This window comes from Polypterus senegalus, chromosome 2 (genome assembly GCF_016835505.1).
Source record: "Polypterus senegalus isolate Bchr_013 chromosome 2, ASM1683550v1, whole genome shotgun sequence".
In the NCBI taxonomy this organism is placed as follows: Eukaryota; Metazoa; Chordata; class Cladistia; order Polypteriformes; family Polypteridae; genus Polypterus; species Polypterus senegalus.
The window spans coordinates 156,215,411-156,287,499 of record NC_053155.1 but is presented as its reverse complement, the minus strand read 5'-3'; positions in this window follow the sequence as shown (position 1 = coordinate 156,287,499).

The following is a 72,089-nucleotide window of genomic DNA, read 5'->3' as shown; positions in this document are numbered from 1 at the left end:
AGAAATTGCCTTAGTCAATGGGTGGGCCTCTCTGGCAGTGTGTTAAATTGGTTTGATTCCTACCTGGCAGGTAGAAAATTCTTTGTTAGTTGTGGTAATTATACTTCAAAGACACATGATATTCTATAAGGTGTTACACAAGGCTCTATCCTGGGTCCGCTGCTCTTTTTGATTTACATGCTTTCGTTAGGTCAGATTATCTCAAGGCATAATGTGAGCTAACACAGCTTTGCTGATGACACACAACTGTATTTATCAATAGACCATGATGACCCTGATCCTTTTGATTCATTGAAACAATATCTTGTGTTTCTGAATGGATGAATAGTAATTTTCTCACACTAAATAAGGAGAAAACAGAAATTTTTGTCATTGGCAAAAATGGATATAATGAGGGTATTAGAAATAAACTTGATGCATTAGGATTAAAAATCAAGGTGGATGTAAATAATTTGGGGGTAACTATTGACACTGACCTGAATTTTAGATCACATATTAACACTAGAATTACCAGAGCCAACGAAAAAACTCGTAAAACCGTCCCACCTTAAATCGCTTCTTAAAACCGTTCTCACCTCTCCAGCGTCTTTTGTTAATCTAAATGTGCTGATAAAAGAAAAGCTGCAAGTAGCCGGCTATTCCATCCCCCCACCGACTTAGAACGTGCACAAACTTCTACCAGATCATGCCTTGATTGATTTTCTGGGAGTGAAGTGGAGTTTTAGAGTGGAAATAATAGATCTTGTTTGGAACACACGCATTTCATGTCTGTTCCGTTTCTACAGTAATCTGTGTAAACACATTGTTAAAACAGAAACGTTTTTTATATTCTAGTAGTAGATGACAAAATGTAGGCATAAACTATATAATGTATGAAGCCTGAAGTCCAAATATCAAAGAAATATTTTCACAGAAGGTACAAATCTAACACAACAGTTGCGCTTTTATTCAAAAATATAACTGCAGAAACAAAAAGCCGCCTTAACATGCGACATTGACACTTACCTATTATGACTGCCTTCATGGTGCAATTGATTCAGCCCCCGACTGGGAATCAAAAGGTTGCGAGTTCGATCCTGCGCCCCTCCGTTTTGAGAAGTAAACTACTCTTAGTCTTACTATTTTAGAATAAAAACATACATTTGATTTCAATCTGTAACAGCCGGTGTAATTTATGATACTTGTAAAGGTTAGCTTTTTTATTTTTATTTTTTATTAGTCAGTTTTATTATCTCGGCCGTTTTCACGAGCCCAAACACACCCCACCCCGCATCTGATACTGCTATTTTCACATAGACGCGCTGTAACAGAGGTAAACTCAGCTCCCTTCTACATCGGAGCAAGAATGCACATACCATTGCTTGCATACTAAATTGTCAGCAGGCACTTTTCGTGGCATTACACACATTTTTGAGCATGCCCTCTGCACACTACTTGTGACTTTAGGCTTTAGGAAGTAAGTAAATAAATAAAGGTAAATCGTGTCATAAAATGATTTCTTCAAAACGTTGCATATATTTGTCTCTTTCTTTTATAAAATGTGCATTGATCACCGCCAGCATGTTGTAGCATACAGCATCTGGCCCACCTGCATGTTCTTACGTGCACTGAATAAGAGACAAATATACAGTCTGACTGAGAGAATCAGACTGAAAAAAGCAAACATTTAGAAATGCCATACTTTTACAGCTGACCGGACGCTGTTCGTTTTCAAATAATATTGCATTTCTCTCAATGCTGTGGTTTCTTTTACACACCTGAAAGAAAGAGACAATATATGTGAAAACATCACACATCACACAAATGCAATATTATTTGAAAACGAACAGCGTCCGATCAGCTGTTTTATGACACGATTTACCTTTATTTATTTACTTACTTCCTAAAGCCTAAAGTCACAAGTAGTGTGCAGAGGGCATGCTCAAAAATGTGCGTAATGCCACGAAAAGTGCTTGCTGACACTTTAGTATGCAAGCAATGGTATGTGCATTCTTGCTCCGATGTAGAAGGGAGCTGAGTTTACCTGTGTTATAGCGCGTCTATGTGAAAACAGCAGTATCAGATGCGGGGGTGGGGTGTGTTTGGGCTCGTGAACATGGCCGAGATAATAAAACTGACTAATTAAAAATAAAAAAGCTAACCTTTACAAGTATCATAAATTACACCGGCTGTTACAGATTAAAATCAAATGTATGTTTTTATTCTAAAATAGTTAGACTAAGAGTAGTTTACTTCTCAAAATGGAGGGGCGCAGGATCAAACTCGCGATCTTTTGGTTCTCAGTCGGGAGCAGAATCAATTGCGCCACGGAGGCAGTTGTAATAAGCAAGTGTCAATGCCGCATGTTAAGGCGGCTTTTTGTTTCTGCAGTTATATTTTTGAATAAAGGCGCAATTGTTGTGTTAGATTTGTACCTTCTGTGAAAATATTTCTTTGATATTTGGACTTCAGGCTCTGGTAATTCTAGTGTTAATCAGATTACTAGGACAGCATTTTTTCACTTAAGAAATATAGCAAAAGTTAGACCTCTTATAACATTGCAAGATGCTGAGAAATTAGTTCACACTTTTGTTTTCAGTCAGTTAGATTACTGTAACACACTCCTCTCAGGACTACCCAAAAAGACATCAATCGATTGCAACTAGTGCAGAATGCAGCTGCTAGAATCTTAACTAGGAAATGAAAATCCAAGCACATCTCTCTAGTTTTGATGTCATTTAGAATTGATTTTAAAATACTGCTTATGGTTTACAAAGCCTTAAATAATCTCGTTCCATCCTATATTTCAAAATGTCTTTCACTTTACACTCCAAATCGTAACCTTAGATCTTCAAATGAGTGTCTGCTTATTATTCCAAGAGCTAAACTTAAAAGAAGTGGTGAGGCAGCCTTCTGCTGTTATACACCTAAAATCTGGAATAGGTTACCAATAGGAATTCGCCAGGCTAATACTTTGGAGCACTTTAAAAAACGGCTAAAAACACATTACTTTGACATGGCTTTCTCATAGCTTCATTTTAGTTTAATCCTGATACTCTGTATATTCAATTAATTATCATTATCTTTCATGGTGGCTCCGAAATCCGTACTAACCCCAACTTTCTCTGCTGTTCTTTTTCCAGTTTTCTGTGGTGGAAATCTGCGCCACCACCACCCAATCAAAGCACCGTGACGTCCCTACATTGATGGATTAAAGGCCAGAATTCCACATGACCGTCATCATCCTGTTCTTCCATGTGAACCCTGAATACCATGAGGACTGACTGATGTCATTTATGTTAGGTAGAATGCCAAGAGGGGGCTGGGTGGTCTTGTGGCCTCGGAACAGCTGCAGATTTAAATTTGTTTCTCTAACCGTCTAGAGTTTTTTTTGTTTTGTTTTTTCTCTCCTCCCTGCCTAATTTTATTTCATATACATTTTGTCTTTTTTTTATTTCTTATACATTTTGTCTTTTTTTTCATTCTTCATCCTATAAAGCACTTTGAGCTACATCATTTGTATGAAAATGTGCTACATAAATAAATGTTGTTCTTCAGTTAGGATGGAAAATACAGTATCATCATACTCTGTACATATGACAATAATGAGCTCTAACTGTTGTCAAACATGCTGGCTTGGAACATTGTCAACAACATAATCTTTAAATCCCTACAGTGGAGCAGAAACTGCCTTTAGATGACTTCCAGTTCTGCTCCTTCTAGGACTACCATATTTAAGAACAACTGCAACCAGAGCAAGGTATTCATTATTGCAATTGGTGTCAGAAGGACCACACCTCCACCCAAAGCCCTGAAAACTAAAAGAGCCTATTACAGTTTTGCTACAAAACACCTTGTGAAAAGACATATTAAATGACCCCTGCTCATTTTTCATGTTTTTTTTATAAACTGTTCTTTTTAAAAAAGAAATCCCACAAATCAGCATGATTATTCAAAAAGGCTATCCTTTTACAATCATGATATGTTTTCAACCAACAGCTCAAAGAGTTTTTCTTATTATTGGCTGTATCTTCTTTGTTTTGGAAAGCAGTGTGAATGTCCAATATACCGCAGAATCTGAATGCCTGCATTTCCAAATGATGGAATCATCATACATTATTTTTTCAGCTGTAAGAAAAGCGCTGCTGATAACCTACTTTTAGACTGCACTGATAATCTGTGTGCCAATAGTGTACCTTTGGAGTATTTAGACTCACTTTTACAGTAGCTAAAAATAATTAAGAGCTTTAAACTCTGACAACATACAAATTTTAATATTTAAAAGACATGTTGGAATACAGATTATTTCAGTGTACTGCATTTACTGTCCTTGGCATTCATTTCAGACAAGATTAGTGGCGTTTGTACACACGGTTTCATTTCGAGCGTTTGTTGGTTGACAGTTGACTCATCATTTTTTTTTTGTTCTTGGAAACTGAAATTCAGCTGTTTTCTGCAAATGTTTTCTGGATTATATGTTGAATTTAAATCACTTATGCTTATATGGTATTTAAAGGGCACAGTATCATAGTGATTAATGCTACTGCCTTACTGCTTCTCATTCTTAAATTGTAATCCTTTACCTGAGCACTAAATATGTCACTTGCAGGGCCTCTCTGTGTCTGTGTGGGTCTTTCTTCTTCATTAGAAAGTCATACATTAATATATATAAATACAATTATTATTATTGCTATTATTATATTTGGTAGTATTAGTATGTGCTTTCCCTGTAACATACTGGCATCTAGATTTGATTTCTTTCTTCTGATTAACACTGCCAGGACAGCTACTACTTCTATGCAACCCTAAATTGGATGAGCGCTTTGGAGAGATGGGTGAATAGATAGATAGTTCATGTTGTTGTAATTGTTGTAACTCATGTAACCTATTCAGGTGAATTTGACATAAGCAAAATATTCTGGGAAAGAAAGGTGCACCACTGCATTAAAAGTTCAATACATATAAATGCTGAGAAGTTTAATCATGCTGATTTTCCACATGAAGGAGCTCAGGCACTCACCAATAAAAGAATCATAAATCAGGATGTACTTCTGCAGAATTTTAAATCAACCTCATGGTTGTCAATTTCAAATTATTATGCTATCGCAGTACATTGAGATTCTTGCCTGCATGTCTCCCACACACTGATGACAGTAGGACAATAGAATAACAGACAATGAATACATTACAGATAGTGAATGCAACATGATAGATCAAATACCACTGATGATGCATGCAGTGTATATATAGCCACACACACCAGCTACCAGCTCATGAAATTGTCAGCATGAGATTCTGTTGAGTAGCCATATTACTTTAGGATAAATAATGTCCTTGAATCTACTGGTCCAGGTGCCAATAGTCCTGTATTATTTGCCACTGTGGAGCAGGAAGAAATTCAGCTATGCAGAATTATTGAGGTCTTTAATAATACTGTTGCCTTTTCTATAGAAGTGAATGTTACATAATTTCAGACCAGTATCAAGCTGTACAGTAGTAATATTCTGTGTCGCCTTCATCACTCTCTGCTGTACTTTGCTCTCCTGAGCTAAGCAAGTGGCAGGAAGGATTCCACTAGCACCTTGAGGAAGTAAAGGTGATAGTGACCCATCCTGACAATAATTTGTTAAATCTACTTTACTACTTTCTTGAATCACTCCACAAACTTTTAAGTTGTTGAGCCTTTCATCACTCTCCTCCTGAGTAGTTAGTAGTGTAGTCTCCCTTCTGTTTCTTGAGGTCCAAGACCTGCTCCTTGGTTTTGCTAACATTAAGAGAAACCAACAGCCCGATTGTGCTTCAACAGTCAGAATATGGAACCAATGTAGGAAGTATTTTAAGACAGAAAAGCTTTTATCTGTTGCACCTCTGCACGAGAACCACCTTTTCCCACCCTCTCAAACATACAGTTTTTAATGCTTGGAAAACATTTGGGATTAAATCACTTAGAGATCGGTACATAGACAACATTTTTACATCCTAAGAATTACACAGATTTAACTTACCAGCAACACATTTCTTTCACTACCTTCAAATTTCAAACTTTGTTAAACAGAACCTGCCCAGTTTTCCTCACCTCCCACCTACTTCTATGCTGGAAAAAATATTGTTCAGTCTCGAGGACTCAGACAGCATTTCTGTAATATATAAAACTATTTTACAGTTCCTCCATTTCAAATATCGGAGAGAACAGTGGGAAAAGGATCTCTTACTCAATATTTCAGAAAAGGAGTGGAAAGTAGCAAGGCACAGAATTCACTCAAGTTCCTTATGCGCAAAGCATAGAATTATTCAATTTAAAATTATATATCGAGTGCATCTCTCTTGTTTAAAATTGTCCAAAATATTTCCAGGGCAAGATCCAACTTGCGAACGCTGCAATCAAGCACCAGCCTCACTGGGTCACATGTTTTTGGCCTGCACCAAATTAACATCATTTTGGACCAAAATCTTTAAATGCCTTTCAGACAGCCTTGGTGTCACACTCCCTCCTAACCCATTAACAGCTGTGTTTGGGGTACATCCAGATGGGTTTAAAGTGGAGAATGACATGCAAACTGTAATTGCCTTTACTACATTATATGCATGTAGACTTATCGTTCTTAATTGGAAGAATCCTAACTCACCTATTCTAAGTCAGTGGGTAACTGAGGTTATATACTATTTGAAACTGGAAAAACTCTAATTCACACTTAAAGGATCTATATAAAACTTTTTCAAAACCTGGCAGGATCTAATCAATCACATTTTAGAATAAGCATTTAAATTTAGGAAGCAGGTTCTTGTCCCTCTTTTACTCCATTTATCTCTATTCATTTATTATTTTATCTATTCATTTGTCTTTACTTGCATAAAGTTTTATGCTGCTGGTCCAGCACTCTTTCTCGGGGGTGAGGGTTGATTTGTCTCAAACCTTTTTTTTTCTTTTTGTAAAACTTGAGTTATGTGTATGGAATATGAATTTGATTTTAACAAAAAAAGAGAGGATTTTATCCTAGGACCATTGTTTCAAATGGCAAATTGTTTCTCCTTTACATCTTAAAGATATACATTTTTTCTGCGCTGTGGAAATTTAGAAAATCACTTTGTATTTGGTTGATGTTTCATCTTCATCTACAGTATGTCAAGCTGTAACCAAGTAGAAAAATAAAAATGGTTAAGATGCTACATTAATAATTTTAGCTCTTGAATTAAAGCTAAATAAAATAAGGCACAAAAGTCAGTTAGTTAAATAGAAATATCCTGCATGACTTAATTTCTAAACCAGGCAATAGGTTTTCCTTTCTTTAACCTCTTGATTTATGTTTTTTTTTTTTTTTGTTCTGAACTTTTTTTGCTTCTAAACACTTTAAGTTCTTTGCTACAAACTGACATTTTTCTCACTTTATTTTTCTTGTTTATTTTAAACATCTAGATTTTTCTACAACCAATTAGACCATCATTTTCCAAACTAAAAATAATTACTTTTATTACCTCATTGTCTCCTTGGTGAATGTGCTGGAAATAAATTGCACAAAAAGTATAGGAAATTCATATACAAATTTTACTCTTACAATATTCCACCAAAATGATGAATACCAAAGAATACTAAGAGAAGGCTTAGGTGACGGTTCTGTGGACATCAGAACATAAGAATTTTTACAATTGGGAGAAGACTCATTTGCTATGGTATTAGCTAAGCTTTCCAAATACGTCAATCACATACTTCTTAAAGATTGTCAGGGCTTCTGCTTCAAATATATGTCTAATATATAGTTTATTCCTGGTTTCCCATCCCTTTGGTTAATGAATTGCCTCCTGGCATCTGTTATGAATTGGAGTTCCAGGCATAACAAAATAAGTCTGAGGCCTCCTAAGAGGGCCACAAATGCAGGCCAATAAACTAACTAGCCTGCCTTAAGGGACTCATCTCAAATACAGCTAATTCTATAACTGCTAGCTACAGGCTTCCAGCCTGGTAGGCCTCAAACTTGGAGAGTTAGAAAAAGAAATGGTAATGTTTCAAAATAGCAAAAACTCCAAACGAGGAAGAATGACTATTAATCCCTGGTTTGTAGACAGAAGTGCAAACAAAGCATCTTTAGAAGTTGAGGATTTATTAACAAAAATAAGAAAATATTGCAAAATGCTTAAAAGAGGTATGATGCTCTGAGGGAATAAGGCTTTGCAGTTGTGAAGAAATTTTAGGATCCCATGTAGGTCGTCCCTGTTTACTTCTCATAACAGAACAAAAAAAAATGACAAGATAGAAAACAAAATAGAAAACAAAAGAGGCAGCCTTAATTCACACTGGCTAATAAAAATTAATTCTATTTGATCTTCGTCTTATGATTGTTTCTTCTGTCAATTTCTCTGGTCAATATCTAACGCCTGCTTTTGCACGGTTCTGTCTTTATTCTCTGTGGACCACAAGGGACAGGTTTAATTTCTCTCATCGGGCAGATTCTCACAACTGTGGGAGAAAGGGAAGACAAGAATTTTGCCTACGCAGGCACTCCTGAGCAAATAAGTCCAAAATACAATCAAGAAATCAGAATCCTTAAACAGATATAAGAAAGTCAGTAAAACCATAAAAAAAAAAACTAAAAAAACTGTAATATTCAAAAACCCCTTAGACACAATGTTCTCCTGATTTGAGCTTACTTGACTCTGGCCTAAATAGCGAGAGGAAGGGCTCAGGAGTGGTGCTGTCAGGATGGCTCTACATTCTAGGGCTCAAACCCCAAAAAACACAGAAAGGTGGAACATTCAAAAAAGAAAATACATAATTACAAACACCATGGAGAATACATGAAAATATGAAAAATAATAATTCAAAGGTAAAAAAAACAACAATAATGTACTTAAAGTTAAACTGATTTATAACAACCTCAGTCCTACTTCCCCTTAATTTCTACTGATATCATCAAGTGTGTTGTTCAGTCTGAAAATATTCTGCTGGATCTACTTTACCAATGCCTTTGAGGAGTTTGAAGACCTGGACCGAGTCCCGATGCAGTCTCCTCTACTTGAGACTAAAGAAATTTAATTTTATGAGTCTGTCAGAGTACATGACCTGAACACCTGGGATGAACTCTCCTCTGCTAAGCTCCAAGTGCTGTTTTGTCTTTCTCATAGCATGGTGACCAGAATTGCACAAAATGCTCCAAATTCAGTTTCACTAGTGCATTATATAGTCTGTGACTTTACCGTGACTTCATTTGGAGTACAAAGACAGGAAAATGCCCTTTTGGTCTAAAAATACATAAAACAAAAATGTTCAATTAGGTCTTAGCAGAAAACACTTTCCTGAGTGGAATAAAATAGACCATTTCAGAAGAAATGTTCAACTATGACAAAACTACCAAGAACCATTTCAGGTTTGAGAAATCAGTAATGAAATTCATTGATAAACCATTCTCCAGAAAAGCATACTTTATATAAGGCCCTTCATGCAATGAGACACTTTAACTCTGCCACATATGACACAGACTTTAACATAAATCTTCACATCCTGATATATTGTGGAGCACCACAAATGTCTTAGAGATAACCTTTCTAGTTTGTTTTGTGCCAATTCCGAAAAAACTAAGTTGAGAAAAGGCTAGATTAGGTCTGCTATCATAGAGGCTGTCAACTGCATAAATGAAATATTAAGGCCCTATAGTTCACTGCTCTGTTTCTCCTTACCTAATAATAACTGGACACCACAGCACACTTTGCATGAAGTTAAATAAATACGTGCCTGAACTCTCTGTTTTGCCTGCGTCTTTGTTCTTTTCTCAATGCAATACCTAGTGTCTTATTAGTGCAGTGCGTGGGGTGGGGCCCCTTCAACTTTCAAGTGGGGGATGTCCCCTTTGAAAGTCAGAGAGGGAGGTGCCAGTACATAGCAGCAAAAAATGGAGAACTGTCCAATTCAAACCCTGCCTAGAATTACTAGTTAGAAGTTTTATCTTTAAATTTTAAATAAATCTTATTAAAACAATATTTACCACATAACGCAAAATCAAATCATGTGATAACATGAGAGCAAGGACAGCAACAGAAATAATAATTAAACTGTATGACTGTGTGTGAGCTAGCAAAGCTGCTGCATGGTAAAGTGCAATGATCATAAATCAGGGGTTCTCAGCCTAGTGCTGAGATGGTATTTCAAAGGGTGCAGCAAAGGGAAGGCTGCATCACAATTTGCCAAAACTGAATGAGGTGTTGTTGTACAACTTTATTGTGGTGTAGTCAGTGTCTTACAGTGTGCCATCATTTGTAGCCCATGTATTAGTTAGTGCTCCTGTTCTATGATATCAAAAGAAGCAAGAATTGCATGCACAATTGTCACCTGTGAATAAGTTGCAGAAATGCATGTGGGTTGTGGCTCGTGGGTTCCTTGCTGCGGGTGAAGCATTTGTAGAGGTAAAAAATGTTGTTTAAGAGAATGGAAATTGGACCTTGCAATGATCCATAGAGAAGGGCAAGGTCTACTACTGATTTCTGTGATCATGCAACATCACTGTGTTTGAGTTTTGATTGACATTTTTGCCGGGGGGACAAGGGGGGAATGAATTAGTTGCAACATCTATTGCATACACTCAGCCCATCTCTCCTGCTGGTGGTCCAAGCAGTATTGCAGCAATAGTAACTGTGTGGCACATCTATTTTTGAACTGCAGTGCAGGTGTTATTGGGGACAAACTTTGTCAACTGTGTTTCATTGCTCAGCAGCGCTCTGGCACCTATTGCTTCATGAAGGTCTCCAGTCCACCAAACCCCTTGATCACTGATTGTGTGTCATTTCCTCGCAGTGCTTGATGCTTCACAGGATACCCCAACCCCCAGATCATCAAATGAGTGTCAAAGCTTATTTTTCAATTTGTTCACCTGCATGACTATATGTGGTTTAAAAAATTAGAAATTTAAGTTCTTTATCTTCAAATGTGATATTACTTTTGTAAGGGGTGTGAGCATAAATCAAACATTTTCTGGGCAAGCAGGGCATAGAAAAAGTTGGGAACCACTGTCATAAATGAGCAAATATTGTAGAAGGCACATAAAGTTAATCACCGTTGGGCAATGAGATGCCTGGTAAAAATCAGTGACAGTCAGATGCCATCATGATGTGGCAAAATTAGGTCATTCCTACTCATTATGTTCTGGAATTATGATCCATATGTAGAATATCTGCCATCAGTGACAATGCTTTATATACATGTAGTTGCCTGATGGCCAATAATTTACATTCGGAAGCTTCAGAACCATTCTATATTTGCCCAAACGTGGCAACTAGGGTAAGCTGATTTGGGTTTATTATTAACAAAAATAAAGGCATTTTAACACATTCTTTTAATCATAGCACCAAAAAGTAATGCCTTGTTGGATATTGGTCTGACAGGGAAGTACTTTATTGAACTATATACATGTGACAATACTCCCCCCGCTATTACTACTACTATCTCTAATACCACTATTTGTAACATTAATGTTTACTAAGGAAATGTCCCAGTCATCAGTGAAAAAGTAAAGGCAAGTTTAGACACAAACTGTTTGAAGTGGCCAATTTGAGCAGTGAGGGAATTCAGCTTTAAGACAAAGTGTCTAACCTTGGGGTCTTCATTAGATTCTTTGCTATGATCTAACGGACAAGATAGGCAGACTGAGAGTGGCAGAGGATAGGCATTCTAATATTATATAGGTTGGTGTACAATGTCATCAGTACCAACAACAAAACAAATCAAACAAAATGCTAAAATAAGAAAAAATTATCAAAATGTACAGTATAAAGCATCATCTGAGACTGACAGCTACATTCATATTAACATTATTTATTAACAAAAACTAAAATATTTATTAGTTTATTTGTATATACTGTATAAATTGCAAGGTGTTTGGTTTACAGGTATTTTTTTCTTCATGTGTATGGTGCTTTGTGCTTGTCAATGTTAAGGATAATGTTAGAAAAAGGAAATAAATGAAAATATTTCCAACTGGACATAACTGATATAAAACATTGTTTTTTTTACTTTTAGTCTCTTGAAATAAAATACTTTAAAAGCAATTTTAATAGATAATAATCTTACAATTTCATTACTGAAATTAAACATTTTATGTGGATCACAAAAAAGCATTTACTAACCACTTCACACTGCCTTGAACTAAGACCTAGATAAAGCATGGATTGATATACAACTGATTGACTGCAGAGGACCCATTATAATACATACCCCTGACAAAGCCTCTTCTTTGATTATATGTTAACGGTTTATGGATTATAATTTTAGTGATTTAGTTAACAGTACGAGAGTTATTGTTGGTGCATTTGGGAGTCTAGCCAATGTCTTTAAATAAAGCGGTAGGATTTAGCCATACCACTCTTCCCTAAATGGCTTGAAAATATGCATGCATTTACAGTTTAAATAGCTTACCAGCTGTTTGTGAAAAAATGATTTTGTGAAAAACAAGCAAGGCCATATGGCACAATAGCACTGCAGACACTGAATAAAAATGAATTTTGTATGCAGTGTAAGATAATGGCTGTGCTAAGTAGGGTGTTACGTATTACAGACACATTACATTAACAGACAGTTAATCTACCCTTTCATCCTTTAGGCAAATACAATTTTCTGCAGCCTAATGCTATGCCTAGGATAAAACTTAAATTATATTTAAAAAAACATTACAGATGGAAATAATCTATCCTCTTTTGTATCTATATTAATTGACACAGTTCTTAATTTCAATTTTAATTATAATTAAGATATTTTTCAGTGCATTGTGGTCCTAAATCTTGGAGCATAGTTATTGTAAACTGCACTTATGTCAAGACATTCTTCTGCAATATCAAACTTATAATTATTATATGACAATTTGCTTTACTTTATGAGCACATGTAAGAACAGGATAAGTGATCTCAAATGTGTAATCTACTTATTTAAATATTTGAACTTATGTTTAGGATGGATATCTTGAATATAAAAATGTGATAGTAAAATTCACAGATTTATTATTTCTGAGAAGATTATTGCTAACTATAATTTGTGCTTGTTTTGTTTACATTTTCTAAACATATTTTTAAATTTTATCTTAGATTATTACTTTGTACAATTTAAGGAATACCTTTTGTTCTTTTCATGCCACATGGAGAGCCCATAAATAATCTATTTAACTATAACATAACATTTTCAAACCCAATTAACCCACTTCAAGGGTATTGTGGCCTGAAGCCTCTATAATTCATTTTATTTTTGAATAGCGATCTTCACTGAACGCAGACTCCAGGCACGTTTAACCATTTTTTAAATCACTCATGCAACATAAAAGCCTATCCTAGCAGTCTCGGGTGCAGTGCAATAAATTGCTCTGGGCTGAATACAAGTCCACTGTAGGGCACACTCTGCTCATATGTAATAATTCATTATATGTACTGCATAGAGTAAATAATGTGTGAAGAAAGAGTAAATAATGGTGAGCACAAAAAATACAGTAGCCATGCACTGGCTAAAGAAGTTACATTCCATGTCTCAAGATCCAGTTTCCATTGCCAATGGTCTGTCCTTTTGCCTGCCACCTGACTAGCATTATGCCCAGTCTTCTTCATTTGCCTTGCAGGTTTAGCCCATATAACATCTCCATACAACCCTTTTGGTGTGAGCCAGACCCCGGTCCATGGGTCACCTGACTGTAGGACATTCAGGTGTAGATCCAGGCCTGCCTCCAGGAGGCTCTCAGCATCTGTCATCCAGGTGTGATTATCTTAGATCTAACAGGCCCCATCATGAGAGTCATTTCTGCGTTGTAGTTTTCTTGGCCAATGTGACATTGGTAACCTAATCAGTATGACATGATTCCAGTCTGTAGAGCTTTAGGGATTTTTGATGCACACCAGTCCACCAAGTCAAAGTCAGGATCCCAGGAATGGGGCTTTTACTTTAGTTTAAAACAAGTAACTAAGAAGAGTAGAAAATATATATATGTATTTTGTATGTATGTGTATTATATAATATACATTATATAATGAAAAAAATACATTTTTGTAGAACCATGCAGTTGTGTTTACTGGCTCATAACAAAAGTAATTTCAGTAGCAATTTTTTATGCATATTCTGTAAAGTCAGTGTAATAATTAAAATACATTTACTTAATAATAATAATTTTCAATTGGCAGACTACTGATAGCAGATGCTTTCCATTTTTATCAATTTATGTTTTTGAAGTTTAATGTAATACCCACATATGAAAGAATACGTTTTAAATTACTCCATCCATCCACTTCCTCTGATCCCACTGACCTAGTTAAGGGCTGCAAGAAGCTGGTGCCTAGCCTGGCAGCACTGAGGGTAAAGTAAGAACTAACTCTTGATCACATTACAGTCCATTGCACACACAGCCACAAAAAGGCTAATTTAGAGTTGAAATGAACTTCACCTGACAACCCAGATCTCTGGGATGTGGAATGAAAACCACCCACATGAACTGAGAACATACAACATGGTAACTGGACCCAGGAGTAAGCATGCAACTTTGGAGCTGCAAAGCAAAAGTGCTTACCCTGGCACCACTCTAGCAATTATAAAAAAAAAGAACTTGTTTTCTTTCTACTGAATCTGTATATTGTAAGGCTTACTTGATTTCTTTGTTAAAATAAAAATCAATATTTTTTGTAAATGTCTGTATAGGTAATACTTCTGATTGTTTTCAAGTTGGCAGGTTTATATGTTATATGTTTACTTAAAAATTATTGGCCAGGGTTCACATATATACAGTGCATCCGGAAAGTATTCACAGCGCATCACTTTTTCCACATTTTGTTATGTTACAGCCTTATTCCAAAATGGATTAAATTCATTTTTTTCCTCAGAATTCTACACACAACACCCCATAATGACAAAGTCAAAAAAGTTTACTTGAGGTTTTTGCAAATTTATTAAAAATAAAAAAATTGAGAAAGCACATATACATAAGTATTCACAGCCTTTGCCATGAAGCTCAAAATTGAGCTCAGGTGCATCCTGTTTCCCCTGATCATCCTTGAGATGTTTCTGCAGCTTAATTGGAGTCCACCTGTGGTAAATTCAGTTGATTGGACATGATTTGGAAAGGCACACACCTGTCTATATAAGGTCCCACAGTTGACAGTTCATGTCAGAGCACAGACCAAGCATGAATTCAAAAGAATTGTCCGTAGACCACCGAGACAGGATTGATTGTCTTGAGGCACAATTCAGGGGAAGGTTACAGAAAAATTTCTGCTGCTTTGAAGGTCCCAATGAGCACAGTGGCCTCCATCATCCGTAAGTGGAAGAAGTCTGAAACCACCAGGACTCTTCCTAGAGCTGGCCGGCCATCTAAACTGAGCGATCAGGGGAGAAGGGCCTTAGTCAGGAAGGTGACCAAGAACCCGATGTTCACTCTGTCAGAGCTCCAGAGGTCCTCTGTGGAGAGAGGAGAACCTTCCAGAAGGACAACCATTTCTGCAGCAATCCACCAATCAGGCCTGTATGGTAGAGTGGCCAAGCAAAAGCCACTCCTTAGTAAAAGGCACATGGCAGCCCGCCTGGAGTTTGCCAAAAGGCACCTGAAGGAAACAAAATTCTCTGGTCTGATGAGACAAAGATTGAACTCTCTGGTGTGAATGCCAGGCGTCACGTCTGGAGGAAACCAGGCACCGCTCATCACCAGGCCAATACCATCTCTACATTGAAGCATGGTGGTGGCAGCATCATGCTGTGGGGATGTTTTTCAGCGGCAGGAACTGGGAGACTAGTCAGGATAAAGGGAAAGATGACTGCAACAATGTACAGAGACATCCTGGATGAAAACCTGCTCCAGAGCGCTCTTGACCTCAGACTGGGGCGACGGTTCATCTTTCAGCAGGACAACAACCCTAAGCACACAGCCAAGATATCAAAGGAGTGGCTTCAGGACAACTCTGTGAATGTCCTTTAGTGGCCCAGCCAGAGCCCAGACTTGAATCTGATTGTACATCTCTGGAGAGATCTTAAAATGGCTGTGCACCGACGCTTCCCATCCAACCTGATGGAGCTTGGGAGGTGCTGCAAAGAGGAATGGGCAAAACTGGCCAAGGATAGGTGTGCCAAGCTTGTGGCATCATATTCAAAAACACTTGAGGCTGTAATTGCTGCCAAAGGTGCATCGACAAAGTATTGAGCAAAGGCTGTGAATACTTATGTACATGTGATTTCTCAGTTTTTTTATCTATACTAATAAAAAGCAGAGCCCTCACTGACTGACTGACTGACTGACTGACTCACTGACTCATCACTAATTCTCCAAGTTCCCGTGTGGGTAGAAGGCTGAAATTTGGCAGGCTCATTCCTTACAGCTTACCTACAAAAGTTAAGCAGGTTTCATTTCGAAATTCTACACGTAATGGTCATAACGGCCGATAACGATCGACAATGAAATTTGGTAGGCGGCTTCCCTGCGCTAACCGAAACCGATGTACTTACTTATTTCAATGGTATGACGCCACTGTCGGCCGCCATATTGAACTTTCCAACATCACCAATTTTCCAACTTCCCGTGTAGGTTGAAGACTGACCCCATCTTCACAAAATTTGGTAGGCGGCTTCCCTACGCTAACCAAAACCGATGTACGTACTTATTTCGGTGGTATGACCCCACTGTCGGCCGCCATATTGAATTTTCCAAACGTCACTAATTCTCCAACTTACCGTGTAGGTAAAAGGCTGAAATTTGGCAGGCTCATTCCTTACAGCTTACTTACAAAAGTTAAGCAGGTTTCATTTCGAAATTCTACGCATAACAGTCATAACGGTCAACAACGTCCGCCATATTGAACTTTCTTATTCATGGCCCCATCTTCACGAAATTTGGTAGGCGGCTTCCCTGCGCTAACCAAAACCAATGTACGTACTTATTTCGTTGGTATGACGCCACTGTCGGCCGCCATAATGAACTTTCCAACGTCACTAATTCTCCAACTTCCCGTGTAGGTAGAAGGCTAAAATTTGGCAGGCTCATTCCTTACAGCTTACTTACAAAAGTTAAGCAGGTTTCATTTCGAAATTCTACGCGTAATGCTCTTAACGTTCAACAACGTCCGCCATGTTGAACTTTCTTATTTATGGCCCCATCTTCACGAAATTTGGTAGGCGGCTTCCCTGCGCTAACCAAAACCAATGTACGTACTAATTTCGTTGGTATGACGCCACTGCCGGCCGCCATATTGAACTTTCCAACGTCACTAATTCTCCAACTTCCCGTGTAGGTAGAAGGCTGAAATTTGGCAGGCTCATTCCTTACAGCTTACTTACAAAAGTTGAGCAGGTTTCATTTCAAAATTCTACACGTAACGGTCATAACGGTCGACAACGTCCGCCATGTTGAACTTTTTTATTTATGGCCCCATCTTCACGAAATTTGGTAGGTGGCTTCCCTGCGCTAACCAAAACCAATGTATGTACTTATTTCGGTGGTATGATGCCACTATCGGCCGCCATATTGAACTTTTCAACAGTCTTTGTTACTTTTGGGCCCATCTTCAAGAAATTTGGTACACGTGTTCTCAACGCTAACTGAATCCTACTTACGTACATATATACGTCCATAGCCTGCAGCTCGGTCACCGTTTCAGGCGGCGTTGGGTTCCCCATCCCAACGCCTCCCACGTTGTTGGCTGGCTGCCTGCCTATATAAGGCCATCCGTCGCTCCGGTCTCTACATTCCCTTCCTTGCTTCACCACGGGATTCACGTCTCTCTACTGATAACTACAGCCTTTATATTTAATCCATGGCTTCTCCGCTGTTTTGTTGTTCGTTTATTACAATTATAGTTATTGTGTAGGTATTTTAGACTTACTTTACGTTGCTCAGGTACCCATTTCCTTTATCATTCCAACCGTACCCCCATTACCATGTCTATCGAGGTGATCACCATCGATCAAAGAACTGTCACTTACAAAGTGGTTTCCATGCCCGGAGATGGCACCTACCTTTTCCATTCTCTTTGTTACATATTGCACGGCCATATCAGGCTCACTCTTGATATCCGGAGGAACATTGTGTCTTATGTATTGAATGACTGGGACAGGATCAAGGTGTGGACCGATGACGGTACAGGAGATAATTAAACTACACAGGAGCACTATAAGAATGAAATGCTTAAGCCCTTCACCTATGCATCTGCATGTAAGTTGATGGCTGCCGCTGAATTGTTCAGTTGTCGCTTTCAAGTGTACCGAAATGTCCAAATATTTTACACCTTTCGACAACCGCCAATGCCTCTTAAACATCTTAGATTCACAGGTGACAATTTCAGTAGTGGACACTTTGATGTTTATGAATATTTAAACTCTCAAAAGCTGGATGTGAAGTTATCGATGAAACCGGTTGTATGCTTACAACACTTGACAGATGCTGAATGTCACTTCAACACAAGTCCTGCAAATACTGTCGTAATTGAAACAAACCATGAAACTCAAACCGATTATGACAGCAGCAATCCAAGCTGTGAGATTTGAAACAAGATTACTGTTCACATGGACAACTGTAAGTTGCATGCTCAACAGTAAGCTCAGCGCACAGCTTGGTCATATTATAATCGAACTCACAATGTGGTATACAAAGAGATCCTTAACAAATAATTATTGGTATATTTTCCCTCAGTTTTAAAAGGTTTAATTTTCTTCTTAATAAAAATTTTAATGCAGTACTTTGCCGCTGCGAAGCGCGGGTATTTTGCTAGTTTTTAATAAATTTGCAAACATCTCAAGTAAACTTTTTTAATGTTGTCATTATGGAGTGTTGTGTTTAGAATTCTGAGGAAAAAAAATGAATTTAATCCATTTTGAAATAAGGCTGTAACATAACAGAATGTGGAAAAAGTGATGCACTGTGAATACTTTCCAGATGCACTGTAAAGGCTTGATGTGGGTGTAGCTGTGTTGTTACACCTTTATAAACCAACATAGAAAAGGAGTCAAAGAATTCTTTTATGTTCTTTAACCTATGTAAAAGCATAATGTAAAGTTTGGTTTTATTCATAACTAGCAAAATACCAGTGCTTCGCTGCAGAGAAGTGTGTTAAAGAAGTTATGAAAAAGAAAAGAAAACATTTTAAAAATAACATAACATTATTGTCAATGTAATTGTTTTGTGACTGTTATGAATGTTGCTGTCATCAAGGATTTGATTATCATTATTTGTTTCAATCAGGTTCGTATTTGGAGGATGTGTTGTGTTCAAGTTACATTCCGTGTTTGTCTAGTCTATCCCTGACCATCTCATCTTCGTTGTCAACCGTTGTAAAGATAACAGGTTTCATTCATTGAAGTGATCACTACCCAAATTGGTACTCGTGAATCTAAGATGTTCAACAGGCATTCCCGGTATTAAGTTGTGGATTTGCACCCGAATATTTAGTGGCAGCATGTCTATGAGCGTAAAAAAGTTTCTCTCGCACTTTTGCTGCGTTTGTGCCAAACACTATTCTATCCCTGACCATCTCATCTTCATTTGCATAAACACAGTCCTTCACCAGCAATTTTAACTCCGTTACAAAGTGATCAAAAGTCTAGTTTATACCCTGCATCCTCTCATTAAACGTGTATCTCACGAATATCGTATTCGTCTTAGGCATGACAAACGGCAGCAGCAGCGTGACTATGAACTTAATTTAAAGTTAAGCTTTACACCTTGTTTTCCTATTCGTTTGCATAAGCACAGTCCTTCACCAGCAATTAACGCCAATATTTAGCGGCAGTGTGTCTATTGGATTACTGCTGACAGATGGCCTTATATAGGCAGGCACTCAATTACGTGGAAGGCGTGACAATGAGGGACGCAACTCCGCCTCACACAGCGACCGAGCTGCAGGCTATGGCCGTATATATGTACATAAGTAGGTTCCAGTTATGACCGTTACGTGTAGAATTTCGAAATGAAACCTCCATCCATCCATTTTCTAACCCGCTGAATCCGAATAAGGTCACGGGGGTCCGCTGGAGCCAATCCCAGCCAACACAGGGCAGGAACCAATCCTGGGCAGGGTGCCAACCCACTGCAGGACACACACAAACACACCCACACACCAAGCACACACTAGGGCCAATTTAGAATCGCAAATCCACCTAACCTGCATGTCTTCGGATTGTGGGAGGAAACCGGAGTGCCCGGAGGAAACCCACGCAGACACGGGAGAACATGCAAACTCCACGCAGGGAGGACCCGGGAAGCGAACCCGGGTCTCCTAACTGCGAGGCAGCAGTGCTACCACTGCGCCACCGTGCCACCCTGAAATGAAACATGCCTAAATTTAGTAAGTAAGCTGTAAGTAATGAGCCTGCCAAATATTAACCTTCTACCTACATGGGAAGTTGGAGAATTAGTGATGTGTGAGTAAATCTGTCAGTGAGGGCTTTGCCTTTTATTAGTATAGATGAAATCATTTATTTTTGTTGTTGATTTGTTTACTTTGCAATATGCACCTTTGTGACAACCAAAAAAAAAACAATTAGTGCAATAAACAAATACTTTCTCAATAATTTAATTTACCCAGTCATGGACTGATTATTCAAACTCTGTGAAAATAATAAAGCATTTAACTTGCTGATGGAGGTACCACTGAGCCCAGAGACCAGACACAACCTGACCATAGACAGTTCCAAGTTCAATTAAACAGTGATTTATTAACAAGACTTAGGCTTTAATCCAGCAAACAATTAATTAAATAACATAACAATATCTTCCGTCTCCTTCCATCCTCCTTCTCAAGTGTTGTCTTAGTCCCTCCCAACTCTGGCTGGCCAATACAATGAGATGGCTTTCTTCTGTCCTAAACCAGGTAGTCCTTCCGGGGTCGATATACAGTATTAACCTGTGAAAGCACTTCTGGGACTCATGGGAGCTGCATCCTCCTTTTGTACAGTGTCATCTAGTGGCATCCAAGTACCCCTACAGGATCACCTTTCTTTAATCCAACTCCCAGACAACCCTACAAGTATTTGACTTTAGAGCCAATCAGAGGAGCACTGCCACCTCCAGAGGATGAATTGTTCGTAAAAAGCCATTTTCCCTGATCCTTCTATTACTTGTCCTTGATACAAATTAAAGCTCTGCTCTTCTCCACTCCAGTGGTACCTTGTTTCATCGGCCCATCGGTAAGTAATCTTCTTAAACCCCTATTGGTATACCAGACCATCCTCTCTGTTACTTACAATTAGACACCTAAAACAATGGGTCTAGAGATACAAATGTAATTTAGATGATTTATTTGATCTAACTTTTTGATTATCTGTTTAAATGTATATCAGGTAAAATAACAGGATTTGAGCTATATATCATTTGCTGGGGTACTATTCCATGCTAGTGTGCATTTAAAGAAGACAGAGACACATACATACAATGTGTTAGATTTGATTTAACTGACCTGTACATTGAGAAACTTTGAAAACATAGTCATTGACAGCTACACCACCCCCTTGTTGTGCTCCATTCTAGTTAGCAAAAAGCAGCAGTAATGAGAGGAGGAGAAGGAGTACAGGCCAGTGAAATAGGCACCAAGCTGCAGCAGTGAACATGAGTGCATTTGGATGCAATTATGCGCACTGATTATCATTTGCCACCATACGTAATTACTACACTGTCTATGGCAGGGACCATCTCTGAAATTACAACACCAAAATGTAGTTCTTGATATGAATATACCATATCTTGAAAAAGGAGAGGAATGTTTTATGGTAGTTCAAGGTTCAAGATCAAGATATGCATTTTGTACAAATTAACATAGGAAATCTTACTCAATCTGTCTAGTTAGGTAAATGAAACATAGTACAGGTCACCCATACACAATACATAACAAAACAAGTGCAAGATAATACAAACACAATACAGAACACTTTAGTTGGTATATTGATGGATTTTTAATGTACGTTTAATAAGGAATTTATTTTATTCTAACTCTAGTGCATATTATTGAAAAGAACTTCAGATGGGTTTGGAAAACAAATTGCACCCAGGGTGAGTAGGGTTGCCATGAATTTTGTCAGCCCTATTTCTGCAGCATTTGGTGTACCTGTATATATGGACTGTACTAAAGGAAGAATAGAGAGAGTGATTAGCTGTACCTGTTTCACCAGACTTTTCCTGGGCTGTGATGATCCTGTATCAGACTGTGATCCCTCCTGTTGGTACACTCTCACACTACAGTAGAAACTCACCATTTTTTGTTTCTATATACCATAATATTTTATTTCTACATGCCATACTTGCTCAAGCATCTGAAGAAGTGAAGGCACTGCTGTGCTTTTTTTGATTGCAGTAGAGCTTTGTGACCAGTTCAGTTTCTCTGAGATGTGCAATATGAAACTACCCACTCTCTCTACCACTGGCCATCAATCAGTGGTTCACCGCTCCCCCTAAATTCCAGAATCATTTCTTCAGTTTTGTTTATGTTCAAGTTGAGGTTGTTGTTGATCTAGGCAGAGATTTAAGCAGTTACAGTATATGCCTCTAGGCAAATCAGAATATAATGAAGTATGATCACCAGTTCCTAACTACTGCCTGTTCCTTTTGTGCTTTTCTCACCATACCTCTATGGCTACCCTCTGTAGTGACAGTGGCCTGTACCTGGCCCAGGTTGCCCTAGGCCTCAGGCTGATAACATGGTCACAGGACGAATAAATATAAGTGGCCTTTTTTCCCCACTATATACAGTAAAAAACTCAAGAACATAGTTTATGTGAAAAGATGAAGTGCAGTCCACTGTACATGGAAGAAGAAATACTAAGAATAGGTTACTAGAACTTCTTCTGTGGTCTGTTTTAGTCACACTCAGAAAGAGTTGAGTGTGGTGGAATGTAAACTAGTGGCCAGTTTTCTTAGCATATAAAAGGACCCACATTTAATCGTAAGAAGTTCAAAGAATAGGCAAAAACATTTCCAAAGAACTTTAGTATCTGTGCATAACTGTAGGTTTTCATAACAGCAATCTACCTGTTAGATTAAGTGATTTTTTAAATGATTAGTCAGCTCAAAGATGCAAAAAACACCAGTGCATCTGGAAACAATTAACAGATGAATTTTTGTCAGTTCATCCAACTGATTTGTGGGGAATGTATACTTTTGGAATAGATTAAGGAGTCATATTTTGCAAGTTCTTTTATCTCATTTCTTACTGCAGTGCTAGTAATTTCTGCATGATTCAAATACCCAGTTTTAATCCACTTAATCACTGGATAGTTACATTCTCATAATCAAAGAATTGGCACAGTCTATCATTTCTAAACACACAAACAGAAAGACGAAGTTACAGGGGAAAAATAAAGATTATTATATATTGTAAAATGGGGCCTAGCAAGAACTGCAGTTACCCATGTTTACCCAGGACACAGGGTGTTGGTATAACATGAAAAGCATTTCAGAATTCAAGCATCTCCTTTTAAGTATCAGCAGTGGGGCTTTTAAATTTGTATTTCCCTGGTTCCCTTTGCAATGACCAGGTGTCTAGGGGTCACCAGGCCCATTACTTTAAGATGGAGATAAAGAAATACAGTGACAGTTGGTGCTTCTAGGGGGATTTCTGTCAGGATGATGCTAGGAGTACCCTAGTCCCTTCCTGATCCTGGAAATGATAGCTGGGTTTCCCTTAGGTAGATGTTCCCGGCAGAGACTTTGAAGGCCCTTTTGACCATACATCACATAAATGGGGAGCTGAAAGGTCTAGTGGCAGCAAGAGCCACTGGAGAAAGAAGGAGAAAGAAGAGAAGAACGAACAGTGAGCATGAGGAGATAAGCTGAGGTAGACAAGGTAGGCAGCTGGGCCAACCTTTTTACCTGCTAATCAGAGTGACCTTTGTTCATTTAGGCTCACAAGACTCTGCGGTTTATTATTTTTCCCCTATTATTTTTGTATCCATCCATCCATCCATCCATTATTCAAGCCGCTATATCCTAACTACAGGTTCACGGGGGTCTGCTGGAGCCAATCCCAGCCAACACAGGGCACAAGGCAGGAAACAAACCCTGGGCAGGGTGCTAGCCCACCGCAATATTTTTGTATCCTTATCCCCTAAATTATGTACAGTTTTATTATATTTCTTTTATATATGTGTGGCCCCCTTGAGTTTAATTTAGGTTTGGGATCTGCTCAAATGAACCATTCAAAAGCCACTATACTGTATTCTTACATTTTAATGATTAGTATGTATAATAATACATATTTCAAAAAACAGAATTACTAGAGTTAAGCATTATTTTGTAATACTGTAACTAATTTCTGTTCCTTAACATCCATAATATCTGCTGTATGTGATATACTTTGATAAGCATATTAAAATAAAAATGAATAAAGTAGAAAATACAAATCATAGTACTAATAATTTAATTTAATAATCTCATTTCTTAAAGTGATAATGAGCATAACTTAGCTTACAGTGAATTACTACAATATCATCTGTCTTTATCTTTCTATTTCTAACAGAGGAGACTAGCTTAATGCTACTTCTCACAATATTTTAATAAATGTTTTGCCTGGGGCTATTAATAGACCTCATGGTTTCACTGTTCCCAAGACACACTGAATTCATGTATTTTACGTCTCTAATCATCAGTAAACATGGCAAAGGACTGATGCAACACAATCAACAAGAAAAACATTGAAATACCTTAATTTCAGAGAAACATCCACACGTTTATTTTAATTTTTTTGAATATCTCTCCCATTGTTTATATTTCTAGAGCTGCTACTTAAGAATAGACTCTTTGATATTGAATGATCTAAAGTAAAGCAAATGCAACGCCCTGACAGATTATCAGTTTGAGTAATCTATTTTAATAACTACCTTTGTTTATAAAAGCAAACCCGGACTATGTCCTCATTTAATTATGAAACCTTCATTTTTTTTAAACAGCAAAGGTACAAGACATAAACAAATAAACAAAAAACTTGATGTACTTTTCATTATTTTTATGACATCAATATTTTTATATTGGAGAATAAATATTCAGTATTCTTCACAGTTTTGCTATTTGCAAAACAAAATTGCTATCATATCAATCTCTAGTGCATCGTTTTGACTGAATCCTGCAACTTAACTTAGTTTTAATTTTCAAAAAGATTAGCAGCTCACTGGCAAAACTGTTCATACTTACCAGAGGGAATGTAACTGAAAATGCAGTGTGATATTCATAATTTTTACAGGATTGGTCAAATGTATGAAGGTTTAAAATTGCACAGCAGGAATAAACTGCACTATGGAAAGAGATAACCAAAATGAATAAGCTTTATTTCACTTTATTATTACTATGATTCATATAATGGTATGGTATGCTAGATATTACAAAATGTCCATGACATACATTCTTGTGAAAATAACCCTTGGGGATTTGCATTTTCAGACACTATGCAGTGTTGATACAGTGAACAGAACAGATTCTGGAATACAATAAATTAGGATTTAGAAATACATATAAAATATTAAAAAAACAAGTGATTTTAATCTCATTAGGCCTTTTACACATTTAGGTTCTGCCCAGACTGGACATACAAAAGATACACTAAACTATAATAAATAGATTAATCCTTTTTGTAATGTATCAAGAAGATCAACTTAGCTAGTTCTGAAGGAGCTAAAATGATGTTGAACACAGAAGGGGTGAGACTGAAGAAATGGTGATTTAACCCAGTACATTATACCAGTGAAATATTCACTTGCTGAAATAATGTTTCTGCGGTCGGTTGGCGCCCTGCCCGGGATTGGTTCCTGCCTTGTGCGTGGGATTGGCTCCAGCAGACCCCCGTGACCCTGTGTTCGGATTCAACGGGTTGGAAAATGGATGGATGGATGGATGAAATAATGTTTTCTGTTTTTTTGCTTTTTTTTTTTAAATAGTGTGGTAGTTCGGCACAGACAGACATGGACACAATGTTCCAAAAACACACTCTTTTACTAATAAAAGTCCAGCACACAACACAGTGCCCCTGCACTTTTTATAATCACCCAGATGTGCTCCAGGGGCTCTCTGATGATTTCCCGGCGGCACTTCCTGGTGTGCTGGAAGTGCTGCATGAGCACCCGGAAGCACTCCAGGAGTCCCTGGAATCTCTTCCGCCAGCACTTCATTCATCCTTTTTTTCATGTGAGTTTACCTTTGTTGACCAGTGACATTTGGTTTCTTTGACTGACTATCAGGGAGTTTCGGTGTGCACACAAGTACTTCTCTGGCAGTTTTGAAATTTTATCTTAACAAAATAAAGAGGCTAAACATATTTATTTGAAATCAATTCATGATAATGTGGTTGATTCTTTTGGTTCATTACACAAAAAACAGCATAATTGGAGATTTAACTGAGGGTTTGTCCAACTTATACTATAGGTCCGACCCGTGGTCAACATTTGGCCCAGAAGAACATCCGAGTGGCCCACTGGCCCAGTACATGGTCCTTTCAGAAACACTGAGAAAAACAGAGAAAACATTTTGCGAGTCTTCAGAAATTCCTAAATAATTTCCTACAATAGTATAGACTATGATTGTAACACTCCACGTAACCTAGCAACATTCATTCCACAATGCAGTGCATTGTTGTGTGTCTAGAAGTGGTGGTAGTATGTATTTGACACAGTGTTTTTATTTTGTGACATTATCTTAGCCATGAACACTGGTCATCAACTACATACTAAATGATTCTATAATTAATTGTGTGCTGAGTCTTAGTTATATTCCAGTTTCATCAAGTCAGTGTGAATGTGGGTTTTCACAGATTAATTGTTACACCAATTAAAGCCTTGTTAGTCACAAGCATCGTCTCCGCACTTCTCTTCATATGACTGGTTGGCCTTCCACTCACATGTTCCAATCCTGCAGATTTATGGCTGTTACAAGGATGACGCTCAGCCATTGTCACTCAAAGCAAAGAAAGAATTAGAAACAATGCATTTGATGAATTAATGGAAAAAGTTTGGAATTTTCTTTAAAACTCTAAATTTTAATTTAAATTAAAATTAAGCACTCATTGCTTTGTGGAACTACATAACATTTTTGTAGAATGTAGAACTCATTATTATCCTGTGGTTAATATTCTTTGATTTCAGAAATTCTGTTTGTAATTTTAAACTGTCAAGTACAATATTATGCACCACAATATGCCTGCATAGGTGGTGTTCGCAAACACGAGATGGTGGGTTTACATCACATGTCCTCCCTGCAGGAATTTGCAAAGCGTTGTGTGTAAAGTGCTACATAAATGTGAATCATTGTTATTATTATACTTGACGAGTTCTCAATTACAAATTTTAAGGTTATGTTTTTTCACTAAATAAGTAGCACTGCTTTGTCGCTGGGTGCCGCCAGTTTGCAAACCCAAGCGGAGAACTTGCGTATGGCAAGCATTTAGCTACCGTGAAAATGTGCATGGCTTTACGCCAAGTTTAGGTTTTATACGTCGTGATTTGAGCATGGAAATAGGCTTACACAACATTTTTGTGCATACATACTGTTTATACATGAGGCTCATGGTCTGTCATTGTCAATGAGGGCATGAGGATCACAAATCTACCACCTTCTCCTCCCCTTTGATCGAATGTCACATACTGTTGGGTTGCAAGAGCCTGAGGAAAAAAAAGCCCTTTCAGCTTACGACTTGTTCATGGTACAGTCTCATCCTGATGTAATCAAGTCTCATGTACTTGAGACCCAAAGACAGCTACCTGTCATCCAAAAGTGGCTGAGAAACACTGGTTGAGGTGTGTGTGTCTGCATCACATGCTCTGCGCTCAGGGCTACCTGTTTCCTGCCCTGTGGCCAGAACTACCAGCAAAGGCGTTGTCCCCACCCTGTAACCCAGAACTGGAAGAAGCTGACATGAAAATATATGTACTTAGTTTTATTCTACTGTAGATGTGAAATGCAACAAAAAAACAACAACAACAAGAAAAATAAATAAAAATGCAGTGAACTTCTGTGGGGCAAATGCAACAAAAGGCAGGAGAAGATGTGTGAATTGCAGCACAAAAACTCTAATATAGAGTACAATAAATAAACATTACTTGTTTTTCAATGCATTCATTTGTGATGGTTTAAAATTTCTTACTGCTTACCGGACACTGAAATATCTGGTGCAGCTAGACCTAGCTAGACCACAGCTACCACTGTCTGTCTAATAGTAAACAGGAATTGTTTCAAGAGCACAAAAAAGTAAAGGTTTGGATGAGTACATCATTCAACATACTGTACATATTGTGACCTGGCAAACATGAAGACACAATCAAACCAAACAGTCACGGGTTCATGGAAAGATGGTTTTATTTAAACAAAATATTTTTTACAGGTTTTTATCACCTGATTAATCATTCACAATATTGTTTCTTTCCTGAATGATGGATGAGGCAGAGTGGCTGGCTTTCAACACGAACCCTGGAATACTTCCAGTGCAACAGGATTGCCACCTAGAAGCACTTCAGAGCCCACTGGAACCTCTCCATATCAGGAGAGCCTGTTCCCAGCAGCTCCCCCTAGTGGCACCCAAGAGCCCCAACAGAGCTGCCTAGCAAAAATACAACTCCCTTACAGCCCTGTTTGTATCCAGATTGGACACTAACACCCATTGTACTAGGAGAACACAAACCCTTGGGAGGAAGTCACCCTCTGTCATCCTTTCATAATGGCCTCCCAGATCGAAAAGGTGCCACTAATCAACCCAGTCAGGATGCCCGTCTATTCATATTCTTTCTTTATCATGTCTTCCTGGCTGGGTAAGGAAGCATCCACCAGAGCTGGTGTGCCAGTTAACCTGTGCCTTATTTAAAAACACTTACAAATTGTTTGCTTGTTTCTGCCTTTGCTTCAAAATGATATATAGTGTGTGTGTTTGTGATATATGCATATATTTTTTCACACGATGGATATATAACTGCAACTACAATACTTGTTTTAAGAGACTGTTTATGTGCAAAAGACTAAATGTCTCCAAAAAGGGGGACACTTTGTACCAAACAGTATAACTGCTTTGGGATATGACATCTAAAAGTACATTGATAGCTGACAGACTGGGGAACAAAAGAAGCTTGATTCCAGAGCTATGCATCATAAAATGTCATGTTTATTTATTTACACCCATATTTTTTAGTGAAATCCCTAAAACACCATTTTGTCTCGTGTTTTATTTAGTTAAAGCAGTGAAAGCTTACTACCAGAATTCTAGACTGCAAAGCTAAACTCAACATTATCTGTTTAAGGCAGAAACTGTTTTCATCCTGTTAACAATTTGCCACAGAACTGAGCAGTACATGCAATTAAAGGTTTTCTTGGCACTGTGTTAAAAAGGAACTTTGTACTTTGAGTCAATGAAATGGACAATATCAGAGGCTAATCAAGAGCAAATAAAACCAGATATTTCTGAGTGGATTAATTTATGGATGACTGTCTGCAAATAGAAAGCAAGGACTTTGGCCAGACATTTAGTGCTGGTGCTCAAGAGTAAGTAAGGAATAAAGGCATCACGCAAAATACGATTTTTGTCTTTGTTTAAGAGTGCTGTGATATAGCTTCACATTGGGAGGCAAAATGGGGCGGTGAGGAGGCAAAAAACTTGAGGGGGAGAGAAAGAGAGACAGCTATTTCGAATCTATCCTTTTTACCCCCACAATTGTAAGTGACAACGCAACAATAGGCTTCATAGCAATAATTCCTGCCAAAATTGGAAATTAAGGTTTAAGCAATCTTATGTAGTAATGTATAACCTTAATTAAGACTATAAAATGTCAACAAACGTTCAAAAGCAATGACTCTATGACCAAACAGTGAGCATTATGAGCTGGAATGTCAAAGGTCTCAATCACAAAATAAACAGAAAGTATTCTTTCACCTAACAGGTGTAAACTCCAAGACAGTATTTTTTACAGGAGTCCCACATATTAAACAAGGATCAAATCATTGCAAAGAGAATGGACTGGCAAAATATTACACTCCTGCCATATAAAGAAAACTAGAGGTGTGGGAATCTTAATACATAGAATAATTTCACTGGTAGTATCAGATGTAGTATCTGATTCTGAAGGACAATATGTGATTGTTATGAGTAATTTATTTACTTGTAAAGTGATTTTGATAAAAAAATTTACGCACCAAATGTGGATGACAGAGACTTTATCTAAAATGTATTTACATTCATTCATTATGTGAACACTCATAACATTACAATGGCCGGAGACTTTAACTGTGTTTTAAATCCAGACCTGGTTAGATCTTCAGCGACAGGGTGATAACATCTAACACTACAAAAACAATTACACAGTTTGTAATTAATCAAAACTTATCAGACCCTTGGAGATTTCTAAGTCCAAACTAAAGTGAATATTCCTTCTTCTCACCAGTACATCATTGTTACTCAAATATTGATTACTTTTTAAAGATAACAATTTTTTGCCCACAATCAAATATTGCAAGTACAATGCTATTGTTATCTCTTACCATGGAACTCAAATCATTATGCCCCTCATACTCATCTCACAGCTTGCGTCTTAATCCCCTGTTATTAGCTGACGAGAACTGTACAAAATTTATATACAAGCATATTGGTATTTTAGAGACAAATACAGAGGTCTCTGCAGGAATACTCTGGGAAACTCTGAAAGCGGTTTTAAGAGGAGATATTATTTCATATCTTTCCATAAAAAAATAAATCAGAAACCAAGAAGGCATCAGAGTTAATCAGTGAAATTACCAGAATAGATCAAAAGACAGGCTTTGCAATTAGAACTCAACTCCTGACAACAAAAGAAACAGAACAACTCATTTTTAATATTGTAACATCATTACAATAAACATGGAGAGAAGGCTAAGATCTTAGGTTAACAAATCCACAAGCAGGAAGTCAATGCAATGCCAATAATTTCCAGCACAGATGGAGACAAAATCATTGACCATAAAAGTATAATGCGCACATTTAGAGACTATTGTAAGTATATTCTAAATAAGACAGGACACAATCTAATGCTAATTTTTCGGTGCATTACAGATAACACAACTAGATACTCTCAGTGCAGAAGAACTAGATAGACCTCTGACACTCTCAGAATTACTAGATGCTATAAACTCCATCTGCGGTGGGTTGGCACCCTGCCCGGAATTGGTTCCTGCCTTGTGCCCTGTGTTGGCTGGGATTGGCTCCAGTAGACCCCCGTGACCCTGTGTTCGGATTCAGCAGGTTGGAAAATGGATGGATGGATAAACTCCATTCAGAGTGAGAACGCAGCAGGCCCTGATGTCTACACTAACAAAATTTTATAAAAAATTTCAATTAAGTTAACTTCCTTTTTATTAGCAACATTTATAGAAGCCAGAGACAATAAAATTCTATCTCAAAGTTTTCACCAAACATTAATTAACATTTCCTATAAAAAATATGGACTTATTACAGTGTGCATCATACAGACTAATCTCACTATTGAATAATGCTGTTAAGATACTCTGCAAAGTTCTAGCTAGAAGGATTGAAAAAATGCTTCTTTTGGTAATTTCACAAGACCAAATCGCATTTATTAAAGGCAGACACTTAGCTTCTGGTCTTCAATGCCTGTTTAATGTAATATATTCACATATACAGTCTAACATCCTGGAGATTTTATTATCTATGGATGCACAAAAAGCATTTGATATGGTTAAATGGGATTACCTATTCAATACATTGCACAAATTTGTGCGAACATATGTTCATGGATTAAACTACTGTATACCAGTCCAGAAGCTTCAGTTTGTAGTAACAATGTTATTTCAGACTACTTCGAACTAAAACATGGTACAAGACAAAGATGCCCTCTGTCACTAGTGCTTTTTGTGATCGTCATTGAGCTGTTTACTTTCGAAATGCTTCTGAGATCAAGGGGATTATTAGAGAAGGACTTGAACAGAAAATATCACTATACTGGATGCAGATGATATAGTACTTATATCTATACTAATAAAAGGCAAAGCCCTCACTCACTCACTCACTCACTCATTCACACACTCACTCACTCACTCACTCACTGACTCATCACTAATTCTCCAACTTCCCGTGTAGGTAGAAGGCTGGAATTTAGCAGGCTCATTCCTTACAGCTTACTTACAAAAGTTGGGCAGGTTTCATTTCGAAATTCTACGCCTAATGGTCATAACTGGAAGGTATTTTTCTCCATTAACTGTAATAGAGTTGAGCTGGAAAGACGTGGGGGGCGGAGTTTCGTGTGACATCATCACGCCTCCCCGTAATCACATGAACTGACTGTCAACGCAGTGCGTAGAAAACCAGGAAGACCTCCAAAAAGCGCTTAAGAAAACATGCATTATATAATTGAGAAGGCAGCAAAACAATAAGAAGCGAGCGAGTGACATATACTACCATATTCATGAGTGCTGCTACCTCGGAAAGAAAGCAAGGTGTAAACCTAAACTTTAAATTAAGTTCATAGACAGGCTACTGCTGGCGTTTCACATGCCCACAGGTAATGCGGGATACAAGTTTAATGAGAGGACGCAGGATATAAACGAGAGTTTTGATCACTTTGTAACTAAGTTAAAATTGTAGGTGAAGGGGTGTGCTTATGCAAATTCCGAGAGACTGTGTTTGTGGGGGATTGACAGTTAAGGCGGGTGGGGGAGTGACGCCATCATCTCCCCTCCCATTCATCTGATTTCGCTCTGAGCTGAGCTCCGCGGCTAACGCCGTCTTCCGAAGCAACTTCATCAGACTGCCACCAAATTCTCACAGAAAAATCCACAAGTTAATACACACGCTGTCTCTAGAGTTTCTACACACTGAATCCTCCAGGCACTACTTACAAAAGGTCACATTGACAATCGTGTTACGTTATTTTTAAAATCTTTCCTTTTCTTAGCACAAGCACAGCTGAGAAGCTTCGATGCATGTGCTCCATAGCGTTAAAAATAATGCATTTAATCACACTTTGCATTACAAGCAAAGGGGAGCTTTTGTCAATGCATGATTTCCTGGTACACCGATTACATTGATCAACGCATTCCGATTAATTTTACCCTCGCACCACCTTAGTTTGAGAAGTATGAAAAAATATGAGGTTAACACAGAAAAACAGATCACCAATTAAAGCTTTATGAATAATCGATTCGCCATCAATGATTGTTTTGGTAAAGCCATCCTCCTTCCATTTTATAATTTTTCCAGCACTAGCCATGATTAAATGAACGGTAAAAAAGTAAGAGCAAAGCGAGGGTGACTTATTTAGGCAGGCATATATATGACAGCAACACTCATGACAATGTCAATCATGTTACGTTATTATTAAAATGTTTCCTTTTCTTTTTCATTACTTCTTTAACACACTACTTCTCTGCTGCGAGGCGGGTATTTTGCTATATATATATATGAATGACCTCCAAAGCGCTGAGACTTTTGATATCATGAGCGTGTCTGCAAAACTGGGGTCTCCTGCCCAGCAAAAGTCAAGCAGCCAGCGCGCATGCATAGCTGTGCCGGCCTTTGAGACGCTGACTTCGCTTCTGCCTTAAGTCAAAGTGAGCACTTTTAATTTTTTTCATCCTCCCCCAGCGCTATAGCCCAGACAAGTGCAAACACGGGACCCCTTTTCTACACCACGGCAAAATAATATTAAGGCGATTCACACTTTCTTTTGCACGTATCACGATTATGAGGTCCTCAGCTCGGATTATGAAGATACGCACAGGAGTGGAGGACTGACAGTGCCATCACAGCCGATTAATGGCAGGGACGTCTCACCAGTCTACACAAGACCCACCGCGACTGTCCCCAAAAGGCGATCATAACGTCAGCGAACACATCTCTCTATACTATATAAAAGAAAAAGGCAACTTTCCTTTCTTTACACCTTTTTCCTTTTATCCCAAACCAAAGCCTTTCTCTCTTAACACTGCAGAGGACACAAAACTAATTTTCTTTAAATGCCGGTAAGGCACATTACCACAGGCACAAATTTGAACGTTCACATAGAAAATGTAATTTCTATACCACAGCCGTCGTGTAGCGCCTTTCAAAAGGGATCAACTACCGAGAGATGATCCATATACATTTTAGCTGCTGTTAGTTACTTACCTGTTTTGTTACACAGTCTTTAAAATGTAGTTTACCATAACCACTCCAGTAGTGCTCAATGTACCTGTACTTCTTAAAACGTTAATGTTTTACTGTTTAATAACTTATAGACTATATTTCATTATTTTTCCCTTGTACTCAGTGACCAAAGCTATACACACACATATAGACACATACAAACATACACACAAGTATATGTATGTGTATATATATATATATATATATATATATATATATATATACACACACACCCCTATCTAGATTATATATATATATATATACACACACACACACACACACACACACACACATACATACATACATACATACACACACACACATATATATAATTTGTGTGTGTAGATATGTAGATATGTAGATATGAAGATATGTATGTGTATATATATATGTATATTATATATATATATATATGTATGTATGTGTGTATGTGTGTGTGTGTATGTGTGTGTGTATATATATATGACAGCAGCAATCCAAGCTGTGAGAAAACAGTAAAAGGAGGCGTGTCAGGCGTGTGGTACATTTTCTGATGCAGCTACGAAAACAACTTTGTGGCGCTGCCACCAAATACACAAAACAATTACTTTGCAAATCATGTTACATTATTTTTAAAATGTTTCCTTTTCTTTTTCATAACTTCTTTAACACATGACATACAGCGAAGCGCGGGTATTTTGCTATATATATATATCACAGCGACACTCATAACAGTGACAAAACAATTACATTGACAATCATGTTACGTTATTTTCAAAATGTTTCCTTTTCTTTCTCTTTCCTTTTTTAACACACTACTTCTCCGCTGCCAAGCGCGTATATATATATATATAGATAGATAGAGATATATATATATAGATAGATATGAGAACAACACTCATATCAATGACAAAACAATTACATTAACAACCATGTTACGTTATTTTTAAAATTTTTCCTTTTCTTTTTGGTACCTTCTTTAACATGCTACTTCTCCGCTGCGAAGCGCGGGTATTCTGCTTACTGTATAAGATCCACAAACTACTGTGCCTGCAGTGCTAACAGCACTAGCAGAATTTCAAAAGATATCTGGCCTCAAAATTAACTTAGTTTAGTTTTGTTAACACTAGAATTACCAGAACCTACGAGAAAACTCGTAAATCTGGCTCGCCTTAAATCCGTTCACACCTCTCCATCAGCGTCTTTTGTCCTGTAAATGTGCTGATTAAGACAAGCAGCCTGCTATTCCATCCCCCCACTGTTGCAGAACGTTCACAAAGTTCTCCCAGCTCATGCCTTGTTTGATTATCTGGGAGTGAAGTGCTGGAGTTTTAGAGTGGAAATAATAGATGGTTATTTGGAACACATGCATTTCATGTGTGTTCTGTTTTTACAGTAATCTGTGCAAAGGAATTTAAGGTGGCCTGGGATTACAACTTTTCTCGCAGGCTTCAGAGATTCTAGTGTTAAATGATTAATAGATGTTGTACTCCTAATTTACAGATTGTAGAAAGTAGGTAACATACACCAATAGATTAATGTGATTTTTACTTTAGTAAGTTTAACATATTATACCATGGGCCCCATGTTATACTTAAGCATACTTAGTATAAAAATACTAAGAAGGACAACAAGAAACAAAAATGTCACTTAGCAAGTGAAAAAGTGTGATAAAAAAGATATGTTATAAAAAGACTGTGATCACAAAACATTCAAAAACAGCATTGGGATGGAGACATTTCAATTACTTTTTAAAACTATAAATGGAAGGTAACTCTTGATAAAATATGTTTCTCATCAGACTGCAAAACACGGTTTAAGCCAACTTAAAATCGTACATTCCACGTACATTTCTTGACTCAGACCATCCAAAATGCCCGCCAAATTTCTCATTGTGGGCAATGCTGTCACGTAACTCATTTGGTCACGTTTTGGGATGCATTCAAAAATTGTTTGAGTTAACACCTGATAGGACATTATTATTACATAATGAATAATCCATTGCAATAACTTACACTACACTGCTGGCTCTCTGTCTTACTTTAGTCAGTCCTGATCCTCCTATTGTATAACAATGGAAAAAGGATGTCATATTTTACTTAAAAATAGTAAACATTACATTTACTCTATAAGAAACACTAAAAGTTCTTTACAGTCTGGCAGGAATTTAATAATTGATTTCTCAAACTGTGCATGCAGAACATTTCATGATTTTTTTAACATTTTATCTTCTTTGAATGGTAACTACAAATTAAGTCTTCTTTCTTTTTTCCTTTTTAATTTGCCTTCTGCCTGGGAATGGGAGGGGTAATCTGTTTTTAAATAAGACATAGTATTGTACTCATTATAATGCAATTCATAAAATCAGTAAAATATATTAAAAAATCAATGTCCTTTAAGGGAAAAGCTTATCATGCAGCTTCAATGCAGCTTTACTTATGGAAACTTTTGTTCTCCTTGGAATAAAATATCACACATTGTACCAGGTATGCATAATTTAAATGTAACATTATGAAGGTGAAAATGTGTCACAATGAAATGATATACAAGACGTATAAAAAAATAACATCAGCCTCATTTTTAAATAGCTGACACAAAAATGTAAAATTTGGCTGTGGATGTGGCACTGAAGAGGAATTAATTTTAGTATAGCAAGCCAAATTAACACTCAGAGATAGCTCAATTAATTTGAGCTTACATTATTACATTATTTCAAGATATCTAAGTAGCATTTTCAGAAACCTACAATACAATTTAAGATAGATCTAAAATACATTTCCAGATATCTGATAAACATTTCAAGTCATGACAAAATCGCTTCCTTCTCATTTCAAGACATTTCAAGATATCTTATAATATACAGGAAGTCCCTTTGAAATAATAGGCCATTTTAAAGGAAGTGATTTTGAGATATCTTGAAATGCATTTAAGATATCTTAAAATGCATGCAAAGCTGATTTAAGATATCTGAAAATTCATTTAAGATCCCTTGAAATGCACACACAGTTATTTTAAGCTACCTGAAAATGTATTTAAGATTAGATTAGATAACCTGTATTAATCACATAGGGAAATTTAAAATTTACTGCAGATATCTTAAAATGTAAAGGAACTTATTTTAAGTAGGGTAGAGAATGGGTCTTTCAAGTCCCTCTTTACTGGGACCTGTTCTTAACACAACTAAGCTTATTATCACACTATTTCTCAGTTATAGTAAGAAGGTTCTATCTTTTACTAACTTATAGGGGGAAAAGACTATACCATAAGTTATGACTATGAAAGAAATTTATATTTCTATTCAAATTAAACAAACATTAATATGAGTTTAACTCAAAACTTTAACTTTCTAAGATTGGCTCTTACATTTCCGACTCCTAATTGGCTATGCAGGAGTGGAGACAATTGCTTTACTTCAATATCAGCCAATTACTTTTATATTAACTGTTCTTTTTAATCACTAGCAATAACACTACAAACAAAAATTTCAAAACATTCATATTTCTAACGTTGGCTGTTTCTTGAAGCAGGCACAGTTTATTCATGGTTCTGTCAAGTGTGCTGGTTTTGGTCTGCACACAGACTCTTCTGACTGCACCTTTGGCATCTGGCATTGTCTTGGTGACTCGACACATTACCCAGGAATTGCGAGGTGTAGCTTTGTCTACAATTAGAACAACATCCCCTGGTTCAAAATTTCTTCTTGGTGCAAGCCATTTTTGACGTTCTTGAAGTACTGGCAAATAATCTTTTGTCCATCATTTCCAAAACAAATCAGCCATGTATTGAATTTGTTTCCATCATCTTCTTGGGTATGGTTCATTTTCTGAAACAAGTTCAAGTGGCATTTCAGGTTTTGTCTTCAGTAACAACAAGTGATTGGGTATGAGTGGTTCCAAATCATTTTGGTCATCTGATGTCTTTGTAAGGGGTCTGTTATTGAGTATTGATTCCACTCTAAACATTATTGTAGGAAGGTTTTCATCATCGAGTGTTTGTTGGTTTATTGTTGAATTTATTTTTTTTTTTTTTTATTTATTAATTTTATTACAATCAATACATAGCAATCAAGTTTTACAAAAAAAAAGAATTATGCTAAGAACAGATCGATCCCCACCCTTGAGAGAGAGAGCAAGCCAAACGGTGTAAAATTTAAGGCTTTTAAAAATACCTAAATCAACAAATTCTCTGTGCTTTATAAAATCATTTCAAAATATTACTGATTAGATCCTGCCATGTTTTGAAAAAGTCTGCACAGATCCTCTAACTGAGTATTTGATTTTTTCCAATTTTAAATAATATAACACATCAGTTTCCCACTGACTTAAAAGAGGAGAGTTTGGGTTCTTCCAGTTTATCAGAATAAGTCTGCGTGCCAACAGTGTAGTGAATGCAATCACAATTTGTTTGTCTTTCTCCACTTTAAGACCCTCTGGAAGAACCCCAAACACAGCTGTTAATGGGTTAGGAGGGATTGTGAGTCCAAGACTGTCTGAGAGGTAATTAAAAATTTTTGTCCAGAATAATGTTAATTTGGAGCAGGCCCAGAACATGTGACCTAGTGAGGCTGGGGCTTGGTTGCAACGTTCGCAGGTTGGATCATGCCCTGGAAACATTTTGGAGAGTTTTAGTCGAGACAGATGTGCTCGATATATAATTTTGAGTTGTATAATTGTATGCTTTGCATATGGAGCTTGAGTGAATTCTCTGCATTGCTACTTTCCACTCCTTTTCTGATATATTAATTGAGAGGTCATTTTCCCAGTGTCCTCTTGGATCTTTGAAAGGAAGGGATTGTAAAAGGATTTTATATATTGTAGAGATGGAGTCTAACTCCTTGAAATTGAGCAATAATTTTTCCAGCGTGGATGAGGGTGCAAGATGAGGAAAATCTGGAAGGTTCTGTTTAACAAAGTTCCTGATTTGAAGATAGTGAAAGAAATTTGTAGCTGGAATGTTAAATTTGGAATGTAATTGTTCATAGGATGCAAAGACGTTGTCTATATAAAGATCTCTAAGCAAGTTAATTCCAAATTTTTCCAGATATTAAAACTGCATATGTTTGTGAGGGTTGAAAGAGGTGGTTCTTTTGCAGGGTGCCACAGAAAGAAGCTTCTCCGTCTTAAAATGCTTTCTACATTGGTTCCAGATTCTAAGTGAGTGGAGCACAATTGGGTTATTAGTGTATTGCCGATAACGTGTGTTTATTGGAGCACAAAGCAAGGAATACAAAGAAGTACTGCAGGATTTTACTTCTATTGCGGTCCATGCCTGTGTATGTTCTTCTATTTGTGTCCAGGTTCTTATCGACTGTATATTTGCGCCCAGTAATAAAACTGGAAGTTAGGTAGAGCCATGCCGCCTTCTGCCTTTTGTCTTTGTAGGGTCGCTCTTTTGATGCGTGGATGTTTAGAATTCCAAATAAATGAGGTTATTGTTGAATCTAATTGCTTAAAGAACGATTTATTAATGTATATTGGTATGTTTTGAAATAAAAAGGAGCTTAGGAAGAATATTCATCTTAACAGTGTTAATTCTTCCAGCTAGTGTGAGATGAAGGGTTGACCATCTATGCAAGTCTTGTTTAATTTTTTCCATACAGACGACGAAATTTTGTTGATAAAGAGCTTTATGTTTACTTGTGATGTTTACCCCGAGGTATTTAAACTGTTCTGCAATGATAAAAGGAAGGGTGTCTAATCTAATATTATATGCTTGCGAATTCACGGAAAGAGTACACTTTTATTCAGATTAATTCTGAGACCAGAGAGCTTTTGAAATTCTGTGAGTGCTGCTAAGACTGCAGGCACAGAATTTTCTGGGTCCGATATATACAGTACCATGTCATCTGCATATAATGAGATTTTCTGTTCCAGTCCTTCTCTGCTAATCCCCTTTATCTGATCAGTATTTCGACAATGTATTGCCAGTGGTTCAATGGCAATTGCAAACAGCAGTGGTGACAAAGGGCATCCTTGTCTTGTGCCACGTTCTAGTTTAAAGTAGTCTGAGCAAATGTTATTGATGCAAACTGAAGCTTCTGGGTTAGTATACAGTAATTTAATCCATGCACAAATGTTGGGCCAAACCCAAACTTCTCCAAAATAGTAAAAGGTATTTCCATTCAATCATGTCGAATGCTTTTTCTGCATCCAATGATAATAATATTTCTGGGGTGTTTGATTTAGTTGGTGAGTATATTACATTAAACAGGCGTCGAAGATTTGAAGATAAGTGTCGGCCCCTAATAAATCCAGTTTGGTCTTGTGATATTACTGAGGGGAGCACTTTCTCCATCCTTCTAGCTATGATTTTAGAGAGTATTTTAACGTCGTTATTCAGAAGTGAAATTGGTCTGTATGATGCACATTGTAATAAGTCCTTATTTTGTTTTGGAAAGACAGTGATTAGTGCTTGGCGAAAGGTTTGTGGAAGAGATTGGTTATCTCTGGCTTCTGTAAATGTTGCTAATAGGACGGGAGCTAGCTGAGCGGAGAATTTCTTGTAAAACTCTGCAGGGTAGCCATCAGGGCCTGCTGCTTTTCCACCTTGGAGTGACTTTATAGCATCCAGTAATTCTGATAATGACAGAGGTTTATCGAGCTCCTCCACACTAATAGCGTCAATTTGTGGTATCTGTAATTTATCCAGAAATGCATTAGATTGTATATTGTCTTCTTTAAACTCAGTAGTATATAGGGATTTATAGTAGTCTCTAAAAGTGTACATTATATTTTTGTGTTCGATGATTTTATCTCCATTCGTGTTAGTAATTACCGAGATTGCGTATGCACTTCTTGCTTGTGAATTTGTTGCGCTAAAAGCTTATTAGCTTTCTCCATGTTCATAATAATGATGTCTGGATTTGTAAATTAGTTGTTCGGTTTCTTTAGTTGTCAAGAGGTTTAATTCTGAATGTAGAGCCTGCCTCCTCTTATGTAGAGTCTCGCTTGGTAGTCTGGCATGTTCTTCATCTATTTTAGTAATTTCGCTTTTATCTCTGCTACTTTCTTCGCTTCGGATTTATTTCTGTGGGAAAGATATGAGATAATCTGTCCTCTTAAGAAGGCCTTAAGAGTTTCCCAGAGTATTCCTGCAGAGATCTCAGGGGATGTATTTGTCTCTAGAAAGAATTCAATTTGTTTGGATATAAATTCAGTACAATTCTCGTCAGCTAATAGAAGCGGATTGAGACGCCATCTGCGGGTGAGTGTATGGGGCTTAGTAATTTCAGCTCCAAGATCATCGGAGCATGGTCTGAAATAACAATAGCATCGTATTTACAAGATTTAATCTTAGGCAAGAAGTTATTATCTATAAAGAAGTAATCAATCCTTGAGTAGCAATGATGTACTGGTGAGTAGAAAGAATATGTTCTTGAATTTGGGTTTAAAAACCTCCAGGGATCTGATAAGTTGTGATCAGTTATAAACTTTGTAATTATCTTTGCGGTGTTAGTTGCCGTTCCCCCTGTGGAGGAAGTCTTATCTAAAAGTGGATTTAGAACACAATTAAAGTCCCCAGCCATTATAAGTTTATGAGTGTTCAGATCGGGAATGGATGCAAATAAATTTTGTATAAATTCCTTATCATCAACATTAGGTGCATAAACATTTATCAAAATCATTTTACAGTTAGATAAGTCTCCCATGACCATCACATATCTCCCTTCAGGATCCAATACTACATCTGATGCTACAAATGGTACTGTTCTATGTATGAGAATTCCCACCCCTCTAGTTTTCTTTGTAAAACTAGAATGGAACATTTGGCCAGTCCAGTCTTTTGCAGCCGGAACTGATCCTTACTTAGTAAGTGGGTTTCCTGTAAAAATACTATTTTAGCATTTAGACCTGTTAGGTGAGAAAGTACTTTCTTTCTCTTTAATTCGTGATTCAGGCCTTTAACATTCCAGCTTACGAAGTTAACTGTCCCATCATGGAGACACTGATTCTGAGTTTTTGGTGTCATATTATAGTCTTAACTGGAAGTGAAATAGTTTAGGTCTTAATTTCCTATTCCCCCAAGAGTTGTTGCCATGCAGCTTATTATTACGTTGATAGTTATAATTATAAAGATTGAGATGATAGATTAGATATAGATCAAGCCTGCTCTCTTTCTCTTCCCCCCTACCCTCCCTTTTGCCTCCCCAGGTGAGGCTAAAACCCACTTCATGCAGTCCCAGTCCTCTGACATACCCAGAGACAGAGCACGCCCAAAGCACATCAAGCCCCCATGCAGTGGCGCTTTAAGGTTAAAAGATAGAGATATCTGTTACCAATATAGTCTTTAAAAGAAAAAAAAAAAAAAAAAAAGAAAAGAATTTTGCACTGTAGCGGTCCCTCTCGGGTTGAATAAATACAGGATATCTCAGAATAATAAGCAAATAATATGAAAAATAGCACCACTGCTAGCGGAGCTCCACTTCAGACGTCCATCTCTCGCATCGACGAGACCATTGTTGAATTTAAAATCTTTCTTATGCTTCTGATTTGTCTTTCCCACACTCAACCTTAATGAGAGGCTGATGGTGGATTGAAAATCCATTTGATTTGTTCTTGCATAGCTTTGCTGATTTTTTTGTGTTCAACTTTTTAAGTAGCTTCTCGTAGCTCTCCTTCTGCTCCAACAAAATTTGTTTTATTGTCTGAGCGCATGATTTTAACTTGTCCTCTTCTATCTGTAAATCGGAGTATGGCTTGGATACAAGAATCAGTGTCTAAGCTATGTGCAATCTCTATGTGCGTAGCTCTGGTTGTTAAACATGTGAAGATTACTCCATACCTCTTGTCTAGACTTCTTCCTCTTTTAACTAGATAGGGGCCAAAATAATCAACTCCAACATTAGTGAACGGTGGGTGGTTTGGTGCTAGGCGATCTTCTGGCAAATCTGCCATTTTTTGCTCACCTACTTTCACATTGTATCTTCTGCATGTTGTGCACTTTGAAATAATTTTTCTGATAGCTGAATTCACTTGAGGTATCCAGTATTTCTTGCGTAACTATGCGAGTACATAGTTGCGCCCATAATGTCCGATTCATTTATGAATGTGCTGCAATATGAGAGAAGCAACATGTGAATGCTTGTGAAGAACTGTAGGATGTTTAGCTTCTTTGGGCATTGCAGTTTTACAGAGTCTTCCTCCAACTCTCAGTATTCCATCTTGTATGATCGGGTCAAGTTTGTAGATTTGACTTCTTTTTTACACAAGTCTTTTTCTTTAGAGCCTTTAATTCTTCTGGAAATTCTTGCTGTTGACTTAGGCGGATAAGCTCCGTTTCAGCTTTAACTAAGTCGTCTAGAGAAATTGGACTTGGTTTTAAAGTCAGTTTGTATCTTTTCCTATGCTTTGTGATGAGTGATTTTTGTTCTTCTAGATTACTTTTAGTCTGACTGACTTCTTGTTGGAATGTTTTTCTTTCATTTCTTAAGTGCAACAGTATGTCTTTAAATATGAGGAACCAAGCCACTGCTTTCTTCAAGTGATGCCAATCTGAAAAGTAAGTGATTAGTTTGTTGATGGGCTCAGTTGCCTCCTCTATTTTTGTCATGTTAACTGCACAAGTTTTAACTTCTGGATCATCTTCAAAGAGTGAATCATTCAGTTGATCTGGTCTTTTTGGCCACTCACGTTCTGACTTCAATAAGAAACTTGGACCATGTGACCATGTGGTGCTTTTGAGAAAGTTTTCTATGCTTAGCCCTCTAGATGTTTGATCAGCTGGGTTACGGGCGGATGTGACATACTTCCACTGTGAACGTTGTGAATGATCTCTGATCATGGAGATTCTATTGGCAACAAAAGTCTTGAATCGAGTGCTTTCATTTGAAATGTATTTTAGCACTATGGCGCTGTCAGTCCAAACTGTAGATTCTTGTATGGGTATTTGAAGCTCACCTTTAAGCATATTGTCCATTTTTAATGCCACAACGGCTGCTGTCAGCTCCAATCTTGGAATCGTGACCTGCTTCAATGGTGCAACTCTTGACTTGCCCATCAGGAATGAACAATGCTTTTTGCCCTCTTCATTGGTTAAGACAAGGTAAGTGACAGTGGCATATCCATCTTCACTTGCATCTGCAAAATGGTGCATTTTTTACTGTTTTTATGGTTCCAAAGCCAGTAGGTTTGAAGCATCTGTTCACTTTATAGTCTGTAAGTAACTTCAAATCATCTATCCATTTTTTCCATTTCTGAATGTGTTTGACTTCTACTTCTTCATCCCACCCAAATTTCTCTTTGCATACGTCTCTTAGAATAAGCTTTGCTGACATGTACGGCAGGTGCTAGAAAACCAAGGGGATCATAAACTGAGCTAACAACAGACAGAATACCACTCCTTGTGGCAGGCTTGTTTTGTAACTTAATCTGAAATTTGAAACTGTCCGTTTCTGTGCACCACTGGATGCCCAGGGCATGCTCTGTGGAAAGGAGACTATGGCTCAAATCTAAGTCCTTTTGTTCATGAGCTCTGTCTTCTTCAGGTATGGACAATAAAACTGCTCTGTTGTTACTCACTCACTTAGTCAAATGGCATCTTCCTTTGAGGCATAGAGCTTGGAGGTCCTTTGCCAGCTTTACTGCTTGTTCTTCTGTCGTCACTGACCTTAGACAATCATCCACATAGAAGTTGTTGAGAACGGTGCTAACAGCTTCCTCAGGAAATGTGTATCTGGCATCTTTGGCTGTTCTACGCAAAGCATAAGAAGCACAACTGGGTGAAGAAGTAGCACCAAAAAGACGTACTGTCATTTTGAATTCTTCAAGGTCTTTACTTAGATTACCTTCAGGCCACTATAGAAAACGTAAAAGATCAGTGTCTTTATCTGGTACTTTAACTTGGTAGAACATTGACTTAATGTCTACCATTAAGGCTACTGGCTCATTTCTGAATCTTGTAAGGACACCAATGAGTGTGTTAGTTAGGTCAGGGCCTTTTAGTAATTGTTCATTAAGTGAAATCCCCTGGTAGGTGGCCGTGCATTCAAAGACCACTCGAATCTTATTTTTCTTTGGATGATACACACCATGATGTGGGATGTGCAACACTCTGCCTTCATTGCAATTCAGGCTTTCTTTGGATACCTTAACAGCATAACCATTGCCTATAATGTCTTTCATGAAGGCTTTATAGTCATCGCGGAAACCTGAATTTTTACACAATTTTCTTTTGAGTTCAATAGCATGCTGTTCAGCAATACTGCAGTTATTCAGCATTTTAAGTGTTTCATCCTTCAAAGGCAAATTTAAACAATTGTGGCCACCTACCAGTCTCGCAGATTCTGAGGCTATGCGCATGAACTTGATGTCCTCTTGTGACAGCTCCTTTTCTTCACGGCTGCGCTCTGGAAAATCTGTGTTATACTGTTGCAGCAACATATCTTCAATCTCTGTTATTGACACGTGATTGATTAAATGTTTAGGCATCTTACCACTTTGTTTTGAGAGGTCATCTATCTCTTTGTATGGTCCACCAACTACCCATCCAAGTGCAGTCTTCATGGCATGAGGTCCACCTCCTTGACGAGGTATGATTCGTGACTGCTCGAAGATTTCTGGGTAGTTGATTCCTATTAAAAGATCAACTTTAGAATCAATATGAGATAGACGTACCTCTTTAAGATATGCCCACTTATTCATATCTTCTTGTAGTGGAATATTTTCCCTATTCACTGGAATGGAGACCTGTGTGAAGACCTTTGGCAAATCAATATATTCAACATCATTGAGACCACAGACTTGTTAATCTGATGAGACCGAACTTTGGGTTAGCACTTTTGAATCATCATCATAGTTACTCATAGTTTTGAGGAATACTTGTGTTCTTCTCCCTTAAAGGCTTAATTGTCTCTGGAGCCTTTCAGTGCAAATTGTTACTGTACTGCCGAGGTCTATAAAGGCGTAAGTTTCTACATACCTTTCACTTTTCTTAGATTTTACCTTAACAGGAACTACTTGCAGTGTGCATTCTTCTTCGGCCCCAGTAAAGGCACAAGTTCCAGTCTCTGTTTCCTTTTCAGTTGGTGTTGCTACACTAGCTGTAGCTTTAGATGTTGTTCCACTGTCTCTTTTGATGTGCAGAATGTCTGGGTGCTGAAAAGTACATGTCTGACATTTCATTCTTTCTTTACAGTTCTTACCAAGATGCCCCTGTTTGAGATAGCGAAAACATAAACCTTTAGATTTTAAAAAGTCAATTCTTTCTTTATGTGGCAATTCTTTGATTTTACTACATTCAGCAAGAGTATGCTGACCATTGCAGAATACACAAGGCTTCCTAAATGCACATGTATCGTTAACAGTCTTTTTGACAAAGATTTCTTGAGTCCCCTTTTTGGCAGCATCAGATATGCTTGTAGTGTAGATACTTCCTGATTTCTGTCCATACTTTAATGGAAACCCACCCTTGTTGATCTTTTCTTTTTTCTCTGTAAAAGTGTAGCCTTATGAAACGGCACTGTGCACAGGTTATAACAGCATTTCAGCTTCGTGACACAAAAAGTTAATTAGTTCAGGTATGGCAGGTTTTTTTATTTTCTTGAAGCTTGTAAGCATACCTCATCCATTTGTTTCTCAAAGAAAATGGAAGATTCTTAAGCACAACACACACATTATGACTGTTATTGAATTCTCCACCATTCCCTGAGTTATTCATAGTGTTCATGCAGATTGAGAGGAAGTTAGCGTAATCTCTCAGAGCCACCCCATTGTTTTGCTTTATTTGAGACCATTTCAATGCTTTATCGCGATATGTGTCTGCTACGAATAACTCATTGCCATAATATCTTTCAAGCAACCTTCTTGCTTCTAAATAGTCTTCATCTGGTAACATTCGTGAGCAGCCTTTAATAATTTCTTGAGGAGAACCTCTGGTGTACTGGATCAGGCAATCTAATTTATCGTGTGAGTCTGCTAATACATCACCTACATCATGATCAAAGGCTCTGATGAAGTCTGCATAAGCCAGTGGGTCACCTGAAAATAAAGAGACCTGTCTGTGTGGTATTTCACCACGCGGCGCTGGAGCAGGTATTATCTTTGGATCAGTTATCGATTTAGCCATTTCAGTAATTGCTTTCTGACATTCAGCTTGATTCTGTGCTAATATATCAATAAGACCATGTCCGTACAACAATGGCTGTCCTGAGGCAGGTACGGTCTAGTTCATCTAACCTTTGTAGGATTCTATCAAGTGTCGATTGTTCAATCAACACTGCTGTAGAAGGTAATGATGCAGCAGCGGTTTTCTGGGCTAAAGAATCAAGTTTAATATCAAAAGCGTGGTTTAACTGAGGAGACGTCTTTCGTGTTTTTGACTTTGAGTGATCCCATTCTTGTAATTGCATCTCTTTGAATTGATTAACTAGCTGTTCATAAGATGTGTGTGTTAACAGGCTATTTGTGTCTTTCTGCCATGCCGCTGTAGCATCAATAAATTCATTCCATTTCTTAGAGCTTTCCGCGAATGTTGTTTTCTGTTTCGTGATCGCTCCTTCTTTACTTAATGCGGATAGAAGCATTTTGTATAGATCCTCTATCTCACTGTGCATCTCACAAAATTTTTCAAGTCTTTCTTCTACTTCTAAATGATTTTCTGAAGTGTCTTTAAGGCTTTCTATTTCAGCCTTAAGCTCAGAGAGCCATTCTTTCCTTATACTTATATGATCTTTAAGTTGATCTCTAATTATATTCTCTGATTTTGAGTCTATATTTAGATCACTTTCGACTTCACTTGAGTTATGCTTAGACATTGCCATGACAGCAGTTCAAGTAAATGACAGGACATTTCCTGACAGTAATCTTGTCACAATCGGGACGTTCCAACAATGCAGATTACTTCCTTGCAGCAAGGCTTCAGTGACTCAGGCAAAAGCACAACTGAACATCCACAATGTCTTTTATAACATCACAGTCTCTTAAATCTTTTCAAGGTATGGCGACCTTGCTTTCATTTACGATCATGCAGAGATGGTAGAAAAGAGCACAGTACCTCGGAATAGCTCAGTTCTTTTTCTTCGTTGATGAGTTCTGGAGCAGAAGTGTCCTCCATACTCAGATAGAAGATTCCAGTTCAAGTTCCAGGCCTTTAGATGGCTAGTTTTCTGATGAAATGTAGCTGCGATTTCCCAAAATTACCAAAGTTCAGCAGCTTCAACTCAAATAAATGGGATTCAACAAAAGCCTGATGCGCAGAAATGATTCCACAGACAAAGTATTTTTGTTTTTAAAAGTTCAGTAAAGTTTCAAAGTAAAACAGTTCACACAAAAAAGAAAATTAAAATAGCAAAAAAAAGAAAAAATAATGTTAAGAAATGTTCAGTTTTAAGCTTAATCTTGTTACATCTCAAATCGTTACTATTTACTTAACATTTCTGAACCATTTCAAAATGTTTTAGAACCATTTCTAAACAGCCAGAAAACTGTATGCTTATCCCATCTCTGAGTAGAAAATGGATCTTTCAAGTCCCTCTTTATTGGGACCTGTTCTTAACACAACTAAGCTTATTATCACACTGTTTCTCTGTTGTAGTAAGAAGATTCTATCTCTTACTAACTTATAGGGGGAAAAGACTATACCATAAGTTATGACTATGAAAGAAATTTATATTCTATTCAAATTAAGCAAGCATTAATATGAGTTTAATTCAAAACTTTAACTTTCTAAGATTGGCTCTTACAAACCCTTTAAAATGATCAATAATATATGATGCATTTTATATATAGAAAGTATGTATAACATATTGGTTAATTAATTGTGGGTTAATGTGCTCTAAATATTCATCCACAATAAATAACATACTATTTTTATAGGTGTTATGAATAACACAGACTTACCTGATTTAATAAAAGAATATTTTAGAAAAGGTCAAAGATACAATGTCATTTTAGATTTCCTCAAGACACAGATTCAGCATAAGTCTCCGGACACTGAAAACAAAATTAAGACTACTTGTTTCTGATTTTAAACCAAAAGTATCATTTATGAGCTAGAAGTGATGTAATGCAGCATATTTCAGGAAATGGAATCCCTCTGGAACTCGAGCAAGGAGGATCAAAAGATTTTGCTAGAGATATTATCATTATTTGGGGCTTAATTATATTTGGCACATCGATTGCAATGATAAGTTCGAGTCTTACCGTTTTGTAGTAAGTGGATGCATAGATGGATTCTCAAGAAAAATATTATGGTTGGCATGTGGCCCAACTAGTAATAATCCAACAGTAGTGGCATCTAATTATGTGAAGCTCATTTATGACCTTTGAGTTGTTTAATGTGATTGAGAACAGATTGTGGAACAGAAAATGGAATAATGGCAGCAATGCAAAGTTAACTGAGGTTGCATCAAAGTCACCGTTTTTTGGGTCATATTTATAGAACATCTATATCCAATCCAAGAATTGAATCCTGCTGGGCAAAGTATATAAAACAGTGGTAAGTGGTAATAAAATTATTTTTATTATAATCAACATGCCTCACTTGAACCTAACTACAAGTTAGAGACTGTAGATCAGAGAATTGTAATGTACACTGGTAGAACATAAATTCATGTGGAACAGTTTCATATTTTGACTAAATCACATACAGTACTTCAGTGTAAATTATCTTGCACATCCCAATAAATAAACAAAAAATAACAAGTTCATTTCAGTGGTTAAATGAACTAATCTAATGATTTAAAAGTTTACAGTGTATAAAATACAGGGACACATTTTTCAAACAGTAGATACACTTCTAAGTGTTACTTTTGCACTATTTTTACATCTACTTAATCCATTAATAGCAAACCACCAAGCCAGCAAGGGAAGGTGGTACAGTGTCCTGATAATAAGGGCCTTAAGTCACAAGAAATGTGAACTGGACTTAATACTTGGTATACAGAAACTAATTGTTGAAGGAGCATGAAATACTCGTTTTAATCAGTATAATTCAAACATCTATTTTGTTTTGAATATTTATTACATTTTCTGTTAGTTCACAGTTCTAGATGGACCTTTTTAATGATCTAAAATACTCAGGTAATTTCAATGGCACCCATGAACTATGCTTCTGTTTCACTGATATTCTGCAAAAAAAAACCTAGAGGAGTGAAGGCAACTGTGGAACCAGCATAGAATCAGACCTTGCAGAATGTTTACATGACCCCCAGGAATTCCAAATGAATTGTACAGTAAGCCTCCCAAGTCCAGTCCCTTTTGAAATATCTTTTAGTTAGGTGGCTAGGTGGCGTGATTATTGTTACCATGTCATAGTTCCTGGAGATTTTGCTCCAAATCCAACCTACAGTATATGTATGTGCAAGTGATGCCATTGATTGACTGGAAACATGTAAGGGTTTAATTCAGGAATCTCAAACTCCAGTCCTGGAGGGCTGCAGTGGCTGCAGGTTTTCATTCTAAACCTTTTTTTAATTAGTGGCCTGTTTTTGGTGCCAATTAACTTTTTTTGAATTCATTTTAATTGACTTGTTTTTTAAGATTTGTTTCACAGAATTTCTTTATTGTTCCTCTGAACTGCTTCATTTTCTTCCTTAAAATGCATCGAAACTAAAATGAAATGAGAAGTGAGTGAGCCATCAGAAGACTAACTAAGTCAGGGCATTAAACTCCAACCAATCTCACTCCAAGCAGTTGCTTAATTAGGCACTGATTCTTGTTGTTAATTACACCCGTTCTTTAATTCTATGGCTTGTTGCTGGTTTCATTGTGCATTAGCACAAATTTCTGAAATTGTTGATTTTCTCTTTTTTAAGAGCACTGTTAAAATGTTTTGTGGATCAACATTCTTGAGACCTCCACCTTTCTTTATTTTCCGATACTGCATGATAGATACATATTTGGCTCATTTTGTATCTCCCTACTGTTTGACAGATAACTAAGGAAAAAGAAGCAATTAAGGAGTCTGAGTCTTCAAAAGCAAGTCAATTATAATTAATTCAAAATAAGATCATTAGCAGCAAAAACATGTCACTAATTAGGGAAAGGGTTAGAATGAAAACCTACAGCCACTGCGGCTCTCAAGGGGCCTCATGCATGACGCTGTGTGTAGAATTCACACTATAACATGACATAAGCACAAAAGCGGAAATGTGCTCATGCCAGCTTCCACGTTCTTCCGCTACATAAATCCTGGTCAGCGTAAAAAATGAACGCACGTGCCTGCTGCCCCACCCCAACTCCTTCCAGAATTACATCTCTTTGAATATGCAGATCAATATAAATAGCCCTTAAGCTCAGTGTTCTGTGAAAAGGCAATGGCAAAAGAACAAGGGGAAAATAGAATTTCAGCGAATACCTAGTGGAGGCATGGAAAAACTTACTATTTTTTGGTTTAAACAGTGGTATAAACAATAAAAGGAAGTTGATCGAGTGACGTAGAGTGTCGGAGAAACTTGAAAGCTCAAGTTCACAAAGTCGCACAGTGCCCGAAATAAAAAAGAAGTTGCCACATATCAAAGTCGCCATGAAAAAACAAGTCGTAGCCCACCGTCTGAGTGTCATATGAAAGCGTATTAGGGTACAGAGAAAAAAAAAAGGCATACAGTGGGAAAAAGAACTCCGATTCTTCAAAACTTTTAAGGAACATTGAAATATCTTCGTAGTACATGTTTAATTACTCTATCCATCTATCCTTCTAGTGTTGCGTCAGCACCAGCAAAAATACAGCACAAGGCAGGAACAATCGGTGAACAGAGCACCAGCGGCTTGCTAGTGCTGTGGTACCATGTCCTCACATGTTTAATTATTAACAATATAGATTATTTAAATGAAGTTAAAGTTTTATCTGTATAATATAATAAACATATTTTGCTGCATTTCATCTTAAAAATGATATCGTCATCATATGTAAATATGCACTTTATAAAGTAGCTCAGGTTGTGCAATATTATAACTGTATCGCAAGTTTACAGTGAGATAATTGTACTTATAAGTACAAACAGTTTTACAAGGAGCACTTGATTGACTGATTGAGTGCATTTATACTTCTTGGGATGAAACTATTTCTGAACCGTGAGGAAAGGCTCTGAAGTGTTTGTTATATGAGTGCAGTTCAATAGACATTATGGCTGAGGCAGCGTGTGCTTGATGCTGTATACCGATAATTCTCTTTCCGATCAGCTGCTTTAGAGCTGTGAGTCACACTCACATACAGTGATATAAATACTCCGAGTGGTGCAGTGAGAGTAATATGGTAAAAGATCCGATGTGGCAACCCCTAACGGGAGCAGCTGAAAGAAGAAGAAGGTGCAGTGAGAGTAACAACGCTAAAACAGATATGGTATTTGGAATAGTTTGACCATTCTGTGGACCATTATATTGTTACAGGTTAATTACAATCAAATGCATTAAACTAATAAACAATATGCAGTTAATTTCAGCGTATTTATAAAGCCGCATCATGGATGTGGACCTAAAAAAGAAAGGGAAACCACACAGGAACAGTATCGCTGCTTTGACGCTGGATGCTGCCAGTCTGAAAAACCAAGCGCAGAACTTACGTACGACAGGGTATGAGCTACCATGGAAATGTGCATGGCTTTACACCAAGTTTAGGTTTTATACATCATGATTTGAACGTGGAAGCGTTCTTACGCAACATTTTTGTGCGCATGCACCATTTATACATGAGGCCCCAGGACTGGAGTTTGAGATCCCTGGTTTAATTAGTGCCTTTCACAGCCTTGGCAATTGTATTTATTCAAGGTAGTTGTCATATTTCAAAAGTTGCGCTTTTTAATGGTGCTGAATAAGTAAAGTCATAACCCAAGCTATTGTCCATCATAGCTAAAAACAAAAAGCCATTTGCATCATTGTAATACTCTTAACCAATAGTTTTGTTGTAAAGAATGCATGATAAAATTGACTGGTTAACAGTGCAACATAGTTCTTTAAACACCATGTGAGTGGTTTTGGCTTTTTCATGCACCTAACACCAGGGAGAATTTTGGCTGGTTCCTCACACACCTTTTACTGGTGAGAGGGGAGTTACAAATATGAGAAGAGCATTTGAGACTGTCACTGGCTTAATCGAAATGGGAGACAAACACAAATATGCTTGAGAATTGGTATGTGACATCACCAACTTACCATCCTATACTGTTCTCATTGTGTTGACAGATGTAAATCTACCATTAGAATTCCCATCGTCTGCTTAAGACATCAAGATATTCCTCAACAGAGACGAGGACGCACCACAGAAGTGAAGAAAAGCAAAATTGTATATAACTTATTGACAAAGTAAGTAAGAAATAGTAAAACATTTGTTAAAAAGGATATTTACATTCCAACCGTCTGCTAAAATGTGAAGCAGATGGCAGTGCATCCTGTGCTGTTCTTTTTACAATATTATAATTATGATTATTATTATGAATGAGTCCTACCTCAGTAAGACGGTGAGTTACCAGAGCTTACGCTGCCCTGACAGCCAAAGCACCACGGTGCAGAATCATGTGATGATTATACTTTTGCAAGTTTAATATTTGAATGTCCATCGTGTGTGTTAAGCTATAACTTAAAAGTGGCACTTTTTGCTGTGGTAAGCTGAGTGAGGAATGCAGGAGAATATAGAAAACTAAATACGAAATCAAGCTGTAATAATAAACTGCTACAATGATCTGTTCACTTCTGCTTTCTGTATCTTTAATCTGGATCAAACAAATGCAGCATTTTATAGTACTATATAGAATAGCCCTCCATGAAAAAAGGTTTTCATGCACAGTAAAATAGTTGAAAGTAAGCATTTTAAGCTTATTTTAAGTTTATTAAGTCTTAAATGGTTACTTTAATACTATGAGAGTTAATCTACACTATCAGTTTGCTATATGAGCGGTTTCCTATACAGCATGATTACTCTGATTGACAGCACATACTGTATATTGTATTAAATCCCAAACTATTTTATTTTGTAATGAGTTTTAAGCACAGGGAAAAACATGAACATTTGAAAAATCCGTAATTTAAGCACAAAAATAGTTAATTTAAACTAACTAACTAACTAAAGAAAGGGTAACCACTCAGGAATAGTAGCACTGCTTTGACGCTGGGTGCCGCCAGTTTGCAAAACCGAGCGGAGAACTTGTGTACGCCAAGGATTGAGCTACTGTGAAAATGTGCATGGCTTTATGCCAAGTTTAGTTTTTATACATTGCGATGTGAGCATGGAAACAGACATACTGTATATAACATTTTTGTGCGTACGCACCGTTTATACATGAGGCCCCTGGTGAGTGTATATCTCCATTATTTTATTTTCTTGTGGTTTGGTTATATATTTTTTTGGAGTTTGTGGCCTTCTTCTGCAGAAATGGAGGGAATAGCCTTCATTTTTAATCTTTTAACTGGTTGGGATTTTTTTTTTTATTAATTTTTACTATGGGATGACATCCTTGGGTATTGCATCAAAGCTTTATTTTAAACTTTTGCAAGCTGTACGTCCTCTGAAGGTCCTTCAAGGGAGTCAATTACCTAAAGGTATGAGTAGACAAATGAGTAAATTATCAGTCTTCTCCAAATTCAGGGGTATTAAATAATATTGAAGTCAATACACAAAAATTGATGGATTGTACATTAACCATCCTTAAATATCATTACACAAAGGTAATTGAAGAAACTTTAAAACTTCTGCCTCCTCTTGATGATTTAGCAGTTCATAAGGCTATTTCTTTTTCTTATTGATAGAAGATACAAGAAAAAGTTGACCTTCTCTTTTGTATCTCATTACAGGAACTTACTATATGAACACCCTAATGATAAACTAAACCAACATACTTCCTGTTCTGTGTTGATTGGTGAGGAAAATTATCATTTATTGTCACTCTTTCTATAGTACAACCCTTGCCACCTGACCCAAAACAGGTTTTATTAATCTCTTCTTTATCTTCCCAGGTGCCGGCTTTGGGTCAAAATAATCCAATTATTGATCCTCGGGATAAGACAAAAGCTAATATGAGAATAGTTGCAACCAAATCCCTGATTAGGCATGTTTTATCATCTTGTACAGATTCTGCTATGTCGGACACTGATAGACTTAAACTTAGTCCTAAATTAAACCTAAATTTAAATAGTACACTACAGACTAAAGGGGATAAAATGATGAATGGCACTACTCTGAAACATTTATCATTAGATAATGTCAATTCTGATCATCCTCCTCTAAAATACTATAAAAATAAAAAAAAGTAAAAATTGAACAACTGTATCCGAAATTTACTTTGCCTTTACTTGTACTGAGTGATTCTCATCTGTATAATTTGGATTCCTATTATTGTGATCGTATGCAGTTGGAAATTATAGATACATTTAGATTGACCCATCTCATTAAATTCCTTCAAAACTTATCACCCCAACCACATATTAGAAATCATATTGTTTCTGTGAACTTGAGGGATGTGCTGGATACAAAATAAGAAAATTATTTGAAACCTGTTTTCCATCTGCTGACCATCACTTCATGAAGACCATGCCAGGCGTCACGTTTGGAGGAAACCAGGCACCGCTCATCACCAGGCCAATGTCATCACTACAGTGAAGTATGTTGGTGGAAGCATCATGCTGTGGGGATGTTTTCAGCAGCAGGAACTGGGAGACTAGTCAGGATAAAGGGAAAGATGACTGCAGAAATGTACAGAGACATCCTGGATGAAAACCTGCTCCAGAGCGCTCTTGACCTCAGACTGGGGCGACGGTTCATCTTTCAGCAGGACAACGACCATAAGCACAGTCAAGATATCAAAGGAGTGGTTTCAGGACAACTCTGTGAATGTCCTTGAGAGGCCCAGCCAGAGCCCAGACTTGAATCTGATTGAACATCTCTGGAGAGATCTTAAAATGGCTGTGCACCGACACTTTCTATCCAACCTGATGGAGCTTGAGAGGTGCTGCAAAGAGGAATGGGCGAAACTGGCCAAGGATAGGTGTGCCAAGCTTGTGGCATCATATTCAAAAAGACTTGAGACTGTAATTGTTGCCAAAGGTGCATCGACAAAGTATTGAGCAAAGGCTGTGAATACTTATGTACATGTGATTTCTCAGTTTTTTTATTTTTAATAAATTTGCAAAAACCTCAAGTAAACTTTTTTCACGTTGTCATTATGGGGTGTTGTGTGTAGAATTCTGAGGAAAAAAAAAAATGAATTTAAATATATATATATATATATATATATATATATATATATATATCAAGGCATTCGTAGTCTGAATCACAATCTGACTGTGTGGGTGGTTACCTACCAGGTAACGCTTGTGGTTGATCAGCAAGTCTGCTAACGTTCGCCACGGTGCCCTCTTTCAGTTGCGAGAAGCAGATCATAGAATGGTTGAAATAGTTTTTACTGTCAAATAATGCAAAGAGTACGCGACACATGTTTCGCCCTAATTCTGGGCTCATCAGGCGTACACACTCACTGCACTCCCTCTCGTGAATCGAACCTCGGGCGTCAGCATCAGAGGTGAAGCCTCTCACGTTGCACCACGGCGTGTGGTTCGTTTATTTGACAGTATGTAGATCGGGGTAATTACATTCAAGGCATTCATAGTCTGAATCACAATCTGACTGTGTGGGTGGTTACCTACCAAGTAACACTTGTGGTTGGTCAGCAAGTCCGCTAACATCCGTGCTCTCTTTCAGTTGTATATATATATATATATATATATATATATATATATATATATATATATAGCATTTTAGTGTAGATAGTTCATTTTGACCTGGTCATTTCAAAAGTAGCTCTCAAGCCGAAAAAGTGTGGGCACCCCTGACATAGATCGTTGATGCATGTGTTCCAAATAACGATATAGTATTTATAAAAGGTGTGATTTTGCATAACTTCTCACTCTATACAACTCTAAGCAACTGACACACAGGTAAACAGACTTGAACTGAGAAAACTGTGTGCCAGTGAGGGATGTGATAGCAGACTGCTTGCTGTTTGCTGCTTATCAACACATTAAAAGGACAAAAGACACTGACGGAGGGGTGAGAAGCGATTTAAGGTGGGACAGATCTATGAGTTTTTTTGTATGCTCTGGTAATTCTAGTGTTAAGGACTTGAGAAGAAAAAAATTTAGCATGCATTTATGTATATATAATATTTCTTAGCACAGATTAAATTTTGCCATTGAATGTTTATGTTCCTAATTGTAGGTTTTTGTCAAGGGATTATGGCTTCCACGTTACTTTGCAGTAGCTTCAGGAGCTGAGTGACCAGTGTGAAACTGTTTTTCATTGTGGAGATGAAGATAAACAAAATTACCTCATATATAATGAAACAACAGCACAACCTGCAAACACCAGGGGCCTCATATATAAATCCCTAATGCGGCTTTATCATATACATTGAAATTAACAGCATATCATTTATTAGTTTAAGGCATCTGTAATTAACCTGTAACAATATAATAGTCCACAGAGTGGCCAAACTATTCCAAATACCATAGCTGCTTTAGTGTTGTTAATCTCACTGCACCACTCGGAGTATGTATATCACTGTATCTGAGTGTGGAATCACAGCTCTAAAGCAGCTGATCAGAAAGAGAATTATCAAGCACTCGCTGCCTCAGCCATGCGCACAGTCTATTGAACTGCTCTCATACGACAAACACTTCAGCCTTTCCTGTAGGGACCTTGCAGTTCAGAAACAGTTTCATCCCAAGAACTATAAATGCGCTCAATCAGTCCATCAAGCGCTCCTTTTAGAACTGTTTGTACTTATAAGTACAATTACCTCACTGTAAATATGTGATACAGTTATAATATTGCACAACCTGCGTCACTTCATAAAGCGTGCATTTACATATGATGACAATATAATTTTTAAGATGAAATGCACCAAAATATGTTTATTACATTATACAGATAAAATTTTAACATCATTTATATAACCTATATTGTTAATAATTAAACATGTGAGGACATGGCGGACAGCGGTAGCGATGAGCAGGCTCATCCCAATTCAGGGATTATTCTTGCCTGGATGGATAGACGGATAGAATAATTAAACAAAGATATTTCAAATGAAGATATTTCAGTTTTCTTTAAAAGGTTTTGAAGAATCTGTGTTCTAAGCTTACAGATGGCTTGACATCTATTATCTATCATCTATTGATTGTGTAGTGATTGTTGTTCATACCACTGTTTAAAAGAACAAATATTGTGTTTTCCCTTGCTTCCACTTGGAAAAATTCTTGGAAAGATTCACTGAAATTCTTCTATTCCCCCCGTGCTTCTATTCCTTCCCAGTCTTTTTATATTGATTTGCATATTCAAAGAGGCATAATCTGGGAAGAGTTGGGGAGTGTCAGCAGGCACATGCACATGCCTTACTTTTCACGCTGACCAGGATTTATGGAGCGGAAGAATGTGGAAGTTGGTGTAAACACAGATTTATGCATCTGGATTTTTTTGTTTGTATGTACATTTCCGGTTTTGTACTTATGCCATGGTTTAGTGTGAATTCTATGCATACCGTTATGCATGAGGCCCCAGAAGTCTGGGAAGATGGAATCGATTTACTCTTTAAATTAATGGAAAAGACAAATGTTTGATAACTGCAATACAGGACATGTGAGCTTACAAAGAAATGAATAAATGTACAAGTTAAAAACAGTAAGATCAGTTTTGTTAAACTGTGCAATTAAGTACATAAACAAGTAAATGTATTTTGACTTAAGAAGTTCATTCTGTAAACAGCAGCAGTAAAAATGGCTTTGACAAATGTATAATTTAAATGTGCAAAACACTTCAGTTATATTGTCAGCCTTATTAATAAAATAATCAGCATCTATAAATTCCCTTTCAATTAAACAGCATTTTTTATTGTAATTAAACATAAAAGCAAATCTTTGTTCAACAAAATGCAAAACCTGAAGAATTCAAAATTCCAAAGTTGTTATGAAATTTGAAAGTGCCATTTAGTGGCAAGCATAGTGTATTGCTGTGAGTGTTGGCAGTGGGAAACAGGGAATTGTCATACAGGAATTTTATTGTTGGCCTTGGCTCAGATCCCAGTGGTGGTGGAATCATCTTAAGTGTTGTTGCAAACATAAGTTGGATCTGCAGAGGAGATGTTACCTTAGGAGGAGAGAGGGAACATACCAGAAATATCTCTTAACATCAAGGCAGGCTAAAGGTATAGTATATGCAAAAATGATAATTACACAAATAATTTAAGGTTTTATCTGTTTAAGGATGTTTTGGTATTGTTTGCTGGTGTTCAGCATTGTTCCCTATTGACACCTATTTTAACAGTAATTTTCTTTAAAAACATTAATTCTCCATACAAACATGAGATTAAAATTCTTCTCTGTGATAACTAAAAATAACACTGAGTAAATAACAGATAGAAAAAAACAATCTTGATTGGACTATTTCTTTCAACAGGGAGCACAAAACATGCCAAACTATGACTGAGCAGTACACTTGGGGGGCATTTTCTGTACGTCGCTTAAATCATCCGAGATCAGATGCCTCATCTTGGACTAGTTAATTCCGGTAAAACTCATCCGGGATAAGTTGGTTTTTCAAACGCAGCTGTGTAGTAGATTAGTCTAGCTGGATCTAATCATCTGAGATGAATGCGCATGGTGATTGAAAAGCCCATATATATTGAGTTTAGAAAACATGATCAGCAAGTCTTTGATAGGCTGCAACAAAATGACGAAAGAATGGGTGCATTTTTTCACACAAGTGGAGCAGGACCTTTTACTCAAAGGATATGAAGAATTTCAAGATTTCATATGCACAAGGGGAAACACTGCAAAAGCAGCCCAAACCAGAAAAGACGGCTGGCAAAAGTGGCTGACAAATTAAACACTGAGTAGTATGCATTGTACTTACTGAATGTAGCGTTTCATTTCCTATGTGTCATAATTCCAGATCAAACATGAGCAGTCATAATTCCAGATCAAACATGAGCAGAAGGAGAACATGGGAACAGGTTAAAGTGAAGTACAAGAATATACTTCAAACTGGTAAATATTGGTATATAACTATTTAAAGAATTGTTGACATAAAGGATCATATATAATATTAAAAACATTAATTTTAAAGCTAATAAGTAGGCAGACAAGCAAAAAAAGGTGGAGGTCCACGCACGCGGTCCAGACCTAACCCCTGCAGAAGAGTTGGCTCTCCAGCAAAATGCCCATCTCCCTGTTTCTGAGGGCATTCCAGGGGTAAGCTCCTCCTCTGAACCAGTGGCAGGATGCAGTGGTCACTTCATTTCAGGTAAAGGATGGTCATTGCATATATTTGTCCTCAACGTGTGCCATAGGTATGTTCCATATAGCCCTCTTGTTTATTTTGTTGGGTCAGTTGCAGTGAAATGTCATATCCCTAGAACTTGTGTCTTACCAACGAGATATTGACGAAGGTCAAATATTTGACGAAGACACTGTGTCTGATTATTCATCAGGAGGAGAGGTACATTTTCCAAATAATGTTTGATCGAACTCCACCCTGATCAGTCCCATGTGCCCCAATCACATTTGGAAATCCTAGGTAATGAGAATGTTAGGCTGATTGTGAGATTCTAAATGGAACTGTGGATGTTTTAGCCTGTGTATTACTTACCTGCAATGGCATGAAATGCCTTTTGTATTGTCTGCACACGCAGGTTTCCAGGAAACACTATGAAAACCCGAAGGAAATATTTCAGAGCCAAACAGACTTTACAAATTGCCTGGCAAATTGCACTTTTAGATAGAGTTTCAGCATCGCCTACAGTATATAAAAAAGTGCCGCTTGCAAAAAACCTGAAAGCAATGCATACTGTCTATGTGGTTGTGAGAGCCCGACTTCGCCTAGTTTGACTTCGAATATAAGGTGCTAATAAATCTTTGAGGTACAATATTCCCCCTCGGCTAAAGTGGTATCTTTTGAAAAGAATTTCCTCTGGGAGCAATAAAGGATCTTCTTATAATTTGCACACCAATATCAATTGGTTGTTCATTCATGAACAGTGAAGCCATGACTGAATGAATTCCATGCATGGAAACTGATTAAGTGTGTGAGCTAATCCTTGTTTACATAGAGCAAATCTGCTCCGAGCAGGTTTGAGGATTTGGATGTGCTACTATGACAACACATATAGCAAGAGTTTCGAAAAACCGACAGATCCAGGATCATGCCAAATCGTCAACAATTACATCCAGCTAAACAAGTAATCCACGTCCGAAAAATAACCCCCTTGTTCTGATATTAAAAAAATATATTTATTACTTCTTACACAGTTTTGTTTAAAATTACGATAGTAGTTACTTCTGACACTGTCAAGTATTACAGTACCAAATATGAAGTTTTTTGCAAACATCTAGGACAAGTTTATTTATGAATTTGTCTACTCTGCAATCTAAATGATAAAAAGTGTAAGGATATTTAAAAAATATAGAACTATAAAAAATATTTTAACTGAAATCAATTAATATGTTTCATGGTTCATGACTTCCTTCAAAAAAAAACTTGTTCTGAACAATTTTGGTTATTAAAATTGGATAACTTTAATATGTAGCACAATTAAAATATCTTACTGTGCCTTTGTATAAGAATGGAAAATCACAGTTTCCCACCATCAATATCTGATAGATGATCTTCCCAGTAAGATGATATCCTTCCTACTTTTTGTCTCCTGTTGCTACCCGCCTCACTAAATTCAATTCTGAAAATGCTTTCAATCAGCTGAGGGCTGAGGCTTTGAGTACTGAAGCACAAATAAGGTTCAAATACCAATGAATATTCATTAATTTTCTGAGGCACATTATGGGTTGACAATTTTTCTTTGAATATATTAAAATATATTTGTTATTGTCATGTTACATACAATATACAATAAATAGATCTGCTTAATTTTAAAGTATCTATATAAAGATTTATCTGCATATTTCTTGAATTTTATGCTTTAAGTACCTTTCAGTAGTATCTGCAATATTTCTTAAAAAGAGGTACCATTTTAAAAAAATCTTCCACAGCACTTTCTTTCACCCCAACGTCTTTAATGTTATGAAGTTATCCAGCACTGTGCTGTGTTTTGCCATGTCATCTCTCAGGATTAGTAAAGATGTTAATTACAGTAACAGTACACTCCATTAAACTCAATTATATGAACTATAACACTGTTTTTGATATTTTTTACAAAGTTTCCATTACTGATATAATGACAATTTATTAGTGAAAACAAAATTAAAACTCTTGCCTCCTTAAGCACATTCTGAATGTCTGGATCTCTGACATCTATAAAGCTGATGAAACGTTTTATCACAGCTATATTCTATAAAATGTCTGGAGACAAAATGAGGATCAGGGCCACCATGGACAAATGACACAGCAATCATTCTTATGATAATGTAATACTCATCCCTGGCAAATCCTAAAAGTAGAAAAAATGATATTGACACAGTCACAAAGAAAAAAAACAAATTACTATCTAATGCAAGAGCATGTGCCCATAGATTTTTCTTCTGTGGTTCTCTTTCATTGTCTACTCACCCTCCCCCCATATATATACAGTCATATGAAAAAGTTTGGGAACCCCTCTCAGCCTGCATAATAATTTACTCTACTTTCAACAAAAAAGATAACAGTGGTATGTCTTTCATTTCATAGGAACATCTGAGTACTGGGGTGTTTTCCTAACAAACATTTTTAGTGAAGCAGTATTTACTTGCATGAAATTAAATCAAATGTGGAAAACTGGCTGTGCAAAAATTTGGGTCCCCTTGTAATTTTGCTGATTTGAATGCATGTAACTGCTCAACACTGATTACTTGCAACACCAAATTGGTTGGATTAGCTTGTTAAGCCTTGAACTTCATAGAGAGGTGTGTCCAATCATGAGAAAAGGTATTTAAGGTGGTCAGTTACAAGTTGTGCTTCCCTTTGACTCTCCTCTGAAGACTGACATCATGGGATCCTCAAAGCAACTATCAAAAGATCTGAAAACAAAGATTGTTCAGTATCATGGTTTAGGGGGGGTTTCTCAGAGGTTTAAACTGTCAGTTTCAACTGTAAGGAAAGTAATCAGGAAATGGAAGGCCACAGGCACAGTTGCTGTTAAACCCAGATCTGGCAGGCCAAGAAAAATACAGGAGCGGCATATGTGCAGGATTGTGAGAATGGTTACAGACAATCCACATATAGTATCACCTCCAAAGACCTGCAAGAACATCTTGCTGCAGATGGTGTATCTGTACATCATTCTATGATTCAGTGCAATTTGCACAAAGAACATCTGTATGGCAGGTTAATGAGAAAGAAGCCCTTTCTGCACTCACGTCACAAACAGAGTTGCTTGTTGTATGCAAATGCTCATTTAGACAAGCCAGATTAATTTTGGAACAAAGTGCTTTGGACTGATGAGACAAAAATTGAGTTATTTGGTCATAACAAAAAGCGCTTTGCATGACGGAAGAAGAACACCACATTCCAAAAAAAAACCTGCTATCTTCTTTCAAATTTGGTGGAGGTTCCATCATGCTGTGGGGCTGTGTGGCTAGTTCAGAGACTGGGGCCCTTGTTAAAGTCGAGAGTTGGATGAATTCAACCCAATATCAACAAATTCTTCAGATAATGTTCAAGCATTAGTCACAAAGTTGAAGTTACGCAGGGGTTGGATATTCCAACAAGACAATGACTCAAAACACAGTTTGAAATCTACAAAGGCATTCATGCAGAGGGAGAAGTACAATATTTTAGAATGGCCGACACAGTCCTCTGACTTGAATATAATCGAAAATCTATGGGATGATTTGAAGCAGGCTGTCCATGCATGGCAGCCATCAAATTTAACTGAACTGGAGACATTTTGTATGGAAGAATTGTCAAAAATACGTCCATCTAGAATCTAGACACTCTTCAAAGGCTATAGGAGGCGTCTAGAGGCTGTTATATTTGAAAAAGGAGGCTTAACTCTTGATGTAATATCTCTTTTGGGGTGCCCAAATTTTTGCACCTGTCTAATTTTGTTATGATGCATATTTTCTTTTAATCCAATAAACTTAATGTCACTGCTGAAATACTACTGTTTCCATAAGGCATAGATAGATAGATACTTTATTAATCCCAAGAGGAAATTCACGTAATCCAGCAGCAGTATACTGATATAAAGAAACAATATTAAATTAAATAGTAATAAAAATGAAAAAAATTAAAATAAAATTAATGTTAGCATTTACTCCCCCGGGTGGAATTGAAGAGTCGCATAGTGTGGGGGAGGAACAATCTCCTCAGTCTGTCAGTGGAGCAGGACAGTGACAAAAGTCTGTCACTGAAGCTACTCCTCTGTCTGGAGATGACACTGTTAAGTGGATGCAGTGGATTATTCATGATTGACAGGAGTTTGCTTAGTGCCTGTCGCTCTGCCACAGATGTTAAACTGTCCAACTTTAATCCTACAATAGAGCCTGCCTTCTTAACAAGTTTGTCCAGGCGTGAGGCGTCTTTCATCTTTATGCTGCCACCCCAGCACACCACCCGCGTAGAAGAGGGCACTCGCCACAACCATCTGGTAGAACATCTGCAGCATCTTACTGCAGATGTTGAAGGATGCCAACCTTCTCAGAAAGTATAGTCTGCTCTGACCTTTCTTTCATAGAGCATCAGTATTGGCAGTCCAGTCCAATTTGTCATCCAGCTGCCCTCCCAGATATTTATACGTCTGTACCCTCTGCACACGGTCACCTCTGATGATCACAGGGTCCATGAGGGGCCTAGGCCTCCTAAAATCCACCACCAGCTCCTTGGTCTTGCTGGTGTTAAGGTGTAAGTGTTTGAGTCGCACCATTTAACAAAGTCTTTGTTTAACTTTCTGTACTCCTCCTCCTGCCCACACCTGATGCAGCCCATAATAGCAGTGTCATCAGCGAACTTTTGCACGTGGCAGGACTCCGAGTCATATTGGAAGTCTGATGTATATAGGCTGAACAGGACCAGAGAAAGTACAGTCCCCTGCGGCGCTCCTGTGTTGATGACCACAATGTCAGACCTGCAGTTCCCAAGACGAGGTCTGTCTGTAAGATAGTCCACGATCCATGTCACCAGGTGTGAGTCTACTCCCATCTCAGTCAGCTTGTCTCTAAGGAGCAGAGGTTGGATGGTGTTGAAGGCACTAGAGAAGTCCAAAAACATAATTCTTACAGCACCACTGTCTCTGTCCAGGTGGGAGAGGGATCGGTGTAGCATATAGATGATGGCATCCTCCGCTCCCACCTTCTCCTGGTATGCGAACTGCAGAGTGTCGAGGGCGTGACGGACCTGTGGTCTCAGGTGGTGAAGCAGCAGCCGCTCCATGGTGTTCATCAGATGTGACGTCAGAGCAACAGGCCGGAAGTCATTCAGCTCACTAGGACGTGATGCCTTTGGGACAGGGGTGATGCAAGATGTTTTCCAAAGACTTGGGGCATGTCATATATTAAAAGGAAGTTGCTACTTTGAAAGCTCAGCCAATGATAAACAAAAATCCAAAGAATTAGGAGGGGTTCACAAACTTTTTCATATGACTGTATATCCTCTTTAATAAAACCTGTGTGTGCGTCCCGGTGTCCGTGTATGTGTGTCTTCTGGTGAAGTGCGCATGCGCGGGCCGCACCACTCATTGCACTGTGGACACTGGGCACACAGTGAATGTCCTAGCTGCCGTGGCCATACATGATAAGCAAATAAAGCATACACACTGGAAGCTGGGCACACAGTGAATGGCCTAGTGAATGGCTTAGCAGCGGCCGCACATGATAACAAATAAAGCACACACACTTTCTTCTTCCGACTCGTTAACTTGGGGCTGCCTTGCTGGCTCTCTGAACTTCATGCTGTAGTAGCCTCTTACTTCCGGGCCAGACAGATACAAACACTTCCATGCGTAGACGCTTAATTATAATATAATATATATATATACGCTGTGTAATTAATATATCAGATTATCAGGTTAGCTGATTTGTATGTTTTCTGGAACATTATTTTTTATCATAGCACGAGAGAGTGACAACTTGTTACATGTTGTGCGGACACACATGTAAGAATTTCAAAGTACTTTGCATGTGTAACAATATTAGTACAACTACTACAATCTAGAAATCCTTCATCCTGTCATTACCTCATCAAGACTGATTTAAAATGATTTATGAGGTTGGAACCATAATGTGATAAAATATTTTTAGAACCAAGATTGGCAGTGTTAATATGTAAGGTGAATACATGTCCATAAAGGTCTGGTACAACCAGCATGACAGTTTCTTAACACTAGAATTACCAAAACCTACAAAAAACTCGTAAATCCGTCCCACCTTAAATCAGCTTGCACCTCTCTGTCAGCGCCTTTTGTCTTTTAAATGTGTCGATAAGCAACAAGCAGCCTACTATTCCATCCACCCCCACCAAAATCCCCCAAACACTTCAGGAAGGGCAAAAAGATCGCAAGATCTCTCAGCTCAAGTCTTGTTTATCTGGGAGTGAGGTACCTGGAGCTGTGTAGGGTAAATAATATATATCGTTATTTAGAACGTGTGTTCTGTGTTTACAAAGATCTATGTAAGTGTAGGATGACAGGAAATGCAAGAAATGTTGAACACATACCTAAAAGACAAACTTTTTTAGTACTTTTTTGTTTTAGTATTAACAACAAAATTTTTTGACATGAAGTGTATAATATGTGAAGACTGAATTTCAAATGTTAAATAAGCACTTTCTCAAAAGGTACAAGTATAACAAAACAAGTGCGTTTTTATTCAAGACTATAACCGAAGAAAAGAAATCAGGTTAGTGTAGTTCATTGCCATGACTGCTTTGGTAGTACAGTAGTAAGAATGACTCATAATCAAGAGGTCACAGGTTCGAGCCTTGCCGGATCCCAATATAAACATTTTGAGTAGTAAGCATACATTTGATTTGAGTCTGTAACAGCCAGTCTGTAAATGTATGGTACTTGGAAATTATATATTATATTTATATTGTTATTCAGTTTTATTCTCTCAGTCATGTTCGCTCTCCCTTTGATCTGACACTGTTGTTTTCAAATAAAGACATTCTTTAACAAAGGTGAACTCAGATGAAGATGAGGGTTCTACATCGGAGAAAGAGAACAGAAGCCCTCCCTTCAAGAAACGTCCACTCACATAAAAACAATGCAGCTGGACCAGGCATAAAGGTGAAAGATGGCACCGGTTGGATGCAGCAAGAGGTTGGGCATCATTCTGCCAGTCAGTCTGTCCCACACCTGTCTTTCAATGAAACAGCATGGCTTACAGAGCTCGCCAAGGTATTGTGCAAAGTCCAGTTTGTAATTATGTTTTGTGAAAGTCTTTAGATAAAAACATTTATATGTTACTTATATAAAATCCAGATCGAATGTTATTTACCTTGATTTATTTACGTACAGTATCTTCCTACAGCGTAATGTCAGAAGTATACTGAAGAGCTTTCTCTCTTTGATCGACATGGGCAAGTTCACAAAGTACATGTGTACTGAAGTGACATTAGCTGCAGGTGGAAGCTCCTGTCGTGCCCTAGGCAACCATGTTTGATCTAATTCAGGAAAAGATCCCAGTTGCCCCATGAGAGAAAGACTTTCAGATACTAAGGTCATAAAGCTTATGAAATTGTTTCTGGACAAAGGCAGAACCATAACAACAGTTGTGTGGAGCTGTTGAGGGATTTAAGGTGGGCCGGGATTATGAGTTTTTTTGTAGACTTCTGGAATTCTAGTGTTAGACATACTAAACAGTTTTCTGGTTATTTACATATGTTGTTTGCATGTCAAGCACACCTTTAAAAAAAAAATATATATATATATATATATATATATTGTGGAGGATGGCCGGCCGTTTATCCCGGCCAATACCCCCAAGCTACCAGGTGGAACCCTCCTTGCAGTATGGAGGTCCCCAGAAGACCAGCAGGGCATCATGGAAAATGTAGTTTTTATGCGCAGCCCTGATGGATGTCATGGGGGCCACTAGGGGATGCTACAGGGAGGAACAATGGCTATTTTCCCTACGCCCCAGGAGGAACACGTTGACAAGAAGAATGACGTGCTTCCGGGGAGATGAAAAGAACTTGTACCTGACCCGGAAGTGATTGAGAGTCAAATGGACTGGGGATTAGGAACACTTCCGGGTCAGGCGATATAAAAGGACTGTGGGAGCTCCCAGACGATGAGCTAAGCTGGGTGGTAGGAGGGCAACGCATCTGGGAGCTGGAGGATTGGATTATTGAAGTATTTGTGATTGGTTAATGAATAGTGTGGAGTGGAGGGTGCTTGGTGCACGTAATTATTATAATAAAAATAATTATTGTTGGACTTTTACCTGGTGTTTGCCGTGGTACCTGAGGGTTCAAGGGAGCGATACTGCCTATACTGTCACAATATATACATTTAAGTTTTTGTATATGTAACAAAATATTTCTGTGTGAAAGAGTTTACAGAACTGGTCAGCATTACTGCAATGGTTTTTTGTGACTTTTTATGTAACGTTTTTTGTCACGCTTTAAATTGGGCTTATTTTAAAGCCTACATATATATTTTTGGTATCATTCTTTTCAGAATTTATCGAACTTTAATGTGATGTTGTTAGATTTTCAGATTCTTATTCCGTTTTTAAATTATAAACTAAAAAATATCAAAAACTCATGTCATGCAAGACGAGACTTTGTGCTGGGTCTGGAAATAAATGACAAAGAGTAGGACAGCTGCTGTTAAATGCGGCTATTAAATGTTTGAAGTGCTGTGCGAGATGCAGATCACGTGGCACAGCAGCAGCAGCTGTAGTAGTAGCAAGCCAGTAGCTAATCCAGGAAAGAAGAGGTAAAAAAAAATGTATTTTTTTCTCATTGTATCACCATTTAAGAGGGGGTTTTGGAGGAGCGACCACATCACCTTGGGGTGCATTCAGCCCTCCTCTTCACAATGCGAACGGTGGAGATGCAAAGTGGCTGGCGCGGAGCGCAGAGCCAGGGGGGTTGGCGCGAAGCCCCTAGTATATATACATATATAAATTGTGCAGGAAACCAAGGCATCAACAGCCCAAACCCACAGCACAAACACACAAAGTGTCCCGGGTGCAAATAAAGGATACTTTATTCAACCCTATTCCTTCCATAATACCACAAAGTAGCACAAAAGTACAGGTTTCTCTCTCCAATACACAAAATTTCTCTCCTTAAAACTCTTACCACGGCCCTGCCAGGGGAATAAAAAAACCCTGTGACATATTCTCTTTCCAGTGGGCTGTCTGTCCATCCTTTCTGGTTCTCTTCTCCAGGTCTGATCCTCTTCTCCTCCCTGGCCAGGATGTATATCTGCTTGCTAGGAGCCTCCTTTCTGGGTAAGGCACCATCCCCTCTTCTGGCTGGGATGCCTGCCCAGCCTGTGTGGCATTTACAGTATATATATATTGTCACAGGTGGCTGGGTGCGGTCAACAATCAGCCGCCGCCCTGCAATCAAGGCCGGAGTCGAGTGAGGAGGAAGACGAGGTCAGTGCAGAGGAGGCGAGGAGAGGCCCAAGTGTGATTTGTGTGAGAAGAAGAAAGTGGCTATTGAGAGCCTGGACTTTGGGAGACTGTGGGGCTTGGTGGCGGTGCACGTAAGACTTTGTATATAGTAGAACTGTGAATAAATGTGTGGTGATGGTTGAAACGGTGTCCGCCTGTGTGTGTCTGGGCCGCCCTATTTCACAATATATATATATATATATATATATATATATATATATATATATATACAGAGAGAGAGAGAGACTTAATTGATTGTGCCTCACTGGAGCACAGTATCCTGGAAGGACACTTTCTCTGCAACAATCTAAAAATATTGCTCGAGACGGTCATGAATGAGAGTACCAGTCCTTGTAGCCCGGCTGGCAGTGAGGTGTCCTGGATTTGTTAAGTTGGACTCTACCTCAACCATGCATCTCCACTCTCCTGGGATGTCCCCATCAACCACCAAGGTAGTGGACACATATTGTGCCCCATCAGGCTCCATACTTTCACCAGCATAGTTAGAGTTGTGTATAATGATGCATGGTTTTGTGATCTCTTGTGCTTTGTCAACTCCATGGCCTTCCCAAAAATTCTGCACCTAGCAGCAAGAATTCCAAAAGCATTCTCTTCAACTTGTCTGGCTGATAGTTGTAAATATGGTTCTCAGGAGTGAGATTGGTTCCTGTTAATAAAACATGAAACAAAAGTATGATCTTGTTCTCACCTTGTGTTTAATGCTAGACACAAAACTGAAATAGATGAACATGTTATACTGTATAATGGAGGGAAGGATGGATTGAAACGCAAGATCAATGAACACATAGAGAAAATTATTAAAAAATGTACCAAATTGTCTTCCAAGTTTTCTCTACTCATGCTCCAACTTGGCTGAATAAAAACCTCATTGTCATTGTCATCCCCTTGTCCTTCAAAATTAAACAGTTGACAGTAAATGACTTTTCAGCAATGTATTCATTACGTAAATTGTACTAAATTTTTACACAGTTCAGTTAAACCATTTTTTTTTTTAAATTTCAGTTTGTTTTGCTGAAATATATGCACATGTATAAAGTCAGAGATACAATTTATTTGACTCTTTTATTGGCACTGCACTGTATTTTTACTTATGGAGTGTTTTGTAGTCTTTCACTGTACACATGAAAAATGCTAGCATTTTGAAATGCTTTCCAATTGCATCTTTGAATGATTGTAAAGTAATACTCTCTTCAGATCCAGGAACCTTATCCACTTCTAATCCATCAGAATGGAAAATAACATATGAAATATTTGGAAGATGATGAAATGTCTTAAGTTTTGCTTCTGCTGACTGAAGTAGATGTTGTGCAGAACTTTCTGATGAAATCACCAATTGCATCGTTTTTCATCTTTCCTTTTAAGTATTTCATCATGGTCAATCTTAACTCACATTGACCTAAAACAGAATACTTTTAGATGCTTATAAAAACATAAATAAAACGTGTAAGCTAAAATCTAAAACTTAATTTTTAATAATGCTTTACTCCCCCCATATATTTAGAATAATGTACAAAGGAGAAAAGTAATGTTAATGTTAAAATTCATAAAAATGTCTGTTAATTTGAATTGAATTCATATTTCACAGTTACTTACAGAATGGTATAATCATTCACCCACTGCAAGTTAACTTGTTCTATCGTGAAATTTTGCCTTAATATATTTTAATATGTCACCACCCGTGTACAGTTTTATCTGCATGTGGACATCTACTTTAAGCAAAGACACTTTGCTTAGCATATGCATACCAAATGGTTAAGCTGCACCTTTTCCAATCACCAAAGCAGGTGCCCGGTTACTGCATTGCTTTTATTATTCGGAGCGTCCTCAGCTGCTAACCCCTGTGAGAATATGATAGTCATCCAAACCAGGTGCTCTCATCACTATACCTTAAATATATTATTATAAAGTTTCCTGTGCTAATTACTGTATTTTGGTTTGCCTGTGCTACAGTTAGTGTTAACTATGTTGTGTTACATATCTGCTTTATAACGCCCCACATGTAAAGCCTTAACTACATGTGGACAGTTACCTCAAGCAAAGAGACATAATAGCTGTGCAGAGGTACACCAAACAGTTGTCTTCAGACCTGAGTTACACCTGTGCAAGTCACCAAAGCAGGAGCCTGCTCACAGTGCTGTTTTGTATTGAAAACATTTCTTCTTAGCTGCTAAGTCCTGTGGAAATACGACAATCACCCACACCAAGTGCTTTTAACATTATATTGCAGAATAGTGTGCCTTCAGCTTGGAAATCAGTTCTCCGTTTTAATAATTAAATAGTTCAGTCTTCATGGATGCATATGCTTGTGCGACAGCGGAAGGTTGAACAGGTTATTGAGATGCAGCACACCTGTATATGAGGGTGTAGACTGTCTTGATTGCTCCATTGGCTATCTGCAGTTTGCAACTTTGGTACTGCACCCATGGGAGCATATAAGTGGAAGCCAGCATGGCACAAAGGGAAAAAAATGAAAGGAAAGAAGATCTGGAAGAAAGTGAAGTAAAACAAAGGGATGACTTAGAATCAAGCAGGAATGAGAGAGATCCAGTGCAAGAGCAAGTGAGTGTGAGAGGAGGTAGGCATCCA